General features: G+C 34.5%; 3 protein-coding genes, 1 non-coding gene and 2 pseudogenes across 5 annotated transcripts; 3 read left to right on the top strand and 3 right to left on the bottom strand.

Annotated features, from left to right (window-relative positions):
* Positions 1 to 15,716: 15,716 nt before the first annotated feature.
* On the top strand, positions 15,717 to 15,824 carry LOC148544046 (small nucleolar RNA R71). Its single transcript, XR_015902077.1, has one exon. It is a non-coding gene; the product is annotated as a small nucleolar RNA R71 (small nucleolar RNA).
* Positions 15,825 to 25,522: 9,698 nt separating this feature from the next.
* LOC107618450 (ADP-ribosylation factor 2) lies at positions 25,523 to 28,232 on the top strand. Its single transcript, XM_016320529.3, has 7 exons — positions 25,523 to 25,735; positions 26,067 to 26,225; positions 26,825 to 26,895; positions 27,247 to 27,366; positions 27,614 to 27,732; positions 27,824 to 27,905; positions 27,998 to 28,232. Exons 2-7 carry the CDS (start codon positions 26,078 to 26,080, stop codon positions 28,001 to 28,003), a joined length of 546 nt encoding a protein of 181 aa, XP_016176015.1. The 5' UTR covers positions 25,523 to 25,735; positions 26,067 to 26,077; the 3' UTR covers positions 28,004 to 28,232.
* A 13,653-nt stretch (positions 28,233 to 41,885) lies between these two features.
* Positions 41,886 to 42,503, top strand: LOC148544045 (uncharacterized; annotated as a pseudogene).
* Positions 42,504 to 47,513: 5,010 nt separating this feature from the next.
* On the bottom strand, positions 47,514 to 50,646 carry LOC107619602 (galactinol synthase 1). The gene is made up of 3 exons (XM_016321901.3): positions 50,076 to 50,646; positions 48,397 to 48,855; positions 47,514 to 47,936 (listed from the first exon to the last, which is right to left on the bottom strand). The coding sequence occupies exons 1-3, from the start codon at positions 50,412 to 50,414 to the stop codon at positions 47,742 to 47,744; spliced, it is 993 nt and encodes a 330-aa protein (XP_016177387.1). The 5' UTR covers positions 50,415 to 50,646; the 3' UTR covers positions 47,514 to 47,741.
* Positions 50,647 to 55,507: 4,861 nt separating this feature from the next.
* On the bottom strand, positions 55,508 to 56,697 carry LOC107615287 (BES1/BZR1 homolog protein 2 pseudogene; annotated as a pseudogene). Its single transcript, XR_015900009.1, has 2 exons — positions 56,576 to 56,697; positions 55,508 to 56,488 (listed from the first exon to the last, which is right to left on the bottom strand). The product of XR_015900009.1 is annotated as a BES1/BZR1 homolog protein 2 pseudogene (transcript).
* Positions 56,698 to 59,845: 3,148 nt separating this feature from the next.
* Positions 59,846 to 61,836, bottom strand: LOC107619241 (galactinol synthase 1). Its single transcript, XM_016321497.3, has 3 exons — positions 61,397 to 61,836; positions 60,737 to 61,195; positions 59,846 to 60,223 (listed from the first exon to the last, which is right to left on the bottom strand). The coding sequence occupies exons 1-3, from the start codon at positions 61,733 to 61,735 to the stop codon at positions 60,026 to 60,028; spliced, it is 996 nt and encodes a 331-aa protein (XP_016176983.1). The 5' UTR covers positions 61,736 to 61,836; the 3' UTR covers positions 59,846 to 60,025.
* Between the last annotated feature and the right edge of the window lie 10,253 nt (positions 61,837 to 72,089).

The raw sequence follows: 72,089 nt of genomic DNA, 5'->3' as shown, positions 1-72,089 counted from the left end.
TTTAACTTATAGTTTGATGTATGATTTCTACAGGTCTCATTTTCATATCATTAGTGATTGATAACAGTGAAGAAAATGCACCAGCAAGATTGAGTTTCAATAAATTACTCAAGTTTCTTTATTAGCACAATCTGAGCATGCTTCTAATTGTTTAGTTAGGGTTTGACCTCAATGAGATTTAAGGGATTTTATGTTTAGATGAGGTTGAGTTTAAGAGAGCAAGCAAGAAAATCTTAACCCTAAAATAACCGATTGAATTAATTATTATGCAGTTTTTCAGATCTTGAAAAGCCACAAGGTGAATTCGATGGAAAAGCATGTGCAGCCATTGAGCAAGTAGTCTTATTTCTCTCTATGATACCATGTTCCTCCAGGTGCTTAAGCATTTGAACCTATAATATAGATTCCTAATATCTTTATATCTATAACCATCACTCTTTGGTATATCCTTATGCATATTCAAGAATGTATTAACTAGTGTTTCTTTGATTAATCTCATATAATATAATTTTTTCCTTAGTTATTGATTATTGATGCTGATATATTATGATTTGGTTGGTGCAGCTTGATGTGACTTCATCCCAACTTCTTGTGAATGGCTTCTTTAGGGATGCATGTTTCAAAAAACAACTTTCAGACACTGTGCACTCACTATTGGATTTAAGAGTTATCCCCATTTTCAATGAAAATGATGCTGTTAGTACTAGGAAGGCACCATATGAGGTATCTTGATTTTCCTTATCACCTTTTATCTATTCTTTTCTTTACTTCTATTAATTTTAAAAGTTCTATTAGTACTTCATATGTTATATTTCCAATTTTTTTTGTAGACACTCACAGATCCAATTAGGAAAACATATACTACTTGTAGCGAATGCTCTATAGAATTTGAGGTGGATGGACAATACAAGTTAAACTAGAACTTGTAGTATATGATTTGAATATTTTCCCGTGCTTTACTATTTGTGAATGACTTATATATGGTTTGCTTTGACGTAGGCAATGATTCTTCCTGCTTCCAGATTAGTTGCTCTATAGAATTTGAATATTTCAGCTTATTCCTAGATGTTCGTACAGTGGCAAAAGTTCAAGTATGGATCTTTATTATATTCCATCATATTATTCCTTTTTCAGATATCTTGAACTAACAAGATTCTTATTTCAGGTGTTAGGTTCTAATTATCTTAGTGTGTTACTTGAGGCTATTGATATAAGGTAACAAAATTTCTTTTCCAAGATGGTGAGCCTAATAATGTTGTTGATGATAGAGATTTACATACTATTCTCAACTATTAATTATTCTTCTTGTGTTGAAGCTTTTAAGCTGAATATGAGTAATAAACTGCTAAGCACAAAATGCTTTGGGATATTTTTTAATGTAAAATTGTAAATTAGCTTGCCGTTTGATTCATCTCATCTTTTTAATACATGTTTGTTACTTCTAATTGGGTTGATCTTTCTTTTCAGGGCACCAAAATTAACAATATAATTGAATTATGTGTTTCTTAATTTTTCATATATATTCCTGACATTAGGATATAATATTATAATCTTTAATTACCTAATTTATTTATTTTGAAATGAATTCAATTTAATTACCTAATTTATTTATTTTGATCGGTGGCTACAGTTTGTTTCTATTATAATTATAATTTGTTCTTGTTGGTCTTGTTGTAAGTTTGAATTAAATTTGTTCTTTCTTAGGTTATGGCTACAGTTTGTTTCTATTATAATTATAATTTGATCCTTGTTTTTGGTACATTTTTATTATTATTTATCTTGAACATAACATTAGGTATTTGATTTTGATGTCTTTTGCAGACTAGTGGATCATTATATGGTGCTTTAATTGGTTCTGTTTTGGCCTTCAATGTTGCTGACTTCCTAGGTAATTATCCCTCTAACTGGTTATCATTTTATATATCCCCTTTTCTGGGAAAGTTTATGACAAACTTCAATTTTAGGTAGAGCCGTAGAAGAAGGGAGCTGATTTCAGCGGCATTGTTATATCTTGTCAGAGCACTCGTAACAGCACTAGCTCCAAATCTTCCTATATTGGTGATAGGGAGATTTGTTTATGGTATAGGAATTGGATTGGTATGTTCTTTTTTACCAAACTGATACATCTAAGTTTATATCTATTAATTTCTGCTTTATCAGGATAGAAAAACCATCTAGGCAATTTGAGGTGTAGGATTTACTATTGTCATATACAAAAGTAAATGATCTTTGGGCCTGCACCAGCACCTAATGCCTTAGAAGGGTGTATGACCAAATGGGTAGAGAATATAATTTACTGAATTCGTTGGAAGAATATACTCTCGAAAAAACTATATCTATAAGACACATTGCTTATAACTTAGCTTCAATACTTGCTTTAGGATAGAGTTCTTTATAGTACTTGGGATGGTGGTAAGTTGTAGAACTTTCAATACTCCTACTATTATGGCTTCCTGAGTAATAATAATCTATCAAAACCTTTCTATACTTAATTGGTAATATAGAAAATGGTCAAATATCATTTGTGCAGGCAGGTTATGGAATCGGTAGCCTTCTGGTAGACACGGTAGCTGGGTGGCGCTATATGTATGGAGTTAGTAGTCCTTTGGCAGTAATAATGGGAATTGGAATGTGTTGGCTCCCAGCTTCTCCTAGATGGCTAATTTTATGTGCTATACAGGGAAAAGGGGATGGAGAGAATTTGAAAAGCACCGCAATTCATTGTCTGAGCCGTCTTCGAGGTCAAGCTGTTGAGGACTCAGCTCATCGGTAAGTCGATGAAATTCTGGCTGAGCTTGCTTATGTAGGTGAAGAAAAAGAGGTTACTTTTGGAGAAATGTTCAGAGGAAAATGCTTGAAAGCCCTTACCATTGGTGCAAGATTGGTCTTGTTTCAACAGGTATAGCAACTGCTCAAATAAAATAGTAAAAGTCATCATTAGCAATTTTCTTATAAGCATTTACATGCCTTTTCCAGGAGGTGACATGCAATACCATAAAATGTTATTGCAATGTCATTTGCGCCAAGGGATTCTCATGAAGCACAAGTACAGTTTGCTCTTGAAAGAGGTGTACCTGCTGTCATTGGTGTTCTTAGAACCATAAAAACACCTTATCCTTCTGCGGCCTTCGACATGGCTCATTGTTCTTGTTGCTTAATTCCTTGGGGAGCAAATGGTGAGAATTTTGCATTCAGAAAGATTACTCTGAAATATTTGCTGTAACTTAGGCAGGACAATAATTTTTGGGTTCTTAACTTCTTATTCTGTTTGATCTGGTTTTTTTATACCCTATTTATGATAACAATCGTAATTTTGCATTATTCATTTGCAGATGGAATTTATATGATTGAAGTAGACCGAGCTCTAAGACCTGGTGGTTATTAGGTGCTTTTGGGACCTCCAATAAACTGGAAGGCAAGTTATAGAAACTGGCAGAGACCTAAGGAGGAACTCGAGGAAGACCAAAGAAAGATTGAAGAGGTTGCTAAGTTCCTTTGCTGGGAGAAGAAGTCAGAGGAGGCTGAAATTTCCATTTGGCAAAAAACTATGGACACCGAATCATGCCGTAGCAGACAAGAAGAATCTAGCGTGAACTTTTATGAAACAACCAATGTTAATGATGTCTGGTAAGAATCTTCCTATTTAAACAATTTGTATATTTTAGCAGTGTATTATTATTATTGCCATTGTTTCTTTCTATAAGCCATGTGCAAGGATGTAGACATTTGCATTATGCATTGAGCTAAAGATATTTGGGAGAATAATAGTGATATTTTCATGTATAATTCTAAAAAATGCTTTTCCAGTTTCCAAAGTATCTTGATAGTTACGAGGATGTTCTCTTAACCATAGTGACCTTGGATTGAAACTGGCAATAAGAAGCAGATGAAAACATCTTTGAAGTATCTGTGACTGCTTATTTTCCTTGTCATCTTTCCAATTTATCATTGTTTTATGTCATATGAACCCTTTCAATAGTCAGTCCATAATATTATTGTCAAAATCATTCTTTGATATGATTTCAAGTCTCTGTTTGGTTTTGATCCTTCATCTGTGCTAGGCTGTGCTAGGCTCTATTTGTTTTCTTTTGATCATTAACTATGTGCTAATCATTGATGTAACATAGATTTATAGTATTTATGTTGTTTAAATTTGTATTATGCTTTATTACTTTTCAAGAGAACTTTGTGTATATTTAATTGAATTTAATGAAATATTTTATTTTGTAGTAATTAATTTTAGTATATTTATATTATGTATAATAATAATAATTAATGATAAAAATGATTTGAAATTTTAGAAAAATGATAGGTGGTTATTTCTAAAAGAGTGAGTATAATTAAAAAAAATCTTAAGATTTTAGCGGCAATAGTAATGGCAACTAAAAGTGAATAATATTACAATTTTAGAATTATTTTTAGTGGCCATATATAATGCCGGTAAAATGGGTTTTGGCGGCAATAGTAATAGCCATTAAAAGTGAATAATATTGCAATATTAGAATTGCTTTTGGTGGCCATATAAATTGCCAAAAAAATGGCCACTAAAAATTATATACTTTTTGCGGCCATTAAAAAGGTCTTTACCGGCAAATGTTATAATTGCCACTAAAACCTTTTAGCGGCAAAGCATAAGACGGCTAATGTCTAATTGCCGGTAAATGTATTAGCGGCTATTTTTATTGCCGCTAAAAGTAAAATAAATGGCAGCTAAAAGTGATGTTTCTTGTAGTGTCGTTGACTATATTATGTTAAGAAAAATTAATAGGTCTTCATCCATTATTCATTTTCTATATGGTTAAGGGTATACGAATAAGTCTTTAAAATGCGTTTGGTTAGAAATTAGTAAGAATACTTATAGTTAGAAGTAAGTTTGACTGAACCATTAACAAACCAATAAACATCCTTTCAAAAAGGATTTCTTAGTTAAATTTGAGTTTAAAAATTGAGCTCATATATTAACGAAAAGGATTTGAATTTGAATATAATTTCAGTCTACTAGTTTGTGGAATCAATTATGTTGATTTAAGATTGATTACTGTTTTAAGATGACAAACATAATTTATTGAGTTATTAAAATATGTCTAAAATAGTTTGTGTGTTTAATATGTGTGATAAGAATTTTCATGACATCACAATGAATTTCGCTGAAAAACAAAAATGATTTGAATTGCGGATAAAATATTTATTTATAAAATTTATAAAGATGTTATGTTTTGTTAGCACGAATTTCAATTTATAAAAAAATTCGATCAAAAGTTATAGGGGGTCGAAAGTGTGGCATAGATGGTTAGATGTAGAAAAATCTTTTTTTATTATAAGTCGAAGGTTTAATAATGTGAAGGGTCAAGAAAACGGGATCCAAACCAAAAAAACACCACGTTATAAATATGGACACGTCAGAATGTGGGGATTTTTAAGGATAAAGTGAAATAAAACGTGGAGAATCACCATGAGGGTCCATTAACGCATTGTTTGGTTTAAAGGAAATTGAGTGCAAAGAAATTTAAAGGATGGAAAATGGATAGAAAATGAACTTTTTTTCTGTTTGTATTAGGATAGAAAATTGGAAGGAAAACAAAAAAGTGGTACGGAAGTCATCTAATACTTTTTTCATCGGACATGAGATGAAAATTGAGAGAAAAGTATAAACATTGGTAAAAATATAAATTTACTCTTCTTATAAACAATGATAAAAATACATTGGTATATTATAATATTATTATTTATATAATATAAGAAAGGATATTAATGTAATTTCACTTAGTTATAATTTTTTCTCTCCTTACTTTTCTTTTTATTTAAACAAAAAAAATTTTCTCTTATTTTCTTTCCATTCATTTTCTATTCATCCAAATAACATAAAAAAATCAACTTTTCCTTTCATTTTTTTTCTTTCATTTTCTTTCCTCTCATTTTCTTTCTTTTCATTTTCCATCTTCCATCCAAACAAAGTGTAAGGTCAAGACAAAGTTGTGGCTTGAGAAAAAAGAAGAAATAGGTCTTGGTCAAGATTATTCAAGAGGTAGTTCATCCTTGTGATCTATAAATATGAGAAATTTAGAAAGGTTGAGGTAACTTCAATCAAGAACACCGGATCGGATCATCTCATAAACTCATAAAATTTTCAATTACAGTGATGTAACAGAAGAACATAGAGTGCAAGTGCATGTGAGTGTTCGAAGTTAATTTTTAATTTGTTTTCTTTTGATTCATTTTCTTTCATTTATTTGCACTTTTGTTGCTATTTTGCTTTCATTAAAATTTTTATACTTTCATTTGTTGAGTTTTCTTTTTTTCTTAATTTATTCATTTATTTTATTCATCATAAATCTGCTACTGGTAATATCGACACAAATCACTTCGACACTATTACTAAGTAATTTTCGAGCCGAGCTTACTTTTTTTTCAGAATTGTATCTGCTCACCAAAATGAGATCTTGATACAAGCTCGATTCAACATCCTGTCGAAACATACCAAAAATAGAGTGAAACAGTTCCAAAATGAGACTAGATGAAAAAGTACATAAATATGTGGGATAGAGGCTTCGTGTACTTGGCCAAAAACATGTTTTTTTTAAATACAACTGAAATTTGTTAGTGTAAAATCTTCTACATTTGAACACATGCATTGTCCCTTTTTTTTTCTCTTGACAGCTGGAACTCCTTATTAGTGTAGCACTAACACACTCCTTTCTTCCTTCTTCAACTTACTCACCCTCGACCACCAACCAACCACTCTTTTTTTGCATCCACACACACCAAACCCACACCCAAACTCAAAAGCTGAAACTTTTCACAAATTCTATTACAAAAGTTATAATCTTTTTTGTTTCATAAGAAAGCATATAAGAGGCTTGCATAAGGTGACATCCATATAGAAAACCACAACCAACAAAAGAAAAAGGAAGAAACAAAAAAAAAAAATAAAAGCGGTTTGAAATCAAAGATGCAACATTCACTTCCTCTTTTGCTTATTCCATTTTTGTGGATTTTGTGTTTTGAGCTAGATATATTTGAAGCGGAAAGGTCTATTTATCTAAAGGCAAGAGAAGATTTGTTAGATTTTTTGTTAAGACAAAGGGACGAAAAGATCTATTGAACCTATTGATTATTTAGTTTTGTCTTTGAATTGGTTATTGCAATCACTTGATGATTATAGTAAAATTTTATTATTATTGTGGTAAAAACTAGATATACATCTAATTGCACTTAGAGGCTAAACAAAAATACATGCTGGTATTATATTCTCTCTTTCCTACTCTACTATGTTCGTGCTAGGCCAAATTCTTCAGACAAAATATAAAAGTCTACTATAATCTCATTAGCGAAATTGGAATTCAATTTTCAAGTCAAAAGTGACGACCTTGATTTGAACTTTCTTTTCTCAAGGTCTGCAATACCTACAATTGGCTCAAGAGCTTAGACTCCAAGAGTTAAACTTAATAGCTTGAAGAAAAGATTCATGGCCAATTCAATTTATGCAATCTAACAGAAGGACAATCAAACCAAATATCTCCATATTTTAATGAAAACAATTACTCATATTGTAAGGAAAGAATAGAAATCTTCATCTAGGCAATGGGCTACAATCTTTGAAAAATTGAAATGAACAACATAGATATTCCATTAAAGGAACACTACGAAAAAATGCTGAGTATCGCCGAATTTTTTGTCAGTATTAGCAGCGCATGTTACTGGCGGAATTACCCACAGATTTACCGGAAGATTTGATAATAAATTCGTCGAAAAGAAAAGTTACCGATGAATTCTATTTTCTGTCGATAATAATTAGAGGCAAAAGCAAAAAAGTTGGCACCACATTTACCGTCGGATTTACAGGCGAATAAATCCGATGGTAACCTTGATTAATGAAACGTTGCGTTTTGGTCACACACAAAGTTGTACCGTCAGATAAATCCACCAGTAAATCTGACGATAAGCGTGCCCTAAATTCGAACCCTAAACCTTCTTCTATTCATTTCGAATTATTCTCTCTCTCTCTCTCTCTCTCTCTCTCTCTACTCACCCTTTCGCCTCCCACTCTCTACAACGCTTTCATCTCTCCCTCAACATTTTCTCCGGTAGCCACCTCTCATCGTCCGGCTCTCCTTCTTCATCCCTCTGCGTCATTTTCGTCGAACTGCCACTGCTGGTGCTGCTTTTGCCGCTACTGGTGCCGGTTCTACTGCTGTTGTTGTCGTCGCCGCTCCCTCCAGGTAGCACCCCTTTCTCTCACTTGTTAAGTTTGGTTCTGGATTGGTATTATGAATTCTGATGACCATTGATATTGAATGGTATTGAAAGTAGAGAATAGATTCTAAATTAATTTGTTTGTTGTATTGTTTGAATTCTATATTTAGTAAGTACTAGTAATAAGAGCTAAGATGATAATTTAGGATCAATTAGAGAACTTATAAAATTTGATTTGATGATGAACAAATTAAAATGCCTAATTAGTTAGGTACTTAACTAATTAGTTAACAAAATAAATCATATAAGTCCTAGTAGAACTTAAATTTAGAGACAGCTACATATTTTCAACCTTAGCTTGAATAAGGTCTAGTAATTTATAAAAGTAGAATTTAAAGTTTTGATTTGAATGTATAAAAGTATGTGAAGTAATAGGTTTTAGAGGGATTTAGGCCTTTGGCTAATATTTTGGTTAGAATCAAAGCTTTCAACTTAGATAATATTTCATCAATCTAAGAGTGGAGTTAGAAAGAAAACATTATTGATATAAGACTAAAATGATTGGTAATTTGATATCTTTAAAGTTAAGTAACTAAAGATTGAAAATAGAAATATTTTAAACTAAAATCTTTATTGAATTCTCAATGCTTGATGATATGCATGCTTTAGTAGTTCTAAAGTTTGAGAATAGATTCTCCAATGGATTAGTTAGGTTTAGATTCAAGGGTTCTAACTTTGTAAAGTTTTGTGTTTTATTATTATTTGTTAAGTTATTTTTTATTTGTTATGGCAGTTTTATTTTGAGTTTTAATTTATGATTGATTCTCCTTAAAATTTATTTTGATTGTTGTGTAGTTTATCACCGTGAAAGTTAGCACTTTTTTAGGGGAGGTTATGTCTAAAATTTTTTTCAAATAATATAAATGTGTGAGAATTTGTATTAATTGGTATATGCTCTTTGCAGACTGGTGCACGAAATTGTGATCTCAGGCAACGGCGCCAGAAACTCTATATGCACGTCTTAATAAATTGTTTTTCATTCACAACTTCGATACAACTAACCAGCAAGTGCACTGGGTCGTCCAAGTAATAAACCTTACGTGAGTAAGGGTCGATCCCACGAAGATTGTTGGTATGAAGCAAGCTATGGTCACCTTGTAAATCTCAGTCAGGCGGATATCAAAAGGTTATGGAGTTTTCGAAATTAAATAATAAGTAAACATAAAATAAGGATAGAAACACTTATGTAATTCATTGGTGAGAAATTCAGATAAGCGTATAGAGATGCTTTCGTTTCTCTGAATCTCTGCTTTCCCGCTGTCTTCATCCAATCAGTCTTACTCCTTTCTACGGCTGGCTTTATGTAAGGACATCACCGTTGTCAATGGCTACTTTTTATCCTCTCTGGAAAATGGTCCGATGCGCTGTCACTGCATGGCTAATCGTCTGGAGGCATCACCCTTGTCAATGGCTGCATCCCATCCTCTTGTGAAAATGGTCCAAATGCTCTGTCACAGCACGGTTAATCATCTGAGGTTCTCGATCATACTGGAATAGGATTCACCCTCCTTTTGTGTCTGTCACTACGCCCAGCACTCGCGAGTTTGAAGTTCGTCACAGTCATTCAATCCCAGAGTCCTACTCAGAATACCACAGACAAGGTTTAGACTTTCCGGACTCTCATGAATGTCGCCATCAATCTAGCTTATACCACGAAGATTCTGATTAAGAGATCCAAGAGATACTCATTCAATCTAAGGTGGAACGGAAGTGGTTGTCAGGCACGCGTTCGTGGGGGAATGATGATGATTGTCACGTTCATCACATTCAGGTTGAAGTGCGGATGAATATCTTAGAAGCAGAATAAGTTGAATTGAATAGAAAAACAGTAGTACTTTGCATTAATCTTTGAGGAACAGTAGAGCTCCACACCTTAATCTATGGAGTGCAGAAACTCTACCGTATGAAAATACATAAGTGATAATGGTTCAAGCATGGCCGAATGGCCAGCCCCCATGAAATTCTAAGATAGCATAAAACTAATCAAAGATCTCTAATACAATAGTAAAAAGTCCTATTTATAATAAACTAGTTACTAGGGTTTACAGAAGTAAGTAATTGATGCATAAATCCACTTTCGGGACCCACTTGGTATGTGCTTGGGCTGAGCTTGAATGTTACACGTGTAGAGGTCAATCTTGGAGTTGAACGCCAGTTTGTAACGTATTTCTGGCGTTCAACTCTGGCTTGTGACGTGTTTCTGGCGTTTAACTCCAGACAGCAGCTTAGAACTGGCGTTCAACGCCCTTTTAAATCGTCTAAACTCGGCCAAAGTATGGACTATTATATATTGCTGGAAAGTCCTAGATGTCTACTTTCCAACGCAATTGGAAGCGCGCCATTTTGAGTTCTGTAGCTCCAGAAAATCCACTTTGAGTGCAGGGAGGTCAGAATCCAACAGCATCAGCAGTCCTTCTTCAACCTCTGAATCTGATTTTTGCTCAAGTCCCTCAATTTCAGCCAGAAAATACCTGAAATCACAGAAAAACACACAAACTCATAGTAAAGTCTAGAAATGTGAATTTAACATAAAAACTAATGAAAACATCCCTAAAAGTAACCAGATTCTATTAAAAACATACTAAAAATAGTGCCAAAAAGCGTATAAATTATCCGCTCATCACAACACCAAACTTAAATTGTTGCTTGTCCCCAAGCAACTGAAAATCAAATAGGATAAAAAGAAGAGAATATACTATAAATTCTAAACTATCAATGAAACATAGCTCCAACCAGATGAGCGGGACTTGTAGCTTTTTGCCTCTTGAATAGTTTTGGCATCTCACTTTATCCATTGAGGTTCAGAATGATTGGCATCTATAGGAACTCAGAGTTCAGATAGTGTTATTGATTCTCCTAGTTCAGTATGATGATTCTTGAACACAGCTATTTTATGAGTCTTGGCCGTGGCCCTAAGCACTTTGTTTTCCAGTATTACCACCGGATACATAAATGCCACAGACACATAATTGGGTGAACCTTTTCAGATTGTGACTCAGCTTTGCTAAAGTCCCTAATTAGAGGTGTCCAGGGTTCTTAAGCACACTCTTCTTTTGCTTTGGACCTTGACTTTAACCGCTCAGTCTCAAGTTTTCACTTGACACCTTCACGCCACAAGCACATGGTTAAGGACAGCTTGGTTTAGCCGCTTAGGCCAGGATTTTATTCCTTTAGGCCCTCCTATCCACTGATGCTCAAAGCCTTGGGATCTTTTTTATTTACCCTTGCCTTTTGGTTTTAAGAGTTATTGGCTTTTTGCTCTTGCCTCTTGGTTTTAAGAGCTTTTGGCTTTTTCTGCTTGCTTTTTATTTTTATTTTTTTTTCGCCTATATTTTTTTTCTTTTTTTTTTCTGCAAGCTTTGTTCTTTGCTGCTTTTTCTTGCTTCAAGAATCATTTTTATGATTTTTCAGATTATCAAATAACATGTCTCCTTATCATCATTCTTTCAAGAGCCAACATATTTAACATTCTTAAACAACAACTTCAAAAGACATATGCACTGTTCAAGCATTCATTCAGAAAATAAAAAGTATTGTCACCACATCAATATAATTAAACTAAGTTCAAGGATAAATTCGAAACTCATGTACTTCTTGTTCTTTTGAATTAAAACAGTTTTCATTTAAGATAGGTGATGGGTTCATAGGACATTCATAACTTTAAGACATAGTTACTAACTACTAATGATCATGTAATAAGACACAAACATGGATAAGCACTTAACATTAAGAAAACGAAAAACAGAAAATAAGAACAAGGAATGAGTCCACCTTAGTGATGGTGGCGTTTCCTTCTTGAGGAACCAATGATGTCCTTGAGCTCTTCTATGTCTCTTCCTTGTCTTTGTTGCTCCTCCCTCATTGCTTTTTGATCTTCTCTTATTTCATGAAGGATGATGGAGTGCTCTTGATGTTCCACCCTTAATTGTACCATGTTGGAATTTAATTCTCCTAGGGAGGTGTTGATTTGCTCCCAATAGTTTTGTGGAGGAAAATGCATTTGAGGCATCTCCGGGATCTCATGGTGATGAGCTTCATGCGTCTCTTGAGATCCATGAATGGGCTCTCTTGCTTGCTCCATCCTTTTCTTAGTGATGAGCTTCTCTTCCTCAATGGGAATGTCTCCTTCTATGAAAGCTCCAGCTGAGTAACATAGATGGCAAATAAGATGAGGAAAAGCTAGCCTTGCCCCAGGAGAGGGCTTTTCGGCTATTTTGTAGAGTTCAAGGGAGATGACTTCATGAACTTCTACTTCTTCTCCAATCATGATGCTATCGATCATGATGGCCCGATCCACAGTAACTTCAGATCGGTTGCTAGTGGGGATGATGGAGCGTTGGATGAATTCCAACCATCCTCTAGCCACAGGCTTGAGGTCCAGTCTTCTTAATTGAACCGGCTTGCCTTTGGAGTCAATCTTCCATTGAGCTCCTTCCACACATATGTCCATGAAGACTTGGTCCAACCTTTGATTAAAGTTGACCCTTCTAGTGTAGGGGCGTGCATCTCCTTGCATCATAGGCAAGTTAAACGCCAACCTCACATTTTCCGAACTAAAATCTAAGTATTTCCCCCAAACCATTGTAATATAATTCTTTGGGTTTGGGTTCTTGCTTTGATCATGGTTTCTAGTGATCCATGCATTGGCATAGAACTCTTGAACCATTAGGATGCCGACTTGTTGGATGGGGTTTGTTAGAACTTCCCAACCTCTTCTTTGGATTTCATGTTGGATCTCCGGATACTCATTCTTCTTGAGCTTGAAAGGGACCTCGGGGATCACCTTCTTCTTGGCCACAACATCATAGAAGTGGTCTTGATGAGCTTTGGAAATGAATCTTTTCATCTCCCATGACTCGGAGGTGGAAGCTTTTGTCTTCCCTTTCCCTTTTCTAGAGGATTCTCCGGTCTTGGGTGCCATCAATGGTAATGGAAAAACAAAAAGCTTATGCTTTTACCACACCAAACTTAGAATATTGCTCACCCTCGAGCAAGAGAAGAAAGAATAGATGAAGAAGAAGAAGAAAATATGGAGGAGAGGGGGGATAAGGTTCGGCCATAAGGGTGGGTTTTGGGTGGGAAATTGATTTTGAATTTTAAAGGTAGGTGGGGTTTATGAGGTAGGTTTATGGGGAAGAGTGGATGGATGTGAGTGGTGAAGTGGTTATAGGGAAGAGAGATTGAGGTGATTGGTGAAGAGTTTTGGGGAAGAGTGTTTATGGGATTGTGTGAAAGAGGGGTGAGAAGAAGTGAGTGGAGGTAGGTGGGGATCCTGTGGGGTCCACAGATCCTGAGGTGATCCTGTGGGGTCCACAGATCTTGAGGTGTTCAAGAATTTACAACCTTGCACCAAATTAGGCATGCAAAATGCCCTTGCACACAACTCTGGGCGTTCAGCGCCAGATTGGTGCTTGTTCTGGGCGTTGAACGCCAAAACCATGCTTGTTCTGGGCGTTCAGCGCCAGCTCTTCTCCAGGGTGCAATTCTGGCATTCAAACGCCCAGATGCTGCCCATTTTTGGCGTTCAGCGCCAGAACCATGCTCTGTTCTGGCGTTGAACGCCAGCCAGATGCTTCTTACTGGCGTTTAAACGCCAGTAAGGTCTTCCTCCAGGGTGTGATTTTTCTTCTGCTGTTTTTGATTCCGTTTTCAATTTTTATATTTATTTTGTGACTCCACATGATCATGAACCTAATAAAACATGAAAGAACAAGAAAAATAAAATTAGATAAATAAAAATTGGGTTGCCTCCCAACAAGCGCTTCTTTAATGTCAATAGCTTGACAGTGGGCTCTCATAGAGCCTCACAGATGTTCAGAGCTTTGTTGAGACTTCCCAACACCAAACTTAGAGTTTGGTTGTGGCCTCCCAACACCAAACTTAGAGTTTGACTGTGGGGGCTCTGGTTGACTCTGTTTTGAGAGAAGCTTACTGTGCCTCTTTTCTATGTTTACAGAAGGGTAACCTTGAGTTGTAAACACAAGGGAGTCCTCATTCAATTGAAGGACTAATTCACCTCTGTCAACATCAATCACAGCTCTTGCTGTGGCTAGGAAAGGTCTTCCAAGGATGATGGATTCATCCTCATCCTTCCCAGTATCAAGGATTATGAAATCAGCAAGGATGTAAAGGCCTTCAACCTTTACTAACACGTCCTCTACTTGTCCATAAGCCTGTTTTCTTGAATTGTCTGCCATCTCTAATGAGATTTTAGTAGCTTGCACCCCAAAGATTCCCAGTTTCTCTATTATAGAGAGGGGCATGAGGTTTATCCCTGAACCAAGGTCACACAGAGCCTTTTCAAAGATCATGGTGCCTATGGTACAAGGTACTAGGAACTTTCCAGGATCCTGTTTCTTCTGAGGCAATCTCAGTTGATCCAGATCACTTAGTTCATTGGTGAACAAGGGAGGTTCATCTTCCCAAGTCTCAATACCAAATAATTTGGCATTCAGCTTCATGATTGCACCAAAAAACTTGACAGCTTGCTCTTCAGTAACATCCTCATTCTCTTCAGAAGAGGAATACTCATCAGAGCTCATGAATGGCATAAGGAGGTTCAATGGAATCTCTATGTTCTCTAGATGAGTCTCAGATTCCTTTGGTTCCTCAGAGGGAAACTCCTTATTGATCACTGGACGTCCCAGGAGGTCTTCCTCCTTGGGATTCACGTCCTCCTCCTCTCTTGTGAGTTCGGCCATGATTGCTATATCAATGGCCTTGCACTCTCCTTTTGGATTTTCTTCTGTATTACTTGGGAGAGTACTAGGAGGGATTTCAGTGATCCTTTTACTCAGCTGGCCTACTTGTGCTTCCAAATTTCTAATGGAGGACCTTGTTTCATTCATGAAACTCACAGTGGCCTTAGATAGATCAGAGACTAAGTTTGCTAAATTAGAGGTATTTTGTTCAGAGTTCTCTGTCTGTTGCTGAGTGGATGATGGAAAAGGTGTATTATTGTTAAACCTGTTTCTTCCACCATTATTAAAGCCTTGTTGAGGCTTTTGTTGATCCTTCCATGAGAGATTTGGGTGATTTCTCCATGAGGGGTTATAGGTGTTTCCATAAGGTTCACCCATGTAATTCACCTCTGCTATTGCAGGGTTTTCAGGATCATAAGCTTCTTCTTCAGAAGATGCCTCTTGAGTACTGTTGGATGCAGCTTGCATTTCATTCAGACTCTGAGAAATCATATTGACTTGCTGAGTCAATATTTTATTCTGAGCTAGTATGGCATTCAGAGTATCAATTTCAAGAACTCCCTTCTTCATAGGCGTCCCATTATTCACAGGATTCCTCTCAGAAGTGTACATGAACTGGTTATTAGCAACCATGTCAATGAGTTCTTGAGCTTCTGCAGGCGTTTTCTTTAGGTAAATGGATCCACCTGCAAAAGTATCCAATGACATTTTAGCCAATTCAGATAGACCATCATAGAATATATCCAGGATGGTCCATTCTGAAAGCATGTCAGAAGGACACTTTTTGGTCAGTTCTTTGTATCTCTCCCAAGCTTCATAGAGGGATTCACCTTCTTTCTGTCTGAAGGTTTGAACATCCACTCTAAGCTTACTCAGCTTTTGAGGAGGAAAGAACTTGACTAAGAAAGCCTTGACCAGCTTATCCCAAGAGTTCAGGCTATCTTTGGGTTGAGAGTCCAACCATATTCTAGCTCTGTCTCTCACAGCAAAAGGGAAAAGCATGAGCCTGTAGACTTCAGGATCTACTCCATTAGTCTTAACAGTATCACATATCTGCAAGAATTCAGTTAAGAACTGAAAAGGATCTTCAGATGGAAGTCCATGAAACTTGCAGTTCTGCTGCATCAGAGAAACTAATTGAGGTTTAAGCTCAAAATTGTTTGCTCCAATGGCAGGAATTGAGATGCTTCTTCCATGTAAATTGGAATTAGGTGCAGTAAAGTCACCAAGAATCCTCCTTGCATTATTATTATTTTCGGCTGCCATCTCCTCTTCTTGTTCGAAAATTTCTGAAAGGTGCTTGCTGGATTGTTGTAATTTAGCTTCTCTTAGTTTCCTCTTCAGAGTCCTTTCAGGTTCTGGATCTGCTTCAACAAGAATATTCTTGTCCTTGCTCCTGCTCATATGAAAAAGAGGGACAGAAAAATAATAATAATAGGGGTCCTTTTTACCACAGTATAGAGGTCCCTGTGTGAGTAGAAGAAAAGAAGAAGAAAAAAATTCGAACACAGATGGAAGAGGGGGTTCGAATTTGGGTGAGATGAAGTGTTAGTAGATGAATAAATAAATAGAAGGAGATGAGAGAGAAGGAGAATTTTCGAAAATTATTTTTGAAAAAGGTTAGTGATTTTCGAAAATAGTTTTTGAAAAAGGTTAGTAATTTTTCAAAAATTAAAATCAAAAATTAAAATAATTAGTTAATTAAAAAGAAATTTTGAAAAAGAGGGAAGATATTTTCGAAAATTAGAGAGAGAGGGAGTTAGTTAGGTAGTTTTGAAAAAGATAAGAAGCAAACAAAAAGTTAGTTAGTTAGTTGAAACAAATTTGAAAATCAATTTTGAAAAGATAAGAAGATAAGAAGTTAGAAAAGATATTCTAAAACCAAATTTTTGAAAAAGATATGATTTTGAAAAAGATAAGATAGAATGATATTTTTGAAAATATATGATTGAAATTAGTTTTGAAAAAGATTTGATTTTTTAAAATCACAATTAATGACTTGATTTACAAGAAATCACAAAATATGATTCTAGAACTTAAAGTTTGAATATTTCTTAACAAGTAACAAACTTGAAATTTTTGAATCAAAACATTGATGATGTTATTTTCGAAAATTAGGAGATAAAGATAAGAAAAAGATTTTTGAAAAATATTTTTAAAATTTTCGAAAATAAATAAGAAAAATGAAAAAGATTTGATTTTTGAAAAAGATTTTGAAAAAGATAAGATTTTTAAATTGAAAATTTGATTTGACTCATAAAAACAACTAGATTTTAAAAAGTTTTGAAAAAGTCAACTCAAATTTTTGAAATTTATGAGTGAAAAAGGGAAAGATATTTTTTTTATTTTTAAATTTTTAATGATGAGAGGGAAAAACATGAAAAAGACTCAATGCATGAAAATTTTGGATCAAAACAATGAATGCATGCAAGAATGCTATAAATGTCAAGATGAACACCAAGAACACTTTGAATGTCAAGATGAACATCAAGAACTTATTTTTGAAAAATTTTTAATGCAAAGAAAACATGCAAGACACCAAACTTAAAAATTTTTCATGTATAGACACTATGAATGCAAGAATGCATATGAAAAACAAGAAAAGACACAAAACATGAAAACATCAAGATCAAACAAGAAGACTTACCAAGAACAACTTGAAGATCATGAAGAACACTATGAATGCATGAATTTTTCGAAAAATGCAAGATGAATATGCAATTGACACCAAACTTTCAACTTGACTCAAGACTCAAACAAGAAACATAAAATATTTTTTATTTTTATGATTTTTTTTATTTTTTTGGATTTTTGTATATATTTTTTTTTCGAAAAAACATATAGGAAAAAGAAAATAAGGATTTCAAAATTTTTTAATATGAATTCCAGGAATCTTGTATTCTTAGTCTAAAGCTCCAATTCGAGGGTTAGGCATGGCTTAATAGCCAGCCAAGCTTTAGTATGTAACTCAAACATGCCACGGCTGACATTCCAATTAACTTGCCTCTATGCTGATGGTTGGAAGCCCCTATCCAAAAGAATTAGACATGGCTTTTCAGCCAGTCAGGCTTCAACATGCTTCATGAAACTCTAGAATTCATTCTTAAAAATTCTGAAGAAAAATATATTTTTGAAAAGATTTTTTTTATTTTTTTTTCGAAAATAGATGAGAAACTTTTTGAAAGGTTTTTGAAAATTTTTTTTGAAAATAAAACAAAAAGAAAATTACCTAATCTGAGCAATAAGATGAACCGTCAGTTGTTCAAACTCGAACAATCCCCGGCAACGGCGCCAAAAACTTGGTCCACGAAATTGTGATCTCAGGCAACGGCGCCAGAAACTCTGTACGCACGTCTTAATAAATTGTTTTTCATTCACAACTTCGATACAACTAACCAGCAAGTGCACTGGGTTGTCCAAGTAATAAACCTTACGTGAGTAAGGGTCGATCCCACGGAGATTGTTGGTATGAAGCAAGCTATGGTCACCTTGTAAATCTCAGTCAGGCGGATATCAAAAGGTTATGGAGTTTTCGAAATTAAATAATAAGTAAACATAAAATAAGGATAGAAACACTTATGTAATTCATTGGTGAGAAATTCAGATAAGCGTATAGAGATGCTTTCGTTCCTCTGAATCTCTGCTTTCTCGCTGTCTTCATCCAATCAGTCTTACTCCTTTCTACGGCTGGCTTTATGTAAGGACATCACCGTTGTCAATGGCTACTTTTTATCCTCACTGCATGGCTAATCGTCTGGAGGCATCACCCTTGTCAATGGCTGCATCCCATCCTCTTGTAAAAATGGTCCAAATGCTCTGTCACAGCATGGCTAATCATCTGAGGTTCTCGATCATACTGGAATAGGATTCACCCTCCTTTTGCGTCTGTCACTACGCCCAGCACTCGCGAGTTTGAAGTTCGTCACAGTCATTCAATCCCAAAGTCCTACTCGGAATACCACAGACAAGGTTTAGACTTTCCGGACTCTCATGAATGCCGCCATCATTCTAACTTATACCACGAAGATTCTGATTAAGAGATCCAAGAGATACTCATTCAATCTAAGGTGGAACAGAAGTGGTTGTCAGGCACGCGTTCGTGGGGGAATGATGATGATTGTCACGTTCATCACATTCAGGTTGAAGTGCGAATGAATATCTTAGAAGCGGAATAAGTTGAATTGAATAGAAAAACAGTAGTACTTTGCATTAATCTTTGAGGAACAGCAGAGCTCCACACCTTAATCTATGGAGTGCAGAAACTCTACCGTATGAAAATACATAAGTGATAATGGTTCAAGCAAGGCCGAATGGCCAGCCTCCATGAAAGTCTAAGATAGCATAAAACTGATCAAAGATCTCTAATACAATAGTAAAAAGTCCTATTTATAATAAACTAGTTACTAGGGTTTACAGAAGTAAGTAATTGATGCATAAATTCACTTCCGGGGCCCACTTAGTGTGTGCTTGGGCTGAGCTTGAATGTTACACGTGTAGAGGTCAATCTTGGAGTTGAACGCCAGTTTGTAACGTATTTCTAGCGTTCAACTCTGGCTTGTGACGTGTTTCTGGCGTTTAACTCCAGACAACAGCGTAGAACTGGCGTTCAACGCCCTTTTACGTCATCTAAACTCGGCCAAAGTATGAACTATTATATATTGCTGGAAAGCCCTGGATGTCTACTTTCCAACGCAATTGGAAGCGCGCCATTTTGAGTTCTGTAGCTCCAGAAAATCCACTTTGAGTACAGGGAGGTCAGAATCCAACAGCATCAGTAGTCCTTCTTCAACCTCTGAATCTAATTTTTGCTCAAGTCCCTCAATTTCAACCAGAAAATACCTGAAATCACAGAAAAACACACAAACTCATAGTAAAGTCTAGAAATATGAATTTAACATAAAAACTAATGAAAACATCCCTAAAAGTAACCAGATTCTATTAAAAATATACTAAAAACAGTGCCAAAAAGCGTATAAATTATCCGCTCATCACAGACATGACGACAGGTAAAAATGTCACGGATCGGTCTCGTGGTCGTGGTAGAGAGAGGACTTCTACTATTACTTATGGGACATCTCAGTTATCCCCCTCTACTCTGACTATGGTAATGTGCATAGGGTCATTATTCTGACAACGACGCCTCCAGTGAGAGACACCGCAGTGTCAAAATCCTCTCACAGATCCTAGCCATATGCCTTCCACCACCTCCCATCATACGGATGACGTTTTGGTCTATTGGTTTGATGGCGTGAGTACTATTTTAAGTATTTTATATGCAAACTATTTTGAGGATATTATTTAACATATGTGATTGCTAATCTTAAGTTTTTCATTTTAGTTAATTAGTTTAATTTAGTCACGCTCAATTTTTTCGTTTTAGTGGATTTAGGTTGTTAAGATAGGTTTGATTTAGGCTAGTAGGTTTGAACTGCTGAAAGTGTTTGAGAATTTTTTTATTATTGATAGATGATGTTGCTTAAGTCATATAATTCCAAATTGGTTTGTTTGTGAATTGTTGATGGATAGAGTTTTTGATGCATTTTAGTTATAGATGAAACTCTGCCGAAATTTTTAAAAAATCTAAATATAATTAAAGTTTATAAATTACTTCAAATAATTTTTTTAGTAAATTACTGATCTTAAGTTTTTCATTGATATGTTTGTGCCAAATAACAATGCATGTACATAGGTGTATGCTAATATCATCAAACTGATATACGACCACCCATGGCTGAGCTATAAGAAAATTCTTACTGAGATCAGAGAGTGATAGTTTCAAAAGTGGATGGCAAAAACTTAACATATTCAAACGTTAGTTTATATCTTTTATTTTGTTTAATTATGTATTTAATTTGGATTAACTATTAAATATTCTTCGTGTAGGAGAAATTTATATGGGACAAGACTCACAATGCCATGATCAGGAAGATCTTCGACCATCGAATGGCTAGGCAGCTTCAGCAGATGATAAAGGACGTACATGAGTGGCGTGACCACCTCACTATTTGGCTCCGCTCGAACATTAAGAAGCAAATGCATGTCCATTGGGAGACTAATGAGGGGTTCAAGCGTCGCTGTCTCATAAAAAGAGCTAATAGAGACTCGGTAAGATCGTCGAAGAATACCAATGGATCAGCGACTTTCATAAAGACAAAGGCCAGGCTGGTATGTACCTTGTTTCATTTTGTTATTAAGTTTTTTGTCTTTAAAATATAATGTCATTATTACTTGTTTTAACATATTGTTTCAACATGTGTAGTTTAAGTTGTTGGATCATGATATGAAGATGGCGGAGACCTTCAAGTATACTCACACTTTGAAGGAGAACAATGAGAGATTTGCTGATCAGCAGGCTGCGGATCGTTATGTGAGTAAACATCATGTGATATAAAATTTTCAATTAACTACAGTCGTAATTATAACATGTACGTTACACAGGAGTCTTACACACAGAGATTGGACGCTGCAACCCAGCAATCTCAGCATACTAGAGACGACGGCAATAATTTTGCTGCATCAGAAGTCAATTCTGACATAGTTTAGCGCGAGACTGTATCTGAGCCGTACAAGAATCGCGTCTATAGGCTAGGATCATGCTTCGCTAACAACCTCCGCACCTCTACATTAAGACGTTCATCCGCCTCTACCACCAGCTGGCCCGTTGATCCTAAGGATAGAATCGATTTGAGGGAGCAGGTATTGGAGCTCACCCGGAGCCTTCACCAATAAGCTCAGCAGCTACAGCAGTTTGAGGAGAAGTATCAGGAGATCTTTGCATGCGTGTCAGAAACAGATTCCCTCAGGTTGGAGTAGAGACGAGAACTAGAGCGGTTTCAGCGAATCGAGCAACAGATGACGGTGTACTAAGATTAGATGTGCGCCAGTGTAGCAACACTACTAGTAGAACCGGTGCTGATGGTGGCAGTGGCGCTGCTGGAGAGGCATCGACGTCACCGCCTAGTCTGCCGCTTCAGCAGGACTAGTTGGGATGACGATACCGATGACTGTCATGATTTTTAGTAATTAGAGTTTTATTCTAGACTGTTTCATTGTATTTTATTTATTTTATTTTTTATTTTGTTTGTACAATTCGTATTTAATTTACCATATCTGATTCCTATTATTTAGAATTTGACTACTAATTGTGCAAAAAAAAAATTAGCTAGTAATTGTGCATCAATTTTTTTTAAAAAAAATTAAATTTACTGGAGAAAAAATCCGAGGGTAATTAGACGGGAAGAAAATAATTGAGCGTCAAAATTACCGGCTGAAAATTTCTGTCGGTAATTAAATAGTTTTTAAGTAAAAAATCCGTCACAGAATCTAACAGTAACTACTGATAGATTGAAAAATCCGATAGTAATTTTTTACTGACGAGGGTTATATCGTTGGATTGGTTCTGACGAAAATTTTTTCAACAAATCTGATGATACCCAGCGTTTTTCTTGTAACACAAAATGCTAATAGTCAAGTATTAACAAGGAAGATGAAGAATATATAGAGGAATTGAAGAAGAAAAAAAAGTAGAGATGAATGCAAAAGCTATTAATATGATGCATTTTGCAATAAATTTTAAAGAATACAAGAAAATATTAAGATAGAACAAGTGAAATATGAAAAAAGTTCCAACTCACTCATGAAGGAACCAAATAAACTAGGAAAACAAGGGCTTGAATTTTAATGAAAGAATATGATGAGTTGTTCTTCTTTATGAAAGATGAATCAATTAATGCAATATTTGTAAGGTTCTTTGTAATAATCAACAATTTAGACATCGTGAACAAATATTTTTCTAAAGAAGAGCTTGTAAAAAAAAATCTTAAAAAATCTCACCAAACAATGGAAGACAAAGAGGACTGTTATTTAATAGAGGAATAATCTCAACAATATAACCTATGATAAATTGAGAAAGAAGCTACTGACTTATGAAACAACTAACATACTTGAAAATCGATAACGGAAGAAAAGAATAGCATTAAAGTCCAAAATTAAAACCAAAGCAAAAGAAATAGAAGACAACTTCTCCGAAGATGATGAGATTGGATTCTTTTTAAAATGTGATTGAGAAGTCTAATACAAAAGAGAAGACAGAAATCTGGTTCTTCATCATTAGGGAAGATAAAAAAGAACTGAGAAAGTTAATATGCCATTATTGTAAGGAATAAGTGCACTTTAAATTTGAATATCCTCTACCAAAAAGACAGATGAAAGCAAAAATAAAAAAGAAGAAAGTACTAATGACATCATAAAAAATCTTAGAAATGATTAAGAAAGATGAACAAAGAGGGGTAAATTACTCTAATCTCACAACTAATGAATTATATGAAATCATTTATAGTTTAACTGAAAACTCTAGTAGACTTCTTTTTTAAATATAATCAATATAAGAAAGAAAATAATGATTTAAAAAGTGAATCGTGGTGCTGATAAAATAAACTCCTTTTTAAATGATTTAAAAACTGAAAAAATGAGTTTTTAGAAACTGAAATTAAATTTCTTAAAGCTAAATTATCAACTTCTAATTTTATTGATATTATAGCTAAAAATAAAATATTGAATGAAACCATTTAAGTCTTTAAAACATGAATTAACAAAATTTATTCACGGATAGAAAAATCTGATCAAATTAATGACTGATTAAAGATCAAACACTCAAAAAATAGGTTAGAATTATAGAATATATCGAAGAAAGCACATTTGTTTTTAAAACTTCTCAATCTAAGGCATCCTATTTATATGCTCTAAATAAGATAACTTAATGTAACTTTATTTCTTCAGCAAGAAAAAACACTTGATATAAGTATAATAGATAAGGACATACATCTAAACCGTGCTTTTATCTTCTTAAATTTGTATGGTGATAAGTTGTATAAAGTAGTCAATGATTATAATGTCTTACTAAAGAGAACTGATATATAAAAAATTTAAATTAATCTAGATACCTAAATTTTCTGAAAGCTCATACAGATTAGTCTAAAATTTAAGAAGAAAAAAAATATATGGTATGTTGTGAGCGGGTGTTCTAGACATATATAGAGAATTTTATCTTTTTCATCAAATTAACTAAATGGTAGATTCATAATATTTAGTTATATATGATGGTAAAGATAAGATCGTAGCAATTGAAAAAGTTGATGATTTTACAAAAATTTTGTGCAATTAACCTAAAACAAGAACTGCCAATCAAAAAGAGAATTCTGTCATTTAATCATTGTTGGAGAATTCTACAAAAGATAATTTATTTCTTGTCACAATAATAAATCTTAAATCTGAAAGTGATATTTATCTATTTGAAATTGATGCTGCTAAAAAAAAAAAATTTAAATATGATTCGTTTGGTTGTTGATGACAATATCGGATATGACAGCGAATTATACTCTATAATACTATAAATTTATCTTATTTAATTGTTGGTTTGCTTAGTTCTTACATGCTCCACTTTAACGTGTTGAGCTCTCTGTCTTCAAAAAAAAATTATAATAGAAGATCTATTCAAATAACAACATTAGAAATAAATAATTTGTTCATTTGATTTTTAAACTAAATATTATTCTAAGTTTCCAACCATGTGCTACTAGTTTTGTCTTGCAGCGAGAAATGAGATTTTAAATTGATAGATGATGGGCTTAGCCGCTTAGCTAATTGTCACCTTAACCAGAATTAGGCTCATTATTATTGATCATCTTTTACTGTTCTATCTTTGTTGTTCAATTGTGTGAGAAGTGAGAACCTCTTATATCATACATTTATGTGCATTCTTCTATTCATCGTCTCAAAATGAGTGGAATTTGTTTTATCTCTAATTCACGACTATACCTTGTGTATTATTATTATTATTGCACATCTATATGATCTCTCTAAAAAATCAAATCCTTTTCTTCTCTGATTGGAAGGTGCAACATTTACACTCAAATATTCTATATATTACTGTATTAGCACCTCTCAAATATTCTATATATTAGCACCATACACACAACAATTATTTCCCTTTCCCACCATCATAATCGCTACATCACTTTCCTTAATACCTAAGCACAAGAGAAATCCAAGCCTTGTTTACACCGGTCTTTCATCTCTAGTTACACAAATCTTCTCTTCCTCAACCTAAAAACCCTATTCCCACTGTTCCAACTCACCATGTTCCTTACTTCTTATTAACTCCTTGATATATATGTCTCGCATCAAAGTCACTACTTGTTGTTTTGTTCCATCCTATGATACTTACTTTTTTGGAGATGAAAATGATCGTCTCCCGGTTTATAAAAGAGATTAAAAAAGTGGGATAAATTTTATGACGTATGTGATTGATAATTTTGTGCACTATGTAAATTAAATAGCAAACCAAATACAAAGGAACAAATATATCCAGAAATACATAGAAAATATGGTATTTATTTTATTTATTTTTTTTAAAAATGCCATTTGTTACGCGAAAGTGCAAGCTGGTGAAAGTGCAGATCTTAGAGTAGTAACCAGGTTGCCAATTACCATGATGCAGGCCAAATTGCCGTTATAACGGCATAGTTCTGTTGCACTCTAGTTACTACTGCTACTAATAATGTAACCCCATGAACCAAAATTATAACGGTAGTGAGTGAAAGACGTGAATAACCCTATGTGGCTTTGTTCCTAAATTTGGATGGGTCCGCGTTTCCATAAAATCGGTGAAAGGGCTCTCAAATTGTGGAGTTAACGGTGACACAGAAGCAGCTCCCATTTCTCTCTTCTTTGCAAAGAGAAGAGATCTGCGTTCTCCTCTCCCTTCGCAAATTTTCTTCAAGGCAAGCCTCCTCTCTCTCTCTCTCTCTCTCTCTCTGCACATCATAGATCTGTTCTCCATTTCAATTTCCGATTTCGTAATTCCTCTATTCTGGATCCTTTTCTCGATTAGTGTGATCTTAATTTGAAATTCAAGATTCGATTCGTGTGCTTTCTCGATCCGCTTAGACAACGCGATTTGAATCAATTTTGGAATTGCATTCGTCAATTGCTTATGGTGTTATGATGATCCGTTTCATCTGCGTATTTCAATTTTTTTTAACATAAAAAAAAATCAAATTTGGATCGGATGTGTTCATGATGTGATGACGATTTCTGTTTTGTTGGGTTCAGAGTAGTTAAAAATGGGGCTGACTTTCACGAAGCTGTTCAGCCGGCTCTTCGCCAAGAAAGAGATGCGTATTCTCATGGTTGGACTTGACGCTGCTGGTAAGACCACCATTCTCTACAAGCTCAAGCTTGGAGAGATCGTCACCACCATTCCCACCATTGGTATGTTTCTCCCTTTCTTCTGTAAATCTGTTACTGATTTATATGGATCCATAGAATGCAGACAATTTAATTCAAATTGAACGAGCAACAATAACAACTGAACCTTGTCACGGTTTAGTGGAACGCCAAAAGTACCCTATCATATCTATGTTTGAATTATTTATATTTAATTGAATTTGAATCAGCCAAATGACGTTAATTTGTTCCCTTTCTTTTTCATTATTAACTAGATCAAATGATTTGAGAACAATTTCTTATTTTTGACTTTGCAACACCTTTTTCTTTCTCAATCCTTACATGTATATTCTTTTTTCCTTTAGTTTAGTTGTTTCACTTTCACCATCTAAGCAAGCAGCTAAATCTTTATTTTGATGTTGCTGTTTGGTTTTAGATCTACAATATGACAATATGATTCAATTTTATATTAATGGCAAAGAAAAAAGTATATTATATATGTAGTTCTTTATTATATCCAGTGAGATTGTCATATTGGCAATTTTTTTTCTGATTCTAAGATATATATTGGTTAATCAATATCATTGTAGATATGATGATTATCCCATTATTTGGGTGATTTATTATTTGTTTATTTGTTGCAGGGTTCAATGTGGAAACTGTGGAATACAAGAACATCAGCTTCACTGTCTGGGATGTTGGAGGCCAAGACAAGGTATTTTTCTTTTCCCACTTCTCTCATGTCCATTTTCTTGCATCCTTTTTAATGGCTTTTATAACATAGATTCTGCTTGAGCTACTATGCATGTGATGCTGTTTGCCTTCCTAGTTTGTTTTGGATCAGTAAATTCTAGACACTATTTTCACTCGTCTAGTTACTATTGTTAACTATTCAATCACACATTTTAAGCTTGACTTTGGATATAGTGTCTTAAGTTTGTGTCCTTTGGCACAATCTGCCTTACTTTTGACCTGTTGTTATGTTAGAATTTAGATGTGTTTGAATGATTTTAACGAAATACTTCTATCAATACTGTAGTAACAATTGATATGTTTATCCCTTCAGATCCGTCCATTGTGGAGACATTACTTCCAAAACACACAAGGGCTTATTTTTGTGGTTGACAGCAATGACAGGGACCGTGTTGTTGAAGCAAGAGATGAGCTACATAGGATGTTGAATGAGGTAATGAGACTGATCCTTAATTGACTGGACACGAGCATGGTTTTAAGTTGAGATCCACATCTGCAATTGTGACCCTATCAACTACATTTCTTTTCTCCTTTTTTTTTTTATCATGGCATGGTTGTAATTGAGAGTTTGCCACTGCAGAACTAGTTTTCTGCTTACATAGATTACTTGATTTGCCAGCTTATTTAGTTATTTCAGAATTCTGATACACTTCTGGATGCTTGTAATCTTTCCTTGGCAGGATGAGTTGAGGGATGCCGTGCTTCTAGTTTTTGCTAACAAACAAGATCTTCCAAATGCTATGAATGCTGCTGAGATAACTGATAAGCTTGGTCTTCATTCTCTCCGTCAGCGTCATTGGTAAGATCTAAAGTTATTGCTCTCAACATTCTGCTCCTTTCGGTTCTGGTTTTCACCACTAGTTATCACCATGCATGCTCTAAACATGCAGGTATATCCAGAGCACATGTGCTACCTCTGGTGAAGGGCTTTACGAAGGACTTGACTGGCTCTCCAACAATATTGCAAACAAGGTTAATACACATAATGTTTTTTTTTTTTTTTAAATACTGGATATGTGTATATCATTGAATTTTTAACTTATGCTTGTCCTCTGTGATTCCAGGCATAGAGTTCTACCAGTTATCATGAAGGACTCCAGTCAGTGGTTACGGTCTCGCATATCTGATTTTCTTGCCGTTCCTTTAGATTTTCATTGTTCGAGCATGTATTATTTTGTTTTGATAAAAGAACATCATTCGGTTACATAGCCCGAAGAATAATTTGACATTTTTTCCCTGTATAACCAAATATATAGAATTGTTACCCATTCATTTATGAAGCCAACTTAATCGTTGAAAGTGTCGTATTTGTTTTTTGAGGCATTCTTTCATCATGGATAAAAAAATTTGTGCTCTATGGAGAAGGGGGGGAGAGAAAACAATAGATAGATATGGTGAAAAATGAAAGCGATTAGGTCTTTTTAAAGTTTTAAAAGAAAATGACAATCGGATAAATTAAGAGATTTTTGAAGTATGATTCTTTCTTAAACCCGGAGGAAATTGTACCCTGATCTTTATATAGATGAAATTTCAACGTCACTTGGCACTTCCAAGCAAAATTTGATTTTACTAGTAGGCAAACTGTTTTATAGAGCTTAGAGTTTCATTGACGGAGCTGTCAAAATTTCTTTCCCAAGCAACTGTTATTTTTTATTTTTGTCACCATTTCTACTTCTTAAGGACAATAAATTTTAGGCTGATTTTTTTGGATATTGTATTGATATTTGAATCGAGGCGTGTTTTTCACCAGTGTGGTGTTAACTTTTTTTTGGAAATGTATGGATTCAAATTGGATGGTGTGGATGATATAATAAAAATTGGATCGTCTAACTTCTTTGGTGCGAAAATTTGATTTTTGTGGGGAAAATTTTGTTGGGCCCAATTAGAGCGTGGCTAATTTTATTAAACTCGAAGCCCAACTCGGAGGATTCAAGTTGTGGATTTCAGAATTTTTTAAATTGGAAATCCAAAAAGTTGGGTCCGAATAGAATAAAAAAAAATTGGAGCGTACCCTAGGAAGCACGGACACATTCGCTAAGTTGTCGTGTCCACATGTCAGACACATTTCGGACACGACACTCACCGACACTCATCCAATACGTGTGTCTGCTATGTCCAAACCGTGTCTTAATGAAAAATAAAAAATTATTCTCCGGACACATTTGAACACACCTAAATATCATCACGTGTTAGGGTGTCCAGTCTTATTCTTAAAATATATTCTTAAAATAAATTTAGATATAGTATATATTATTATTATTTATTATAACAAAATATTTTAGATACTTGATATAATTAAAATAAGACATTAAAAATAATCAAAAAAATTAATTTATATTTTAATATCAGTAAAATATTAAAATATCATTACAATTTATCTAAAAGATACTTTATATTTTATATGTATGCGTGTCCCCGTGTCTTATAAGATTTTAAATTTGCGTGTCGGCATGTCCCGTGTCGTGTCGTATCCCGTGTCCGTGTCAGTGTCCATGCATCACAGAGTGTATCCGATTTGTATATATATATATATACTATCTTCACCAATTGCTCATCACTCTTCTTCGTCTTCATCACTTTTTCTCATCTAGCTATTCTGCTACTGTAAATGAGTGAAAGTAAGTAATAGTGAGTAAAGAAGTTAAAACGGATGATAGTTATTTTGAGAGTATATTATTATGGTTAGATTTTTTACAAACATTTGAGAGAGTGAGATTATATGTAAAAATCTGTTTGATGTTGTTGTTCATTTCACACTATCTTTTGAAGATCTAAAGGATGTAATCGGTGAAAAAATAGATCTTCAAATATCGAAGAGAGTGTTAGCATTTTGTAAAGGCATCTTGTATCGGTATTTGGTGGGTTCCTTCAGTTTCAAATGAAGTATGTCACTGATGAAGTGAGTATGCAGGAGATGTTTTCAATTTATTTTCAAACTCGGTCATAGATGTCGTTGATCAAGATATATATTGAGTTTGAACAATCTCAAAACAACCGGAATATCAAATAGGAAGATTACAACAATGATAGTGAAGAGGAGTTTGAGAGCAACTATGAAGTTGTTGATCCAAATGAAGACAATAATCAACTTGATGAGAATATGGAAGCAGACGTGGTGGAGGTAGCAAATGTACTAGCAAATCAGCATCCATTTGAGGAGCCATCTTTTATGCGCGTGTTGGATCTGGACGCCATGTATGCACTGAAATTTCATAAATACCTAAACGTGGATATGTAATTTGGATATTTGTGTGGTAGATTAATATTGTAGATTTAATTAAGTTTGTAGATTAATAATGTGATCTGTAGAACATAAGATTGTTATTATAATAGATATATAGTTGTAATATTTTTCTTTATTTATTCATTATTTGCAATTATAATTAATTTTATAATTATAATAAATTTTATTTATTCATTCATTATTTATTCATTATTCGTAATTATAATTAATTTTAGAAGTATTTAAATAAACTAAAAACATGACTTATGTATTTATATGAAACTTATAAATCGTGTATTTATATATTAAAATTGTTGTGCTTGTTGATTTTATTTGGTGGTGGTGTTATATCAGAGGCTCGCTCCTGTGTGGCAGATGATAAATTTGTTGTTGGGATGAAGTTTAGTACTAGGAAGGTTGTGATTATGGTGATCAAGAATTATACCATCTGTAAAGCGTTGATTATCGGGTGTATGAGTTGGAACCGATGACATTCTATGTGAAATGTACGCAATATGGCACAAGTTGTAATTGACTAATTAGAATTAGCATGATCTGTAAGAAGTATTACTTGGTGATAAGAAGGTATAATGCTTTACAAGAGAGACATTGAATATTATCGGATATATTGTCGAATTTAGCGTCGAACTTTAGCGGTAGATTTAGCATCAGTTTTACTGACGATTTCGAGTGAAAATTTTGTCACTCGAAAATATTAGTGTTGGATTAGGAATTCTATAATTAAATCCGGTAGTAAGGTGTGGCGCGAAATTTTATTTTATTTGTGCCAAATTTACCGTCGGATTTTACGGTGAACTTTTTCAACGATAAAATTGGGATAAAATTCAAATGTGAAACCCTTCCCTTCACTTCTCTCTCTCTCTCTCTCTCTCTCTCTCTCTCTTTCTCTCTCTCTCTCTCCATTGAAACTTTCTCCGACGCCACCACCTGGAGTTGCTGCCGTCGCCGCCACTGGACGTCGTCGTTACTGCTGCTGGAGTTGTCGTCACCGCCGATGCTGTTGGTATCCGTTCCCATTGGAGGTTTTCACCTTGTTGCCATTACTGCCGCCTCCTGTCACCACCACGCTTCCACCATCCTGCAACCACCATCAGAGGTAATTTTTCTATATTCTTTATTTTTTCAGATTTTTTTATGAGTTTAGAATTTTGTTAGGTATTTTATTAAATTATTGATTAATTTTATTTAATGAAGTGTGTGATTAGGATTTGTTATGTTAATTTAGTATGGTTAGAAATTACTTAATGTTAGTGTAGGTTATGGTATGGTGAAATTAAGAGTTCTTGAGCTGTTGGAAGATTTTATTTGAGTATTAGAGTGCTTGAGCTGATCGAAGATTTTATTTGAGTTTAGTGAATGAGTTTCTTTTAATTGCATTCAATTCATATTGTTTTTTGTTATGCCTGTTGTTAAATTGGTAAAATTAAAATTATGTTTTAATTAATTACAAATTAGTTCTTGATGCAGTTTGACCTTGTGAATCTAATAAATTGTCCTTTTCATTAGGACGGTTTTATTTTCTCTTAGATCAATTAGAGTAAGCTTCTTTCTTAGTTTGTGCAGTAGTATTTCAGGTTATTTTTTATCTCTGAATATACTGAATTGTTTAAGTTTTATGCTAGACTTACCTTTTCTAGGATAGAGTTTTAGGATCGAAGTGGGAGAAGGTTACGTAGTGGCACCTTCTCGAAACTCTTGTTTGCTGAAAAATTGTGGAGTTATAACGGGTTACGCACTAGAACGGCTTGGATTTGATATTTTATTGAATGCATATTGTTCTAATTTATGCCTGTAACTGTTTTTTCTGTCGAATTTTTCTTTACATTATTTAAAATATGTTTGGTTTGTGAGAAAATGATAATTGAATTTTGTAAAACGCGAATAATTAATAAATAATTAATTCATAAATTAATATTTATTCTAAAAAATTAGAAAATTAAATTTTATAATTTAATGAGATAGAGCTAATTAAAAGAAAAATTTTGACACTAATTTTAAAAAATTTGGACCAAGATTAGGCCAAACGGGTCAAATCGGGCGAACCAAGCCCATATTGGGCCCAAGGCCCAACACAATCACCAAATAAATTAAGAGTTCCTTCCCCAAACAAGAGGAAAACAGGCTGAAAATACAAAGGAGAGGGGGAGGGGGGAGAACAAAAGCAAACATTAAACCCTTGGCTTAATTTCAAATCCACATAACTTTTGATCCAGAGCTCCGATTGACGAGCTGTCAGCGGCCACGCGTTTATCTCGGAATTCTATACAAATCCCAATAAGTAATTTGGTAAGGAGGTTACATTTTTAGTTTCGAATTTCCTCCTCCCAATTTCGAAAATTCAATGTGTGGGTGTTAAGATTTTTTATTCTTTGATGTTATAGGCTTGAACTAACTTGAGGAAATTATTGGGTTTTACTCCATTGATTCTTGAGAAAGGTGAGACAACTTAAACCCTTGTAAAATTTGTGATTAAGTGGAATCTATATTGATTTAGTGATGATTATTTGTATTAGATTGAGTTGTGGGTTATTTCATGCTTGTTGATGGAATTGGAGGTGTCGAAAAGCTGGAATTTAGGCTATGGTAGCCGAGTCCTCTGTTTGGTGTGCATCTTGGAAGTTTGGGTTTTGTGGAGCGGTGAACGCTTGAGGTGTTTCGGGTTTATCGGAAAATCGGCCAAGATATGGTTTCGGTTTCTCGTATCTAAAATATAATGTGTCGTAAAAACTTAGGCTAGTGACCGTAAGATAGGAATTAAATTGTTGATATTGTTGATTGGTTGAGATAGATTATTATGTATGTGGTTAATGGTTTTGGGGGTTGTGATTGGTGCTATTATGAATGATATGTCTAACTTGGTATATGAGATTGATAAATGATAATGATAATATTTTTGAGATGTGGATGATGTTGAGGATTTAGGATTGGTTGGTATTTATGAGGTTTGGCTAATTAAAGTTGTTGTTGATACTATATTGGTGGTGAAATTGATATTGTGTTTTTATATGAATAATTGATGATGTATGTTGTATATTGTTTGAATTTGAATTATTGAGTTGAGATTGATGAAAAAGGAGAATTGGTAGGTTGTGGGCTGAATAAGGAGGTTGAAAATATGAATTTGGAGTGCTTGAGGCTTTTATGGTAAGATTTGGTTTGGTTTTAAAAGGTTTGAAGTGTGTATGTTTTGAAGGTTGAGGTTTGCGAATTTTAATTAAAACTATTATTTTTGACCAACTTTGACAGAGCATAACTTGGTCTCCGGACATCCGATTTTTATCAAACTTGTTTAGAAAGAAAATTTGGTCTGAGAGGTTCGAACGGATAAAAAATATTTTAAAACGAAAAAGTCATGTGCGATTAAAGTTTGGTATGCAAAATAGGAATTCTAGACTTAGCAGCTTTTTGAAATTTTTGTTAAGCATGCGTACGCGAGGGACACACGCAACTCGAGCAGTCCATTTGGGTTGGAACACTCGCATACGCGAGCAAGGGGGTCGCGTATGCGACCACCCATTTTTAGCCGTGTGCGTATGCACAGCAGGGGTGTGCGTACGCACAGCCCATGTTTTTCTAAAATATGATTTTTGTGTTTCTAAACCATTTCTCTGACTTTCAAAACCTTTATAACTCTCATTTAAAGCCTGGTAGATAGATTTTGGATAGTGAAGTATGGTTGGGACTGTTGGGAAAGATATCTTGTTGGTGAAGAAAAAGGTAAATGGATGATGATGAATAAGGAAGGGTTATGATATTATATATATGCTGTGATTGATGGCTAAATGCATGATACATAATGATATGATGATTGATGATTGAACTGAGAAGGAATTGCTAAATGTATGTTTGAGATACCTGGGCAGTAGCAAGGATGGTGGTTCGTCCCGCTTGCTCCAAGTCAAGGCTTGAGATTTGATAATAATGATGATTGTTTTAGACTGAATGAATGTATGTTTGAGATACCTAGACAGTAGCAAGGATTTTAGTTCGTCCCGCTTACTCCAGGTCAGTGATTATGATGCCTGAGTAGTAGCAGCATTAGTGGATTATTCCACTTGCTCTAGCTTGAGCTTTTAAACACCCGTCTGGATAGTAGCGGTAGTAGTAGTTCTTCCACTCGCTCTAGGTTAAGCGGGTAGTAGTAACAGGGTTGTAGCTCAAACCCACTTGCTCCGTAATGGGTGTTTCTGTCCATGGTTAGCTACCAGGACGTGTTGGGTTGGCTATATAACCGACAGATGATATCATCAGCAATAGGATAGGCATGCATCATATGCATTTGTGTGTTTTGTTTGATTTTGCATTAATTGGGCTTGCTTATGCTATTATTATGCCTACTTGCTAATTTTGCTACCTGCTGTAATTGTGCTCTACTTGTGTTTGTCATTGTCTGCTTGCTTATTTATGTGGTTCCACTAGAGTTTAGTTAAGTTTAAGAACCTTAGATGACCTACCCTATTTGTGGTTTACAATTTATTATCTTTAAGTTTTATAATCTGAGTGTCGAAGTTCTAGGATCGTCTTCGGCTTTTCCGGGACATTATGTGTTAGAGATGTGGGTAGTGTTACCATACTGAGAACCCCCGGTTATCATCCCATACATTATTATTGTTTTTCAGATGCAGGTCGAGAGGCACCTTGGTAAGCATCTGGAGTTCATTCTGCAAGCAAAAATTAGGACTACTGTATTTTGGGTTATTCTATGTGTAGATTTATGTATATAGACTCTCCATATATATATATATATATATATATACTCTGGCCGACCTTTGCTTTGCAGATCGAGTTAAGAGCTTGTTTATTGTGTATTCTTGACCTTCTACTCTCTTTGTCTATATATATCTATATATGTGCTTAAGCTTTCTTCGTACGCAAGTAAACATTATTTCTGAGTGTTACGCTTTTAATTTTATGAATTTGCTTTTAGACTTTTCTTCAAAAGCTCCTCGTTATAAAATTTCTTTCAACTATTATTATATATAATGTTACTTTTAGAGATCGTAATACCTTTCTACCTCTGTTTTACGACTTAAGCATAAGACTCTGTATGGTAGAGTGTTACATTATGGTATCAGAGCATATTGTTCCTGTAGAGCCTGAGGGACGGACTGACTATGCTTCTGGGCATACTCTGAGTGTTTATACATGCTAAATTAGGTTATTTAATTGATATATATGGCATGATTCCCCATGAGCATGCATTTGGGACTTTGAAGCACTAGACTTGCAATATTGAGACTGATCAACTTGATATCACTTGTTTGGTGTGAACAGGAACCAAATGTCAACTCGCGGACGCAGTCGCGGGCGAGGCAAGGGTAGATTAGGCAATGCAAATCCTGAAATGGCAGGGAACAACCCTATGGACTTTATGACTTCTATAGGAAACATGGCTGCGGCTATGCAGGCGATAGCCGAAGTGCTAGAAAATCAGACAAACCATGGAAATGGTAATAACAGGGATGACGGGCCAATGACACTTGCTACTTTTCTAAAGGTGCATCCTCTGATCTTCGGGGGGACTACAAACCCTACAGAGGTTGACAACTGGCTCCAAGCAATGGAGTAGGCTCTGCAAGCTCAGAAGGTTCCCGAAGAATAGTGAGTAGAGTTTGCAACCTACTAGTTACAAGGTGAAGCTCAATACTGGTGGCAGGGAACACGACGTATTCTACAACCAGACGGCACTGCGATATTGTGGGAGGTGTTTCGGACTGAGTTCTATTGGAAGTACTTCCCTAATTCAGTTAGGAATGCTAAGGAGCTTGAACTGCTACAATTAAATTGGGGCAAATGTCGGTTGCTAAGTATACGAACAAATTTAAAGAACTGTGTCGATTTTCCCGAATCAGTCAAGGTGCTTCGGAGGATTTTGCTGAGTGGAAATGTATTAAGTACGAGGGAGGACTTCAAAGTGACATTCTGAGCTCCGTTGTGCCGATGGAGATTAGGGTATTTTTCGAATTTGTGAACAAGAGCTGGATTGCTGAAGAATGTGTGAGAAAGGCCGCTGTGGCAGAGAACGATAACCGGAAATTTCACCGAAGAGACGCCAATCAGAATTTGGCACCAAGGGACCAAGAATTCAAGCGGAGAGGATACGCCCAACAATTTTCTCATGGATGGAACCAGGTTGGAATAAATGACGATTACCAAGGAGACGGTAGAGGAAAACAAACAAGAGCTACTATGGAGGATCTGACTTGTCAGAGGTGTGGGCGCTACCATCTGGATAGGCCTTGCGGTTTCGAATTAGGAGTATGTTACAAGTGCGGGTTACCAGGGCACGTATCCAGGAATTATCCGCAGGGAATGACTCAAGATGGGGGACGATTGAATCAACAGGGTTGAGGTAATTACAAAATTGATAACCAAAATTTAAATTGTAGTATGTGATTTTGAAACACTGCCTTTATTTATAGCTTGCGTCAGGGATGAGGATGTAAGACTGAAAGTGTCAAGCTTAGTGTTAAGCTTAGGATTTGGTTGAAGGGAGTCATGAAATAAAAATATGTTCGACCGAGTGCTACCCTGTGGAGAACACCCATTTTGTCAGTAGAAAGAAAAGACCATAGTAGTAGACTGTATGCGAGAGGGAGAGTACCGGCAAATCTTTGCGACTCGATCTAGCTTTCCTTTTGTAACATGCAATAGAATTTTGTTTCAGATTCCTTCTTCCCTCGAACAACGAAGGGTTTATCCTCTAAAATTCTAACCCCCTTACCTGCATATATTTATATTTAAATCTGTCCATCCAAGGGTGAGCCTGAGCTTGTTTTGGTATAGACAAATGCTTCTTGAGTCTAGGAAATTTGCTGAAGGTTGGGTGCTCTCTTCATAACTTTGTATCTTTCAAGGTCAGCTGAAACTTACTTGATTCAATATGCCTTATCCTTGCTATCAAATATTTTTGGTCTGGCTTCCTTTCTTGAGATGCACCCTAGTTCTTTTTCTAGTGCATTTTGTTATTCTCTAAGAATTAGCCTAAACACCATGCAAGACATCTTTCTATTTCTAATGAGCCCCATTTATGTTGTTTAATCGCCTCTTGAATCTAATACCTTTTCGGAAATCAACTTGAGCTTAGTTTAGTATTTGATACAATTCCTAGATATGACCATTAATACGTTAGTTCCTTAGAGCAGAACCTCTGGACGCAGAAGATGAACTGTGTAAGTATGTGACACCAAGAAGAGTGTTGGGGTCTTAATTCTTGCCGACCGTATTGCCTGAAATTACATTGGCATGCTAGGATGCACCGTGCGTGTGGATGCCTGAATGCGAAGAAAGCTTTCAAATCTTAAGAGGAAGATTAAAGATGCTGGTAAGAAGCCCAAGATGAAAGGACAATTTTCTGGTGGATCTAGTTCAGGGGGATTTCAGTCTCATCATGGTTAGACCAATCAGCATGGTTATTCGAGTTATCGAGCTCGTCCTCAAACATCTTTCAGTGGAGTTGCTTCTTCTGGATCTGTTCCCATGAGTGTTTCGAGTCCAAGACCTTTTGTTGGGGGCACCCCTCAATCTAGCACACATGGTTCTAATCGGACATGACCAACTAAATCTTACTGCCAGCAGTGTGGAATCTTCCATTTCGATATATGTTTCAAGGCCATTAGAGCATGTTTTGGTTATGGTCAATCTGGTCATCTTAGGAGAGATTGTCCAAATCCTAGAGAAGGCTTTGCTCTAGGTATTGCACGTCCTAAAACACCAATGCCATCATCTTTAGCTATGTCTATTGAAAATTATTCTGATCCTAGTGGCAGAGGAGCAGGTGGCAGGGGTCAGACTTATAATAGAGGAGGGAGTCAGAGAGGAAGAGGCGAGGCACGTGTGGACACTTTAACACGTCAAGATGCTCAAGCTTCTAATGCTGTGGTGGCAGGTACTTTACAAGTTTGTTCTTTAGATGTGCGAGTGTTATTTGATATGGGTTCTCATTATTCATACGTATCTCCATATCTTGCATCTCGTTTCGATAAATAATCTGAACTGCTATTCCACCTATTTCATGTTATTCTCTAAAAATTAGCCTGAACACCATGCATGACATCTTTCTATTTCTAACGAGCCCCATTTATGTTGTTTAATCGCCTCTTGAATCTAATACCTTTTCGAAAATCAACTTGAGCTTAGTTTAGTATTTGATACAATTCCTAGATATGACCATTAATACGTTAGTTCCTTAGAGCAGAACCTCTGGACGCAGAAGATGAACTGTGTAAGTATGTGACACCAAGAAGAGTGTTGGGGTCTTAATTCTTGCCGATCGTATTGCCTGAAATTACATTGGCACGCTAGGATGCACCGTGTGTGTGGATGCTTGAATGCGAAGAAAGCTTTCGAATCTTAAGAGGAAGATTAAGGATGCTGGTAAGAAGCCCAAGATGAAAGGACAATTTTCTGGTGGATCTATTTCAGGGGGATTTCAATCTCATCATGGTTAGACCAATCAGCATGTTTATTCGAGTTATCGAGCTCGTCCTCAAACATCTTTTAGTGGAGTTGCTTCTTCTGGATCTATTCCCATGAGTGTTTTGAGTCCAAGACCTTTTGTTAGGGGCACTCCTCAATCTAACGCACATGGTTCTAATCAGATAAGGCCAACTAAATCTTACTGCCAGCAGTGTGGAATCTACCATTCTGGTATATGTTTCAAGGCCCTAGAGCATGTTTTGGTTGTGGTCAATCTGATCATCTTAGGAGAGATTGTCCAAATCCTAAAGAAGGCTTTGCTCTAGGTATTGCACGTCCTACAACACCAATGCCATCATCTTTAGCTATGTCTATTGGAAATTCTTTTGATCCTAGTGGCAGAGGAGCAGGTGGCAGGGGTCAGACTTATAATAGAGGAGGGAGTCAGAGAGGAAGAGGCGAGGCACGTGTGTACACTTTAACACGTCAAGATGCTCAAGCTTCTAATGTTGTGGTGGCAGGTACTTTACAAGTTTGTTCTTTAGATGCACGAGTGTTATTTGATATGGGTTCTCATTATTCATATGTATCTCCATATCTTGCATCTCGTTTCGATAAACAACCTGAACTGCTATTCCACCTATTTTTTGTTGGCACTCCACTTGGAGTCTCCACGGTGGTTCGAGTCGTGTTTCGGTCTTGTGTTGTTTGAATTAATACGGTTGATACCTTAGCTGATTTAATTATTCTAGAACCAATGGAAGATATTGATGTTATCCTAGGCATGGATTGGTTAGTAGCTTGTCATACTGATATAGGTTGTTACTCTAAAACTATGAAGTTTGATATACTGGGTATCTCACCTTTTGTTTTTAAGGGTGATGATTGTCCCCCTTTGGCTAGCATCATCTCATCTATGAGTGCTATGCAATTGATGGACAAGAAAATCCAAGGATTTATGGCAGTTTTTAGAGATGTTGATGCCGAAGTGCCTAGTCTTGATAAGGTTCCTATAGTTAGAGAATTTTCCTGACGTGTTCCCTGATGAGTTACCAGGGATGCCACCTGACCGCGAAGTTGAATTTTCCATAGAATTTATCCCAGGAGTCTAGCCTGTGTCCGTTCCTCCCTGTCGTATGGCTCCAACTGAGTTACGAGAATTAAAGGTTCAATTGGAGGACATACTGGAGAAAGGATTCATCCATCTTAGCACTTCTCCATGTGGAGCTCCTATTTTTTCGTAAAAAAGAAGGATGGAACGATGCGACTATGTGTGGACTATCATTAGCTCAATAAGATAACTGTTCGTAACAAGTATCCATTGCCAAGGATTAGTGATTTGTTTGATCAACTTCAAGGAGTTACTTGTTTCTCTAAGATTGACTTGCGTTCAGGGTACCATCAATTGAAGATAAAAGAGGGAGACATTCCAAAAACTGCCTTTCGTACTCGTTATGGACACTATGAGTTCTTAGTAATGTCCTTTGGTCTGACGAATGCGCCCGCAGCTTTCATGGACTTGATGAATCGAGTCTTCAAAATTTTCTTAGATCATTTTGTTATCATCTTCATCGATGATATCTTGGTGTATTCGAAAAGTGCTACGAAGTATGAGTATCATTTGAGAATTGTATTGCAAACCTTGAGGGATCACAAGCTTTATTCTAAGTTTTCTAAATGTGAGTTTTGGCTTGATCAAGTGATATTTTTGGGGCACGTTGTATCAAAAGATGGAATCATGGTGGATCCAAAGAAGGTTGAAGCCGTTTAGAAGTGGCCAAAGCCTACTACAGTGACAGAAATTTATAGCTTTCTAGGGTTGGCCGACTACTATCAGCGATTCATCAAGGACTTCTCGAGAATTTCTGCACCATTAACCAAGTTAACTTAGAAGAATGTAAAGTTTCAATGGTCAGAAGCTTGTGAGGAAATTTTCCAAATGGTTAAGGCTTGTCTAACCTCAGCACCTGTTCTTGTTTTACCTTCTGGGTCTGGGGGATTCTCATTCTTTTGTGATGCATCTCGGATAGGACTTGGTTGTGTATTGATGCAGCATGGTCACGTTATTGCCTATGCCTCGCGACAACTCAAGAAGCATGAGCAGAATTATCCAACTCATGACCTGGAAATGGCCGCGATCATTTTTTCTTTGAAGATTTGGAGGCACTACCTTTTATGGTGAGACCTGTGAGATCTATATGGATCACAAGAGTTTGAAGTATATATTTCAACAGAAGGATTTAAATTTGAGGCAACGGAGATGGATGGAGTTACTAAAAGATTACGATTATACCATTTTATATCATCCTGGAAAGGCAAATGTTGTAGCAGATGTCCTCAGTAGAAAATCTATGGGTAGCTTGGCCCATATCACTCTTGCAAGGAGACCAATTGTTGAAGAAGTCCATCAATTAAAGGCCGGTAGAATTCAATTTGACCTTGGAGAATCAGGAGTTTTCTTAGCACATATTTGAGCCCAATCTTCTCTGATAGAACAGATCAAGGCTCCACAAAGTGATGACCCCGAAACTAAGAAAACTTATGGAAGATGTTCGCAATGGGAAGAACTCGGACTTTTCTCTTGATCAAGATGTTTTGCGTTGTGGTCAACACTTATGTATGCCAGATAACCACGACTTGAAGAAAGCTATTTTGGAAGAGGCTCACAATTCTAAGTACACAGTTCATCTAGGCTCTAATAAGATGTATCATGATTTGAAATAATTGTTTTGGTGGGAAGGCATGAAGAAAGACATAGGAGTTTTTGTTTCTCATTGCTTAACTTGCCAACAGGTTAAAGATGAACATTAAAGACCTGCTGGGTTATTACAACAAATTGAGATACCTGAATGGAAGTGAAAAATAATTACGATGAACTTTGTAATTGGTTTATCTCGTAGTTTTAAAGGTTTTGATTCAATTTGGGTAATTGTGGATAGAATGACAAAGTCAGTCCACTTTCTTCCGGTGAAAACAACTTTTAGTGCAGCTCGATATGCTCATCTTTATGTTGATGAGATAGTTAAACTACATGGAATCCCAGTATCCATTATTTCAGATCGCGGACCTCAATTCACCTCCCATTTTTGGAAATTTTTTTCAGAGAACGTTAGGAACTTATCTGGATCTTAGCACAACTTTTCGCTCAAACCGATGGATAATCAGAGAGGACGATCCAGATATTGAAAGACATGTTAAGGTGTTGTGTTCTAGATTTTGGTGGAAATTGGGACAACTATCTACCTTTGATTAAGTTCTCTTATAGTAATAGTTATCAAGACAGCATTTAAATGGCACTATTTGAGGCTCTTTATGGGAGAAGATGTAGGTCATCTATTGAGTGGTTTGAGGTTGGTGAGGTTAAGCTTTTGGGGCCAAATTTGGTACAAGATGCAGTTGAGAAGGTTCACTTAATAAGAGAACGTTTATTAGCAGCTCAGAGTAGGCAGAAGGCTTATGTTGATAATAAGAGGCGCAACTTAAAGTTTTCAGTGGGTGATCAAGTGTTTCTTAAGGTATCGGCTATGAAGGGAGTGATGAGATTTGGAAAGAGAGGGAAGCTTAGTCCTCGTTATATTGGTTCATTTGAGATATTGGACAGAATAGGTGCAGTTGCTTACCGCTTGGCATTGCCGCCTGAGTTGTGAATGATCCATCCAGTGTTTCATGTATCAATGTTACGCAAATACCTTCCTAGCCCATTTCATGTGCTCGCACCACAAGCCATAGAGCTAAGGGAGGATTTATTGTTTGAAAAGGAACCAGTGACTATAATTGATCGCCAAGTAAAGAAACTATGTTCTAAAGAGATAGCATCTGTGAAAATTGTTTGGAAAAACCATTCAGAAGAAGAAGCGACTTGGGAGGTTGAGAATGCCATGCGCGACAAGTATCCGTATTTGTTTTGAGACTAAAGGTAATTATCATATAAGTTTGAAATTCGGGGACCGAATTTCTTAAGGGGGAGAGAATGTAGTAATCAAGAGTGAGGAAAATAAAAAAAGAAAGGAAGGGCACGTGAGAGGCACATGCCACCACTTAAATTTCTTTGCCCCTCTTCCCCTCTCCCTCGACTCCCCCCCCCTTCTGTCTTTCTTTTCTTTTCTTTTCATTTCTTCCCAAAATAAAAAATTTAAAAACTCTCACTTCCCTTCTCTTCCCAACTACATTTCCTCATCTCTTCCTCATCTCTTCTCTTTGCAACCAACCACTCAATATCATCAAACTCACCTTCATCATCTTGCTTCCTTTTCTTTTTCCACTTTATCTCTATTTATTCAAAAATCTCATTTTCTCAAAGCTCCCAAATCATGGAATTTCAACTTAATGAGTAAAGGAAGCATTCAACTTTTGAGTTCCTGTTATTATTGAGGCTTCAAGGTAACTCTTTGACTCAATAATTAGGTATATCTCCAATTTTTGTCATCCCTATATTTATGGGTATGCATAAATCCGAATTAGGGTTAGAAAATTTGGAGCTTTTGTCAAAGTGAGTAAGATTATGTTAATTGACAATATTAGTAGCTCACAAATATCATTATTGTCATATTTCTATAGTTGTAGAGTTACTGGATATCATTTGGTAGCTCGTTAACGCACTCAGAGTTGCTTCCAGTTCCTTAGAATCAAGTTGTGAGTGAATATTATGTCTATAATTATTTTTAAGTATATTATTATCAATATTTAAATTGAATCGTTATTTCTAACATTTGAAAATATTTTATTGTTGTGATTTTTGAATTATTGGAATGAATATTGATTTTTTGAAAAATTAATAATTTTATAAAAAAAATACACAGGACGATATTTATATATTTTATAAAACATATATATTTTCTTACTTGACTTTATTAAACTTTAATTAAATTTTAGTATGCATTCTTATATATATTTGATTTATTATAAAATTTAGTAATATGTTATAAGTATTAGAGATTTGTTATAAGTGATTTGGTTTGGATTGGTCGGGAGACTCTGACTAAAAAATCGTAGTTAACGACAGTTATGACGTTAATTTAGATGCATTTAACTCAGACCTCAATTAGCAGGGGCGTTGCTAGCCCAACGTGTAGGCCACACATTGGATCTGTTATACCGTACGGGCACATTAGAGGAAAGGGCTACCCTTAGAGGTGGAGCCACCCTAAGTGTGTAATATTTTATTTGATTTGACTTTTGGAATGAGAACTCCCATTTCAGTTCATTCTGTTTAATTATTTATCTATTTATTTGCATAATTAATTAATATGAATTTCTCATATTTAGAAAGAAATATAATTTTATGGTAAAATTTGTATAGTCTCGTGTGGGTTATAGATGTAATGTTTGCTCACTGAGTTGCAAAACTCACCCTATTATATTCTCATGTTTTTCAGATACAGGAGTCATTTCAGGTTCCATTCCACTTGTCCCTCAGTAGATCTTAGTCATTTCGGTGAACCCTTCTTCTTTCCAAGGACTAAGTAATTAATTATGTAATGGAACCTTTCCTCAGAATCTAGATTATGTCAATGCTCCATATGCCATAGCAGAATTTTTGTGTGAGTTATGTTATTTTGAATCTCGAACTGTTTAGATAGTAATTATAATTTGATTATATAAGACTTATGGATTTAACTATATACTCTAGTTATCAACTTAAGTATTTTGGACATGTTAGGTTGTGGATATGATTAGATTATGTTATTGTTGTCTTTGGAAATGGATGTTTATTATTGATACAAGAAGATAATATTTATATTGGTAAGGTCCTAGAAACAAAAAAGATTTTGTCCATTTTTCTAAAAATTTGATCGTTTGACTTGCCCAAAGATTTGTTCCTTGAACGCCAGTCATGGCTTAGTTCAGGTCACGACAATTTGATTCCAACACTATGACTTCTTTTGTCCCATCATAGTTTGTGTGACCAAAATAAATAAATAAATAAATATTGAATACTCCAGTAGTTTATACTACCTAACATAAATATATAGCAGATTTTAAGTCTTGGTTATTCTAACGTGCAAATAGGTTGAATGTGCAGGAAGAGCTAATTCATCCCAAAGTAGATGAGAGATCGCTGCATGTAACAAATTTCAGCACCCAGCCATAGATGAGGTTAATGGTAGATTTGTTGATTTTCATGCGGCTATACTCAGATTTAAAACATGAATATAACCCATATAGTAAAATATAAGAACCCGTATAGTTATATATGTGAGTTTATCATAAAATACTTAGAATTAAAAGGTATCCCATTTATCTGAAAAAAAAATTCAATACACATCATCCCATACCAGAAAATTATTGTAGAATATAAATCGTCAATCACTCGATAACCCTTATTAACGAAGGTAATTCTCAAAAATCAATATTTAGAGAACCCAAAACACATCATAAATAAAATAAAAACTTGAAAATTACACTATTGAAACTTTTCACCTACCAACAAGTTGTAGATGGAAATCATGTGTCCTACTATTATATTCTCACTCATGTATGTTTTATCAACATGAATTAGACATGTGTCCATTTAAATTTTTGTTATTATTAATTTGATGATTTTATAAATTTCTTTTTAATAAGTATGTAATTCTTATTGACAGAACGGATAGAAACATAATAATGAGATCAATAATCTCAATTATTTTTATGTTATTTACAAAAAATAAATTAGCAATAACACATTTACGAGATTTATTTAAAAATGAAAGGTTTTGTTTTTTCTTTTTTTAAACAGAAAGCTCAATATAACTAGAGAAAACAACCAGAATACAGAAAAAAACATAACAAAATTAAAATATTCAATCCATAATTATTTTTGGTATTGTCATTAACAGATATACGGTCAACATCATTCTACTTTTAATAACTCTTAAGCGATCTCTTGATATCTTTCGTGACACTTGTTCTTTTTTTTAAAAATTATTTCATTTTTTTCCAACAAAACCTTTCAAATAAATATAAAAAGACCAATCAACTACTTCTTGCACTCGTCCTTCTTCACAAGTATTTTCTACCAAAAATAATCAACCAAAGACACTACACCTACTAAATAAACTCACAATCAAAGAATAAGTAATGGTTATTGCCAACTTTTGTTTACATAATATACAAGTATTATCATTATCATCAATAACACGTAGTCTACACATTTTTTCAGTTATTAATTTGATTGACAGTAAAATTCATGAAGATGTGGTTGGTGCTGCAATGTGACTGGCGGCGCGACAGAGATATGGCAAAGAGGATGGTCATTAGTTGTTGGTGGATTGAAAATGGTTTACTCTTGCATATCATTAAAATATATTGAGAGGCTGAACTTTTAAAAAATAACCAGGATCAATTTTCCTTCTCTTTATAACAATTTTTAAATTTTAAATAAAATAAATTAATTTAAAATGTGACATATATTGATTAGAAAGATTAAATTTTCTTGATTACTCTCAGAATGACTAATAATATAACTCCTTTTTTATCCTCAAATCCACATGAAAGTAGAATGGCAAATCAAAGAAAACTATTTAACAAGACCATAACTCTGGTGGCCAAGCTTATAGTATAGGAACTATGGGTGACTTATAGTTGACCATCAAATGAAAAGTGACACTTGTCACAGTCCAAACTTTGATCTTGTATATAATTAGACAGGAAACTATGCTTATGGGTATTTCAATGTAAGTAATCAATAGTTTTTCACAATAGAGATAAATTTGGAAATATCAGAAAAACCAAAGGCTACACCAGTGGAACAATTTTTTCATTTGGGGGTGGGGGTTTTGAAGTCCGGTAAACAAACATAAGTGAGCAACAAAAAAATGAATCGGATATACTGTTGTAGGTTTTAAACTTAAAGCCGAAGTTCCATGCTGTTGCATGGAATGCTGGTATTTCTCTAAAATTGTGAAACCTCTTGTTATGGGTTAATTGACCAATTAGTCCAACTCTATACTGGGCATTGGGTTTGGACACATGTAGAAGGAGAACTCTAGTAATGATTCTCTTACTTTTTTTTTTTAATTATTCTAAAAAAACCGTTAGAAAAATTTAATTATTAAAAGAAACATTTAATATCAAAATTATTAAAAATATCAAATTTTTTTATAATATTTATAATATTTAAAAAAAAAATTAAATCTTTTTATAAAAAGACATATATTTTTAATTATTTTTTATAATCTTTATATTAATAATTTTTTTTAATTTTAGTAATTTTTATTAATTATTTATTTATTTATTTTTTATTTTTGTAATTTTTCATATTTTTTTCTCATTAACAATAGAAACTCAATATAAAAAATAAAAAATATAAATAATTAATAAATAATTAATAAAAATTATTAAAATTTAAAAAAAATAAAAATTATAAAAAATAATTAAAAATATATTTATTTTTATATAAAAAAATTTATTTTTCTTTTTAAATATTATAAATATTATAAAAAATTTAATTTGTTTAATAATTTAGATATTAAAATTTTTTTTAATAATTAAATCTTTTTAACAGATCTTTAAAGTAAGTTTTCTTGTTTTTTTATTTTTTTATTTCATTTTATTTGCGTGTCTTTTTCTTATATTTATTTGTTAATAATTATTGTTTATCTTTAATTAAATGATTATTTTTTTTATTTAATTTATTTAAATACAATTAATAATAATTAGATATTTAATTTATTAAATGTGTTAATAGTTATTCTAATATTAAAATTTAAAAAATAATTTAAAATAAAATATTTTTTTATTTTATTGAATTAATTTTAGAATCTATTATTCATATTATTTATAAAAATTATTCTCTTACAAAATGTATCTATTATATCCTATCACGGTCATGATGCTGGTCAACACCATCTACCTTCCATGTGTCACTCTTTGATTCGTCAATCGGGAACAAATATTAACATTAGGAGTTTAGGACGCATAACTGGGGACCGAAGACATACCACAAAGTAATAACTTGATTCATCCTTTTTTTTCGTACATCATTGCCCAGAAATATTACAACGGCAACAAAAATCACACTTACAGAAACAAAATAGACAAGTTTATAATCAAAACCGAAGAACAAAACATCACAAAAATGCTGAAATGTAGAGCTCGCTTAAGCTCTGCTATTTCCAATGCTAAAAGAACTTCCCTTTTGTTTTGTTGTACCTGAAGGCGCTCAATTAAGCTGCAGAGGGTGCAGCTATATAGTGAAGTTGAGCAGCCTTCGGTAAAGCCACAACAAGGGGGTCCACATCTGGCTTCTTGTAGTCAAGCGAAGAGTCATTGTATATATCCCACCACTTCTGCACCAGCTTCTTTATGTCCTCTCTCTGCATATTCTCTTCCTTTCCTGTGTACCTCCATGGCTTTGATCCCTTAAATAAACATAAACTAATCATGAGTTCACACAATTCTACCAAATTAATTATAACCAAAAAAACCGAGATAAATGAAAAGAGTTTTGTCTATGCCATTGTCTTCAATGTCCTCCTAAATGTGAAGAAAAAAAAGGGTAATTAATATTTTATTTAGTTCATGTTCAATATCTAATTTTTTTTCTATTTTTATCCTAAGATAATTAAAATATGTAAAAGTAAATGTTTAATTTAGTTATTAAAACTATAAATTTGATACCATCCCTAATTTTTCATAACCTTGTTTAATTTATTTTTTAAAATTCTATTTCGTAATTTAATTTAATTGTATAACAAAATGTAATTTAAAAAAAAATTGTTATGAATCAATATTTTTAGTAAGAAGAAGTAATTAGTATTATTAGTAAACAATGACAATCAACGAGAAATCCAAAAAGCGATCAGAATCTGATGCACATACCGCAGCACAATAATGGACAACCTTAACTTTTTGAAGGTCCACATTCTGAGGGTGACGCCAGAGCATAGCAAGGACAAGGTTGTAGTCCAAAGGAATTGGCTTATAAATGTTCCTGAAATACATATTAAGAAAATCCTGCTCGGCAAACGGGGTAGGCGTGGTGACTTGAAGTGTTGCGAGCAAGTGATGGTAGGTTTGAATGCTAGGCTCAAACACAAACATGCCAGCGTTGAAGTAAAGGGAAGGTGATTGGCCCAACTCCTCAATTGGCCACTTCACTTTCTGAGGGCACTGTTGACAGTAACCGATCTTGTATTGTGGTGTGTGGCTCCATGTCTTCTCGCAGAAGCAGTCCATCACAGCGTACAAGTTTCCATCAGGAACATCAAACAGCTCGTCAATGTTTTCGTAAACTTGAATGTCTCCGTCCAAGTAAATCATCTTCTTGTATTCCATAAACTGTAACATCATCATCAACACACCCTCAATACTTGGTCAAATGTTAAATTCACTTTAAATGAAAATTTTCTTTAGGATTTTTTATTCACAACTCTTTTAGGATATCAAATTGTCAGGTTGTTTCTCTATTTAGATCCTTTACCAATCCTCTCGCTTAAAACTCTAATTTACCCTAATTCACCTCTCACTAAAATTATATTAATTCTATGCATTAAAGGTATTTATGTCATTGCAAGAAATATATCTATATGTCATTCATCAAAGTATACTAGGAAGACCAAACTTAAAATTATATTATTTAATTTAATATTTAGAATTATATATATAATATCTGTCATTATAGACTTATTATATCTAAAATTATTTATTTATTTCAACAATAATTATAGAGTACAGTACAAAATAAAGAAACTATAGATTTTTTAGGTGAATTTTTATTTTCTAAATAATTTTAAAAAAATATTATATATCTATTAAAATTAACTACTAAAATTAGATAATATATATTTATATACATATATATGTATTGTTTAACTTATTTTTAATATATATTTTATATTTTGACATATTAATTTTGATAGTTGATTTTTAATATACATCTAACCAATATATTTAATTATTTTATAAATTAAATACACACCTATAGATGCAGTGTTTTTTTTTTTTTTTTGGTGTCATAGACTCAACGTTTTTAATCAACAGAAATACATAAGCTAAAAAAAGTTAAAATAAAAAATACGAGCTATTAATAATTTAAGATGTGTATAGCAGTAAAAAAAAATAAACTTATAAAAGAATAAAATGCATCACCAAAACAAGAAGTGTGTACTTACTACTTAGCCTTAACTTTTCTTTAAGTGAGCATATTAATTAGTTTATTAAAAAATATACCATTCCTGGCAAATGCCGGAGTAGAAGTATTTTTCATAATTACAAGTAAAACTGATATTCCGTATTTATTTTGACTAATGTTGGATAATTAATATTTTATATTTATTTACATTTGAATTAATATTATTTTTTAATTAAAAATATTGACTCTCTTTATTTAACGTATAAAATCTAGAAAATAAACTATAACAGTATAACCTTCGATTGCCTTTATATAAAGTCCATAATAAAAATAATTAAATAATTTAACAAATTTAACTAAAGTTTTATTAACTGTTTTTTAACTATGTACTTCACGTCAATATGTGAGTCTCCATTTAACAACATACCTCCCAAATACGTAGTTTGGAGTAGTTGATGACGTAGTAGGCCATGGCAAACTGTGTGTGGTTCTCAGGTGGATAAAGAGGTTCGATCTCACGAAGAATGCACCCTTGAGACTCCAATATCCTACGGTGCTCTTCTGGTACATCAGGTAGAACAGCGACCACCAATGGGTACGCACTCTTCACCTTCCTCAACCCTTTTGCCAAACCCACCACACCTTTCACGTAATCACCGTTCCCTGCCAGGAACGTCACGTACGCACAACTCGGAACACTCGCCTGTTTTGTGATCCCTGCCGCACCGGATTTCACACTGCCCTGAACTAGTTCTGGGGTAGCCATGTGTAACTAATTGAAGAGAACAATGAAACAGAAAGAGAGCACTGCACAACAATGTTTTGTTTTCAGGTTGATTGTCAACTCTTTCCTAGCATGTTCGGAAGAGGGAGGGTGTATATATAGAACAACGAAATGGGTTCTACGGTTATACCGTTGTTTATTCTGATGTTACAATAATCCTTTGCTAAATTAACAATTAGCATTTTTTCACCTGAATCACATGTAGCTGTTTATTACAATTTATTGAATCTAAGGTTTCAGTTTATTTGTTAAACAATTTGAAGAAATAAAATATTTCAACCACAAGGGTAGGGCGTGGTCCCTTAACAAAATTAAATGGTAGGAGGTTGGATCACCATTACCATCGAGTACGGTCATATCATGGTTCAAAACTTTACCTTAAAGTTTTATGCTAATGGTCATGATTTAAAATTGTAACCTAAAGTTTAATGAAATAAATATGACTATAGTTATATCCATGTTTATCATCTTAGCCAAAAAAAAAAAATTATGACTTTAGCTTTGAAAACCGTGATCAATGACTACACTCGTATTATTTATTGTTAAAATGGGGACTTATTAGTTAGGTATTTGCTACGGTACGATGATAAATTCATACGTACCGATACGTTTAAAATATGGACAAATAATAACAAACCACGTGGAATTTATTTTTCACATCAACATTTAATTTTTGTTTTTTTAAATATATATTATATCATCACTTTTACTAATACACCCCTTTAATTAAATCAAAAAATATTTTTTATTTAATTTTATAAAAAATCTTAAACATCTTTCTTTTATTTGATTAGACAAAAATATCATTTTAAATTAACGAAATTTTAGAATTCAATTAATCCTAATTTTATAGTTTCAAATAATTTAAACAGCAAAACAAAAAATCAAAATTTCTTCATCTTCTCCAATTTCTCTAATCATTGGTTGCCTCTCTAAGCAAAACATATCAAAGAAACAAAAAATTCGATCGTTCTTTATCTTTTTCAATTACCCCTCTAAAACAAAGCAGTGAAAATCCCAAATTTGAACTCTTTTCCTCATTTAAAAATTTTCGACTTTTGTTTGTAGTCTCAGCTCTTGAATCAAAACAGTCAATGAAAATTCTAATTTCTCTTGCCGGAAAAGTGGCAGACTATACTGTGGGTGCCATTGGAAGGCAATTCGGTTATATAATATTCTACAAAGCCCATTTTAAGGAGTTGAGTGACCGTGTTACTGATCTTGAAGGTAAAAGAGATGAAACCAAGCATCATGTTCAGAACGAAAGAAGGGATTTGAAAAAAATTGAAGGTCGTGTGCTGAAATGGTTGGACGACGCGGATGAAGCCATTGGGACGGCATCGGCGAAGAACCTAGGGTTTTGGTTTGGAATTTTCACTGCTTTGCTTCAGAGGGATAATTGGAGAAGATGAAGAACAATTGATTTTTTGTTTCTTTGATATGTTTTGCTTAGAGAAATTGGAGAAGACGAAGAAATTTTGATTTTTTGTTTTTTAATATGTTTTTGTTTTGTTGTTTAAATTATTTGAAACTATAAAATTAGGATTAATTGAATTCTAAAATTTCATTAATTTAAAAGGATATTTTTGTCTAATCAAATAAAAGAAGGATATTTAAGACTTTTTATAAAATTAAATAAAAAATATTTTTTTATTTTTATTTAATTAAAGGGGTGTATTAGTAAAAGTGGTGATATAATATATATTTAAAAAACAAAAATTAAATGTTGATGTAGAAAATAAATTCTATGTAGATTGTTATTATTTGTCCATATTTTAAACATATCGATACGTATGAATTTACCAGGTAGGTAGTTATTATCAAAATAGTGATTATAGCTCAAATGTTACGATTTTAAAATGTGATAATATGCCAAAAATATTATACAGAATATAGTGCATTTCAGTGTCAATCATGTAACTCTTATTAACCAAAGATTTCATAATAAGATACTTTGACAATATTTTATTCACCGTTGATATGACTGTCGGTACAAATAGTCTCTCTTATAGTGAGAGAAGAAGATCGGATCTATACCGTTCATTTTTTGTTTTATTTAGTATTAATTAATTATCGCAATAATTAATAAATACTAAATAAGTAAATTAAGAAGACAAAAAAATTGTCATAACTTACTTTATTTAGTTTTTATTTATTATTGTAATAATTAATAAAAATTAAATATGATAAATTTTTGTTATTTTTGACTATTTTTTAGTATCAAATATTTCTAATAAAAAAAATATATCTCTTCTTTCTGAAAGTAATTGTTGATATAATTATTGATAAAAAATTTTAATGTACGATTTCTTTAAATTAAAAGCTACACATAGTTGTTCTTAAAAAGTATAAAAAACAAACACATCATTGTTCTTAAAATATCATTATTGTTGGACAATCTTTTAGTTGTATGAATAAGATTGCTCAAAACAAGTTTTTGTCACGTGTTTTTAAAGGGATCTGTAACCACCAAGTAGAGTGTACTTGGTCTACTGAAGTCTCTTGATTCAAATTCGACTCTAAATAATGATTGAATTTATTTTTGTGACTCTTATCTGACCTTAAATTCGGTAAAATTTTATTATTTTTGGATTACACTAAAATCAGGTCTAAACCGATAAAATTTAAGTCTTGATAAATTTTATTTAAAAAATTATGATACACTTATTTATAAAAAAAAACATACTTATTACCAAAAAATTGATATATAAATTTAAATATAAATTTGTTCATAAATTCTAATTTCATGTTTCTTTTATCTAATTTCTAATTCAGCAAGTGTGATTAAAATAAAATAATAAGTTTATAATTAATATAAAATAATATTAAAATTAATTTAACATATATATACTTTTTTTAGTTCTCTTAAAATGTACATGAATAAAGTGGTGTCAAATTCGCCTTGATCTAATCTTAAATAATAACAGAGTCTATTTTTAAGACTCTTACTTAACTCTAAACCTAATAAAATCACACCAAATTAATCTTCAAAATATTTGAATCCAAATCGAATCTTCGAATTGAGTCATACCGTATACACCCCTACCAACAAGCAAGAGGGACATCTAATTTGTGGTTCACCATCTCTCCTAATGGGATCCCTTCCTATTATTTAGATGTGACACTAACAAATATCTTTTAGAAAATAATTTTAAGTATATCAATTATACCAATATTTTAATAATTTTAACTGTTAATGTCAATTATAAAAAATATATATAATATATTTAAAATTAATAATTAAAATTATTAAAATACCAATATTTTGGATACATTTAAAGATTTTCCTATCTTTTAAGGGTTATGTGGTTACCCTACATGGTAGTTACCTAGATATTGGATCTAGTGGTTCATATATGCGGACTTGAAGTCTAAAATGGGGCCTTATGTCAAGTTCCATAATTTCTCATCTACTAAAGATCTAAATTCATCTCAGAAATTTTATAGTAAATATTTATTTTATTAAAATTTTTAAAAATTATTTTTGTCAAATAGACTAACTTTTTTTGTTTTTAATCAAATTTTTATAATAATTTTTTCATAAAATATTTAATTCTAAAAATATTATTATAAAAAAATTAGTCTTTTTAAAATAATAAAAGGACATGTTCATATTCTAACCAAAAAATATAGCCAAGTCTAAAATAAAGGACCACTTAAGAGATCTGATCTCATTTACACTTACTCAATTTTATAGAGGTCGGACATGATGACAGCAGTACAGTCATATTTATCTAAATAAATAACTAACTCGTAAGATATCTTTCATTTATCTAAAAAGGAGATTTTAACGTTTCTAGCAAAAGAGAATGGCTAACTTAACCATCAAAGTCTCTTGTAGGTACCACCTCCATCTCTTTACGAAGAATTCGGATGGCGACACCAGTAAAAATTGGACGTTGTCCTAAAAAGAGTCTGAACCTACTTTATTTTTAGCTCAAAAATAACTTAGTTTCAGGTAACTCTCAGAAGAAGACCAATTTATTTGACAAAAATAATTTAAAAAATTTTATAGATAATCAAAATTTATTAAAGACTAAAACATCTTATTTAAAAATTTTTTAAGGATCAATTTGGTGTATATTACTCTTGAGCTTTCCAAAATTCATTCTTGACTAATGCTGATCATGCAATACAGAAATAGATTTTGTTTTTGGATAGTGTTTGTTTTAGTATGATGATAAATTTATACGTACTAGTATAATAAAATTGTGGACAAATAATAATATAACATGTGTCCTATATTTTTTGCATCAACATTTAATTTTTTTTTTAAGAAAATATATCTTATCATTATCTTTACTAAAATATTCTTATAATTTAAAATGGACAAAAATATTTTTTATTTAATTTAAAAAATTGAAGTATCCTTATTTTTATGTTTAACAAAAATTACCTTTTTATATTTATCAAATTTTAAAATTCTACGGACTTTAATTTTAAATTTTTAAATTTTAAATAATTTTAAAAACAAAACAAAAACCACATCTTAAAAAAAAATTTTTTGTTTGTCTTCTCCCCTTTTCTCACCTGAGAAACCGCAACCACGATGACGGCCTCCAACACACTAATTTTGGCGTTCGTGGAAAATTACCAAGCACCGAGTCGTGTATCCAATCTCATGGCAGAAAAAGGAGAGAAGACGAAGAATAGTTTTTTTTTTCTTTTTCATATGTGATTTTTGTTTTATTATTTAAATTATTCTAAATTTAAAAATACAAAATTAAATTAATTGAATTTTAAATTTTTCTAAATTTAAAAGGGTCATTTATTTTTTGTCAAATATAAAAATCAGAATATTTAGATTTTTTGTAAAATTGAATAAAATTATTTTTATTTTTTAATAAATTATAAAAATATTTTAGCAAAGATAATAATATGATATATTTTTTAAATAAATAAATGTTAATATAGATCATATATTTTATGTGTCGTATTTTGTTTTGTTCACATTTTTATTATATTGGTAAGCATAATTTTATTGTTGTAACAAAGCAAACACAAAAAAGAAAAAAGAAAGAGAAAAAGAAACACCATATATATGTTGTATATAAAATACATGTGCACACTAATACGATGCAGCATTTTGTTATTCATTAATCTTGTATCTAGTTCGACGAGTAAATCTCCAAAATGGTCCTTCAGATTGAGCCCGTACACCAATATTACCCCTGACTTTTAAAATGCTTTAATTGTACCCTTCAAAATGAGCTCCGTGCAAAATCTTGGTCCTTCCACCCATTTCCGGCGTGACTCAGCAGCCGAAGCACTGAGCTGGTGGTTTGTGGTCCACGTAGGCAGCCTTAAACGACGCCGTTTTGCCTGGAGGTAGCCCTAAACATTATTTTCAACATCAGGCCTTTCCACAGCCTAGAGTAAGTTACAACTCATCCACTCCCACCTCATGTATCCTCTCACCTCCCATGGCTTCACTCTACCATTCTCAAAGTCAAAATTCGATGGTCTTCCTCTCTCTGCAGCCTGGCCCCATTGCATGCCTTTATTCATATCCATGGAACCCTGGGCCCTGGGGAGTGATCTGCTGGCAGCATTGCTGGTTTCCCAAGGTTAAATGTAGGCGATGAAAGAGCAGCCGAGGCAGTCGTTGTCTGAAAACTAATCCAGCGACCGGAGTCCACAATGGAAGCATCATATTCATCGCACTCAGGAATGGTAGAAGTAGCCAATTGGTGGCGGCAGGAGGGGCTGGATGGGGCGGATACCGTGAAGAGAGGATGGCAGAACGAATTAAGAGAGGAGACATTGGAGAGGGATTCGAAATTCGCCTTTAGAACCCCTGGAGGTTGGGGAAGTAAGAGGAGGAAGGTTTGTGGGGATGGAGGTGATGTTATGAATGAATGGTCGGAGGAATGAAGAGGGGTTTTGAAGGTTGGGAAAATGCGAGAGGGGCTGGAGAATGATGAGGAAGTTGGGCTAGCATGGTAGGAAAGAACAGGGCTTGGGAACGCTGATGACTGTGGGCTTGGCTGTAGTGAAGAACAACCACTCATGTTCGCTGGAGTTCCTCCAATCTCACCTTGCAGCCTCTTGCATCCCTGTCATCAAAACACAGATCTCAATCAAGATTTCTAGGGTGAAACTAACGGAACATAATCAATCATCTAGAACTATCACAATGACACCTGATCTCAGATTAACACTACAAAAGCTAGTTAGATCGCAAGCCTCCATGATCAAATCAACTTTTTAGCAAGATTAGAAAACGGATCAACAAAGCAAGTAAGAAAGAGCAAGTAGATCTGAGAGAAAGAGAAGTAGAAGAAGAAACCTTGCGGTAGGTAGTATCGTCCTCTTCTTAACAAGCAATGGAAGTACCCTCCAAGCTGCCTACGTGGACCACAAACCGCCAGCTCAGCGCTCCGTCTGCTGAGTCACGCCGGAAATGGGTGGAAGGACCAGGATTTCGCACGGAGCTCAATCTTAAGGGTGCAATTAGAGCATTTTAAAAGTCAGGGATAACATTGGTGCACGAAATCAATCTGAGGGATCATTTTGGAGATTTACTCCTAGTTCGACAAAAAACCATGCTTATGAGTATTTTAATGTAAGTAATCAATAGTTTTTCACAATAGAGACAAATTTGGTAATATCAGAAAAGGCTATACAAGGATGATTTTTGTAGTAAGGATGGACAAACGACTACACCAGTGGAACAATCTTCTCATTGGGGCGGAGGTTTTGAAGTCTAGCAAAAATAAACATAAGTGAGCAAGACATGAAAATGGGATTTGGATTCTCTAAAGTTTGAATTTCACTTTAGAGAGTAAAGTGTGATCTCTTATAATTTATTTTATAGATGAAATTAAAAATAAATATAAAAAAATTTATTTAAAAATAAAAAATTATACTTTACCCTCTAAAATACAAATTTAAAATTTAGAGGTTAAATTAAAAAAAATGAAGGCAATTGATCCGGCGGGTCAATGTAACAATCCGCGCTTTTTCACACGTGGATTGACAGCACGCTGAATCATAATAGGAACAACTGCAGAAAAGCCTTCTAAAAGAGCTTCAACCAAGGCTCAAACCTTGAACCTTCAAGGTATTATGGCCTTAAAGCCTTATTGATTATCAATGCACTAGGTGTTTCTTTATTAATTATTATACTGTATGCAAATAATTATATATAACACAAGCATTATCACTAGCTACCTGCTGCCGTGCATACTTTTATACTATTCATTGCACATAATTATTATAATTTTATCATCTCTATAATTATACAAAAGTAAATAAATTAAAATTTATATATAATTTAACAATACTGTAAAAGAAATTTAACTAAAAATTACTAAGAAAATAATTTTTTTTTTATATTTACAATGCATTGAATATATTAAAAATTTAAAAATTTTTTATTATTATACTTTTAACCTCTAAGTTTAGAATACAAATTAACTAAATTCATAATTTAATTAATTTTAAATGATGTAAAATATTATTTTTATTATTCAATAATAACGTATTTTTTATTTTATTAAAACTTCTATGTATTTATTTTATTATTATCAATTTAAATAGTTCTGTCAATAATTCAACGGTTAAATTATTAGTCCAGTAACTTAATAGTTTAACCGAATTAATTGTCAATTCAGTTTTAATAACTATGTAATTTGTTTTTATATTTTTTAAAATTTATATATATAAATTAATAAATTTTATTTATTAAAAATAATTTAATATTTATACTAACTAAGTAATAACTAAAAATATTAAAAATTAATATACCTGAAATTTTTGTTCTCTGAAATTTTGAAACCTCTAATTACGGGTGAATTGACCAATTAGTCCGACTCTATATATAGTGGGCATTGGGTTTGGACATACGTAGAAGGTAGAACTCTAGTAATGATTTTTATTTTTTCATTTCATTTATTTATTTGTCTTTTCCTTATATTTATTAGTTAACCAAAACATGACAATGATGGTGCTTAACAAATCTATTACACCCTAATAACACGGTCATAATGCTGGTCAACACGCCTTCTACCTTCCACATGTCACTCTCTGATTCATCAATCACAAAGTAATTACTTGATTCATCTTTTTTTTCATGGGAGATATTCTTCTATAAGAGAAAGTATGATGAGTCAATGGAATATCTGTACAATGTGTACAATGGAGGTTTATTGACTATTAGAGATATAATCATTAGTATTATCTATTCTCATCAGCTGAAATTTTTGGGATGAGTGGTATTATGACATGGTATTAGAACTCTAGATTCGAAATGTCAAGAATTCGATTCTTGGTAAACCCGAAAATCAATTTAAGTTTTTGGGAAGATGTTTATTATCCCTAGTACTCGGATGTGGGATGTTCATTTTGTAACTCATATATCCCATTGTACACATTGTACAAATAAGTCATTATCTCCCTAGTAGGATTCGGTTTAATAAAGTTACCTTAAAACACTTTTTTTTAAGATGTTTAAGTGTTAAATTATGATTGGATGTATTTAATAAACCGGTTTAATAATTAAATGATTAAAAACAAAAAAAAAAAACCCCAATCTTTATAATAACATTAATAAACCTATTTTTTAGACCATAATTATTAGATCTGATTCAATTTGAATCATTTATATAAACGGATCGGGTTTAATTGTGCATTGAAACGATCTAATTTATAATAACATCAATAAACCTAATTTTTACTATAATCTAATCATATGCTCACATTAATTAGTATATTCAATTTCTTATGCACTGCATGAACGATCGTTTGAATAGTTAAATTTAATTAGCTGAGAAATTAAAATAGTTTTACAACGGTCTTCTCTTGTATGTATATTGATTGTCGAGGGACTCTCAATTGAAATGATTCCTCTGAAGTAGAATTCTGCCACTCTTTTGATGTGTTTTGCCTTATATAAGAGCAAAAAATTTTTCAGCCTAAACAACTAATTAAAGTCTAACAAAATCCTAGATATTGTCCCTTCTCCAGCAGAAATCATTCCTCTTCTTTTCCCTAAGAGAATATCCTGTATAATAAACCCCACAATACGAAATTATACACAGTCATATTTAACCATGCTATATACACTTCATAATCATAATTATGTGGTTTCAACAATAAGTACATGCCTTATTGTCACTCGAATAAAGCGATTAACACAAGATGGTTCACTCGAATAAAATTATGTTTTTTTTTTTCTTTCTTTTAAACATGATTCGATTCAGATTGCGTAAATTCGATCGAATCAAACTGAATTTAATAATTATAATGTAGACAATTGAGTTTATTATTTGTTGTTATAATAAACTGATTTTGATCTGGTTTATTAAAAAATAAATTATTAACCGATTTAATAAAAATATCCAATAATAACATAACACATGTAAACATTAAAAAAAAAAGATATTTTTAGTGTCTTTATTAAAGTAGTCTTCTTTTTTCATACAACATTGCCCAAAAATATTACAATGGCAACAAAAATCACACTTACGGAAGCAAAATAGACAAAACTGAAGAACAAAAAAATTACAAATGATGTAGAGCTCGCTTAAGCTCTGCTATTTCCAATGCTAAAAGAACTTCCCTTTTGTTTTGTTGTAGCTGAAGGCGCTCAATTAAGCCGCAGAGGGTGCAGCTATATAGTGAAGTTGATGAGCAGCCTCCGATAAAGCCCCAACAAAGGGGTCCACATCTGGCTTCTTGTAGTCAAGCGAAGAGTCATTATATATATCCCACCACTTCTGTACCAGCTTCTTTATGTCCTCTCTCTGCATATTCTCTTCCTTTCCTGTGTACCTCCATGGCTTTGAACCCTGAAACAAAATAAACTAATCATGAGTTCACACAATTCTACCAAATTAATTATAAAAAAAAAACCGAGATAAAAGAAAAGAGTTTTGTCAATGCCATTGTCTTCAATGTCCTAAATGTGAAGAAAAAAAAGGGTAAATTAATATTTATTTAGTTCATGTTCAATATCTATTTTTTTTTTCTATTTTTATTCTAAAATAATTAAAATATATAAAACTATAAATCTGATACCATCCCTAATTTTTCATAACCTTATTTAATGTATTTTTTAAAATTCTATTTCGTAATTCAATGTAATTGTATAACAAAATGTAATTTAAAAAAATTGCTAAGAACCAATATTTTTAATAAAAAGATTTAATTAGTATTAGTAATGTAACGCAAAAATAAACAAATAAAATTCAAAGCTGAATTAAACATGTCGACAGAAAAATAAAATGAATTGTATACAATAACAATCAACCACAAATCCAAGAAGCGAGCGATGAGAATTACACAGAATCTGATGCACATACCGCAGCACAATAGTGGACAACCTTAACTTTTTGAAGGTCCACATTCTGAGGGTGACGCCAGAGCATAGCAAGGACAAGGTTGTAGTCCAAAGGAATTGGCTTATAAATGTTCCTGAAATACATATTAAGAAAATCCTGCTCGGCAAACGGGGTAGGCGTGGTGACTTGAAGTGTTGCGAGCAAGTGATGGTAGGTTTGAATGCTAGGCTCAAACACAAACATGCCAGCGTTGAAGTAAAGGGAAGGTGGTTGGCCCAACTCCTTAATTGGCCACTTCACTTTCTCAGGGCACTGTTGACAGTAACCGATCTTGTATTGTGGTGTGTGGCTCCATGTCTTCTCGCAAAAGCAGTCCATCACAGCGTACAAGTTTCCATCAGGAACATCAAACAGCTCGTCAATGTTTTCGTAAACTTGAATGTCTCCGTCCAAGTAAATCATCTTCTTGTATTCAATAAACTGTAACATCATCATCAACAAACCCTCAGTACTTAGGAAAATGTTAAATTCACTTAAATGAAAATTTTCTTAGGATTTTTTATTCACAGCTCTTTTTGGATATCAAATTATCAGGTAGTTCTCTATGTATTTTTTAATTAAAAGTGTTGACTCTCTTTATTTAACGTATAGGATCTAGAAAATGAACGTATAAAAACTTACCTCCCAAATACGTAGTTTGGAGTAGTTGATGACGTAGTAGGCCATGGCAAACTGTGTGTGGTTCTCAGGTGGATAAAGAGGTTCGATCTCACGAAGAATGCACCCTTGAGACTCCAATATCCTACGGTGCTCTTCTGGTACATCAGGTAGAACAGCGACCACCAATGGGTACGCACTCTTCACCTTCCTCAACCCTTTTGCCAAACCCACCACACCTTTCACGTAATCACCGTTCCCTGCCAGGAACGTCACGTACGCACAACTCGGAACACTCGCCTGTTTCGTGATCCCTGCCGCACCGGATTTCACACTGCCCTGAACTAGTTCTGGGGGAGCCATGTGTAACTAATTGGAGAGAACAATGAAACAGAAAGAGAGCACTGCACAACAATATTTTGTTTTCAGGTTGATTGTCAACTCTTTCCGAGCATGTTCGGAGGAGGGAGGGTGTATATATAGAACAACGAAATGGGTTATACGGTTATACCGTTGTTTGTTGTGATGTGAACACGTGTGTTGTTGGATGATCCAACGGTTGAGTAATTATGGCTTTTGAGAATGTTCCGGAGAAGAGTCCCTGTTGAGAAATTGGAATAGATTCATGGAAGACACTAGAAGGTACTGCATTGTTTATTTATTACCATGCAAGTTGGCAATTCGCGAAAATTTTATTGTAGTAGCTAGGGGAAGAAAACAATACAACAATCCCTTGCTAAATTAACAATTAGCTTTTTTTTTTTTTTTTCTTTTCACTTGAATGATGAATCACATGTATATAGCTGTTTATTACATTTTATTGAATCGAAGTTTATATTCTATTTGTTAGGTAATGTTAGGTAAAAAAAAAAAAAAAATAGTCAGAACTTGCTTTATTTAATATTAATTAAATGTCGCAATAATTAATAAATGCTAAATAAGGTAAGTTATGGTTGTTTTTGACTGATTTTCTTTGGTTACCAAACATTTCTGTTTAAAGAAATGAAATATTTTAACTACAAGGGTACGGCGTGGTCCCTTAACAAATTGAAGTGGTCGGAGGTTTGATCACCATTACCATCGAGTAGGGTCATTGGACTCATGGTTCAATACTGTAGCTTAAAGTTTTATGCTAATGGTCATAGTTTAAAATTGTGACCTAAAGTTTAACGAAATAAATATGATTATAGTTATGGCCATGTTTTTCATCTTGGCAGAAAACAATTATGATTTTCGCTTTGAAAACTGTGACCATTATACTATAACTATACTCGTATTGTTTATAGTTAAAAACGTGATTTATTACAAAATAGTGATTATAGTTCGAATGTCACAGTCCTAAATCGTGACAACATGCTAAAAATATTATACAGAATATTGTGTATTTCAGTGTCGATCATATAAATAAGTAATTGATAAACCACTATTTTATGGTTTATTTTGTGTTTAATTGAGTGGTTTCATCAAGTCTTCACCCACTTATTCATATGATTTGCATGATTTTATAATCCCTTCCTAGTATTATTTTATGATTGAAAACATGCTTCCTATAGATCTTTAATTAGTATATTTTAATTCTCTTTTATACCATTCGATGCCGTGATCCGTGCGTTAAGTGTTTTAGGCTTTATAGGGCAGGAATGGCTTAGAAATTGGAGAGGAAGCTTGCAAAAATGGAAGGAACACAAGAAACTAAGGAGATGACCAGCGAGCACCGACGTGCACGCATGGCTCACGCAAGCGCGCGGAATAGAGAAATTTACAGCGACACGTGCGCGTGCCTGACGCGTACGCGTGGATTGGAGTTCTGCAAGATGACGCGCACGCATGGACGACGCGTACGCGTGACAAGGAAATTTGCCAAATGACGTGCACACGTGACTGACGCGTACGCGTGACAAGCGCGATCTGCAGAATTAACAGAAAACGCTGGGGGCGATTTCGGGCCGCGTTTTGACCTAGTTTTCGGCCCAGAAACACAGAATAAAGCCAGTGAATAAGCAGAGACTCAACACACAGAGACATACACATTTACATATTCTCATTATGATAGTTTTTAGGCTTTTAGATCTGAATCTAGAGAGAAACTACTCTTCCTCTAGGTTTTGTTTACATTCATAGTTTCATAGTTTATTGCTTTTGCTTTTGGATATTGAAGAGTCATCACCTCCGTTGAAGATACTATTCTAGTTTGCTTTCTTACTTACTCTTTTATTTATTCCATATTCTTAATTCTTGTTTAGAGTGGTAATTGGATTATTTTCATGGATTGTTAATGAAAAGGATTACTTTTATCTTTAATTAATTTTCAAAGCTTATTTTATTTAATTTATTATGTCTTCTTCTTATATTTCTACAAGCGTTATATTCATGTCAATGGAGTAGATTCTCTACTTGACATGGGGGTTGATTAAAAGGAGACACTTGAGTTGGAAGGCTTAAGTGATGGTTAAATTGGAAGTTGTTGGCTAGTTCTGTATTTACTAACGCTAGACCTTTTCAAGGGAGAGGACTAGTATTTGCGAATAAGAGTTAGCTCAATCACTTGACTTTCCTTTATTTAGTAAGGGTTAACTAAGTGAAAACAACAATCTTTTTGATACTACACTTAAGAGACCCCAAAAAGGATAGAACTTCCGATTAATCATTCCCCCAGTCAAGGCTTTTTATTTAGAATATTATAAATTCCTTTTTAATTTTCATTGCACTAAATTACAATTATTTAATTTCTGTTAATCAATTCTCAAAACCCTCGGAAAAATCTTGATTAATAACTTAGCACCCTTTCTAGCAACTCGTTGGGAGACGACCTGGGACTCATACTCCCAGTATTTTTATTCTAATTTTTGTGACACCTTTCTAAATTGATGAGGCGGATTTTAGCTGGTTAAGAGCTATACTCACAACACTGTACTTATATTACAATCTCTTAATTGGCCTAACTTCTGCCACTCGTCAGTTTTTGGCGCCGTTGCCGAGGAGTTGCAATTGTGTGCTGAATTATTAATTAGTGTACATATTTTTATTTGCATATTTTATTTTTTTTATTTTATTACCATGAGCTGTATGTTTCTTTCATTGAATGACGTGTTCACTGCCTGATCCGAGTTTAGCTGCATTTGATCCTGAAATTGAAAGAACTCTTTCACGTATTAGGCGAGCTTGGCGCAGGTTAGCCTCTGAGGGTGGTGAAGTGATTGTTATCGATTCACCAGTCTCATCTGAAGGCGAATCTGAACCGCCATCTGAGGAAGAAACAAGCTCCTTTACTACTGATTCAGTTGATTCACGTGCAGATAACATGGCAGCACCTAGGAAGATTACTCTCCAGGAAGCAGGAGCTCCAAATTTTACACTGCAGCCATATCAAGTGCATCATCCAACTCTGGCTGCAGATTTTGAGCTGAAGACTGCATTGATCAACTTGATGCCCAAGTTTCATGGCTTACCTGCTCAGGAGCCTATCAAGCACCTAAGGGATTTCCAGACAGCCTGTTCTACTGTAAGGCGTCATGGTGCAAATGAAACTTCTATTCTGTTAACTGCCTTACCGTTTTCTCTTGAGGGAAAGGCAAGGGAGTGGTACTACTCCCAACCTGAAGCAACTGTTACCAACTGGGATACACTCAGGAGAGAATTCTTGGAAAAATACTTTCCAGCTAAAGTTACAAATAGATTGAGGAAAGAGATCTCCTGCATTGTTCAAGGGGAATCAGAGACTCTTTATGAGTATTGGGAGCGTTTTAAGAACTTTTGGACGTATGCCCCCATCACATGATTGAAAGGCTAGTGTTAATCAGCTACTTCACTTAAGGCATGAAGCCTCGGGATAAAACCACACTAGATGGTGCTAGTAATGGTTCTCTGAAAAAGTACAAGACCGCAGATGAAGCATGACAATTGATCAGCGACTTAGCTGAGTCTACCAGGAATCACAGGCACAGGAGCAGCCACTCAAAAGCTGTTGCAGAAGTTTCCTCTAGCACTGAGACTTCTGCTCTTACACAGAGTATATGTGAAATGACCAACCTACTGAAGCAAATGCAGTTGAACCAACAACAACAAGCTTAGCCTTCCCCACCACAACAAAGCCAACAGTTAGTTCCCCAATGAGTATGCGGAATATGTGCTGATTATAGTCACTATACTGATGAGTGTCCGCAGCTCCAACAAGAAGACAACACTGTGGCAGCTACTCATAACTTCTATGACCGCCCGAATCAAGGATACAATCAACAAGGCAGAAACTACAACCAAGGTGGGAACTACAACCAAGGATGGCAGGACAACTCCAACCAAGGTTGGAAAGATAATTCCAACCATGGCTGGAGGGACAACTATAACAGAGGAGGCAGAGACAACAATGAAAACCAGAGGTGGAATAACAACAATAGATAGCAGAATCAGAACCAACCCTACAGAGCACCTCACCTAAGGCAATCACAAGGACCCTAGCACAACCAACAATAGGTTCCTCAGATCACTTATCCCACTTCCTCATCAAATGACGAGATGCTTCGTTCTCTTGCACAAGGACAACAAAACATGCAGACTACACTGAACTCTACTTTAAATGGTCTGAATGCCACTTTACAAGCTCTCGCCGTCCGGATAGATTCATTACCTGCTTCCACCAACCAACCTTTAAGCTCCAGTGAAATTCCTTCTCAACCATTACCTAACCCCAAGAGTGGCATCAATGCCATCACTTTGAGGTCCGGAACCACACTGCAAGAGAAGAACCAAGAGGAGCCAAGCCCACAGGTACACGCCCAAGATGAAGACATAGTAGAAGTGGAAGATGCCGAAAAAGAAGAGGAAGTACAAGACATTGTTGAAGAAGAAGTAACTCAGTAAAGGAATGGAGCACCAAAGGATGCAGAAGCTGCAAGTGGAGCCATCCCTATCCCATTTTTGCACCTTGCAAGAAAATCCAGAAAGCAGACAGAACTTGATCCCAAAATGGTAGAAATTTTCAAAAAGGTTGAGGTAACTGTTCCCCTTTTTTATGTCATTCAGCAAGTACCTAAATATGCAAAGTTTCTGAAAGATTTATGCATACATAAAGATAAAATTAATGAATTAGAAACTATTCCTTTAGGTAGTTCTATATCTGCTTTAATGGGAGGTATACCTGAAAAATATAGTGATCCAGGTCCATGTATGGTTAACTGTACCATTGGAGGTGTAATATTTTCTGATTGCATGTGTGACTTAGGAGCATGTGTTAGTATAATGCCATTGTCTATATATGATACTTTAAGGCTCCCTCCCTTAAAAAGGTCGGCAGCTCGTTTTGTGTTAGCAGATAAAAGCATTATTACAGTAGTTGGAATTACTGAAGATGTATTAGTGAGCATTAAGGGGCTCACATTTTCCATTGACTTCTATATCCTGGAAATGCCCCCTAATGACTCAGGAAGACCATCATCAATCCTGCTTGGAAGACCATTCCTGAAGACTTCGAAGTTCAAGCTGGATGCATTCTCAGGAACTTACTCATTTGAAATAGATGGCAGAACAGTGAGTTTCAGTTTAAATGAAGCTATGAAGCACCCTCCGGAAGATCATTCTATCTTCCAGTGCGACATCATTGATGAAACTGTAGCTAAAATTCACCAAGAAGAAGTAAAAGAGAAGCACATGGAGCAAGGTCCAAGTGTGGGGACACCCTTTGAACATAATGAAGACACTTTGCCATTATCATTAGCTCAGGATAATCCAGAGCCTAGCCAAGAGCAGAAATTGGAATTGAAGCCCCTTCCTCCACACCTCAAGTATGATTACCTTGAGGATAATTAGAAGTTCCCAGTTATCATTGCAAGGGAACTCACTTCACAACAGAAGAAGCAACTGCTTAGTGTGCTAAGAAAACATAAGAAAGCAATTGGATGGAGCTTGGCAGATATAGTAGGCATCAGCCCTCAAATTTGTGAGCACAGAATATATTTGGAAGAGGAATCAAAACCTATCCGTCAACCCCAAAGAAGATTGAATCCCACCATCTTAGAAGTTGTCAAGAAAGAAGTGACCAGGCTACTTGAAGCAGATATCATTTACCCCATCTCAGACAGTGAATGGGTCAGTCCAGTACAAGTGGTGCCCATGAAGTCTGGAGTCACAACAGTAAAGAATGAGCATGGAGAGCTCCTGACAACTAGAGTGCAGAATTCATGGAGGGTTTGCATTAACTATAGGCGTCTCAACCAAGCTACTCGCAAGGATCACTACCTGATAAACCATTATTTTATGGTTTATATTGTGTTTAATTGTGTGAATTTATCAAACCTTTACCCACTTATTCATATGATTAGCATGTATTTACAATTCCTTCCCAAAAATTACTCCATGATTGAAAACTTGCTTTCTAGAGACTTTTAATTATGTATTTTAATTCTCCTTTATTCCATTCGATGCCGTGATCTGTGTGTCAAGTGTTTCAGGTTTTATAGGGCAAGAATGACTTGGAGATTGGAAAGGAAGCTTGCAAAAATGGAAGGAACACATGAAATTGAGGAGATGACCAGCGAGAAGTGACGCGGACGCATGGCTCATGCGACCGCGCGAAATAGAGGAAATTGCAGCGACGCGCTTGCGTGCCTGACGTGAACGCGTGAATTGGAAGCTGCACAAGTGACGCGAATGCGTGAACGACGCGCACGCTTGGCAAGGCAAAACGCTGGATGACGCGATCGCGTGACGTGCGTGATCTACAAAATCTACAGAATTTGCTGGGGGCGATTTTGGGCCCTGTTTTGACCCAGTTTTTGGCCTAGAAAAGCAGATTAGAGCCAGGGAATATGCAGAGACAAAAAAAACAACATTCATTCCGCATAATTTTAGTTTTAGATCTGATTTTACTCCTCCTCTAGGTTTTCTCTCTACACATTCATAGTTCTTAGGAACTTGATTTTATTGCTTTTTGGATTGGGATATTGAGAAGAGTTATTAACTCCATCAAGATTTCGTCATTCTAGTTTGTTTCTTTACTTGTCACTTACTCTTCCATGTCCTTAATTTATTCAGAGTTACTATTGGATTATTTTTAGAATTTATTAATACAAGAATTATTTTTATTTTTAATTGGTTTCTTTGACTATTATTATTTATCATATCTTTCTTTATTTCTCTTCCTTATTTTGTGAATTTTACATTCATAATGAGCGAGTAGTTCCATAACTTGATTGGGAGATGATTGAAAGGAGAACATTGAGTTGGAATACTCAAGAGAAAAATTGTAATTGGGTTTATTGTTGGATCTCCCTCTAGTCACTGACACTAGTCCTTCCCAAGGGAGAGGATTAGGACTTGTGAATAGAAATTGCCTTCCAACTTGCTTGACTTTCCTCTACCTAGTAAAGGATAACTAAGCAGAACAACCTTCAATTATCATTTTGATCTTGGGAGAACTCCATCAAGGATAGGGCTTCCAACTAATCTACTCCCAGTCAAGGTTTCTATTTAAAATTACTTAAATTCTCTGATTTAATTTCCTGTTTACCAACTCAAACCATTTTAGAAAACATCTGATTGATAAAATAGCACACTTTTCGGTAACTCGTTGGGAGACGACCTGGGATTCATACTCCCAGTATTTTAATTCTAATTTTGTGACAACCCCTTCTAAATTGATAAGCGGATTTTCGGTTGGTTAATGTACTTGCAACGTATCTCTTATAATAATTTCTTAACTCGCCAATTTTCGCCACGTCAATTTTTGGCGCCGTTGCCGGGGAGTTGCAATAGAGTGCTAAGTTATTGATTGGAATTTATTTATTTACATTTTATTTTATTTTGCTACTATGAGCTGCATGTTTCTTTCGTTAAATGACGCGTTCACTTCCTGATCCAAGCTTGCCAGTATTTGATCCTGAGATTGAAAGAACTATTTCACGTATAAGGCAAGCTCAGCGTCGGTTAGTCCTCCCCGAGGGGGAATCTGAAACGTCACGTAGGGAAGAAACAAGCCCCCGTTCTACTGATTCGGTTGATTTACGCGCAGGTGACATGGTAGCACCTAGGAGAGTTACTATCTATGAGACTGGAGCCCCTGATTTTACAATGCAACCGTTTCAAGCGCATCGCCCAGCAGTGGCTACAGATTTTAAAATAAAGACTGCACTGCTGAACTTGATGCCTAAGTTTCATGGCTTACCTGCTCAAGAGCCTATCAAGCACCTTAGGGATTTCCAAGCAGCCTGTTCTAGTGTCAGGCGAGATGGTGCAGATGAAACTTCTATTCTATTGAAAGCCTTCCCATTCTCTCTTGAGGAAAAGGTGAGAGAGTGGTACTACACTCAACCCGCAGCAACTGTTTCTGACTGGGACATGCTTAGAAGGGAATTTTTGGAGAAATTCTTTCCAGCTGAGGTTACTGATAAACTGAGGAAAGACATTTCCATGATTGTTCAGGACGAGTCCGAGACTCTCTACGAATACTGGGAGCGCTTTAACAACCTTCTGGAAGCATGCCCCCACCATATGATTGACAAGATAGTGTTGCTCGGCTACGTCACACAGGGCATGAGGCTCCAAGATAAGACCATATTGGAAAGTGCTAGCAATGGGTCTATGAAAAAGTACAAGACCACTGATGAGGCATGGCAATTGATCAGCGACTTGGCTGAATCTACTAGGAATCACAGGCAGAAACAAGGCCGGTCAAAAGCTGTTGTAGAGGTATCTTCTAGCAAGGAGACTACTGCTCTGACTCAGAGTATATGTGAAATGACCAACTTACTGAAGCAGATGCAGTTGAATCAACAACAAGCGCAGCAAAGCCAACAGTTAGTCCCACAGAGAGTGTGCGGGATCTGTGCTGATTATAGCCATTATACTGATGAATGTCCGCAGCTCCAGCAGGAAGACAACACTGTGGCAGCCACTCATAACTTCTATGACCGCCCCAACCAAGGATACAATCAAGGTGGCAGCTACAACCATGGATGGCAAGACAATTCCAACCAAGGTTGGAGAGATAATTCTAACCAGAGTTGGAGGGACAACAATAACAGAGGAGGTAGAGACAATCAGGGAAATTAGAGGTGGAATAATAACAGCAACATGTAGCAGAACCAGAACCAGCCTTACAGAGCATCTCACCTGAGGCAATCTCAAAGACCACAGCACAACCAACAGCAGACCTCTCAGATCACTTATCCTTCTTCATCTTCTAATGATGAGTTACTACAATCTATTGATCGGAGATAGCAGGCCATGGAAAACAACCTTACTTTTACTCTAAATGGTCTGAACTTTACCTTGTAAGCTCTTATCTCACAGATTGGATCACTAAATAACTCCAACAACAAGCCTTTGAGCTCTAGTGGAATCCCCTCTCAACCATTGCCCAATCCAAAGGGTGGCATCAATGCCATCACCCTAAGGTCCGGAACCACACTGCAAGAGAGGAATCAGGAGGAGCCAATCCTATCAGAACACGCCTCAGCTGAAGAGGTGGTGGAAGTGGAGGATGCTGAAGAAGAAGAGGACATACAAGACATGATTGAAGAAGAAGAAGCCCAACCACAGAAGGAAGCACCAAAGGATGCAGACACTGCAGAAAACGTCCTTCCTATTCCATTTCCACAAATTGCAAGGAAGCCCAGGAAGCAGATGGAACTTGATCCCAAAATGGTAGAAATATTCAAAAAGGTTGAGGTAACTGTTCCCCTTTTTGATGTTATTCAACAAGTACCTAAATATGCAAAGTTTCTAAAAGATTTATACATACATAAAGACAAAATTAATGAATTAGAAACTATTCCTTTAGGTAGTTCTATATCTGCTTTAATGGGAGGTATACTTGAAAAGTGTAGTGATCCAGGTCCATGTATGGTTAATTGTACTATTGGTGGTGTGATATTTTCTGACTGCATGTGTGATTTAGGAGCGTGCGTCAGTATAATGCCTTTGTCTATATATGATACTTTGAGGCTCCCTCCCTTAAAAAGGTCAGCAGCTCACTTTGTGTTAGCAGATAAAAGCATTATTACAGTGGTTGGAGTTGCTGAAGATGTATTAATGAGCATTAAGGGACTCACATTTTCCATTGACTTCTATATCCTGGAAATGCCCCCTAATGACTCAGGAAGGCCATCATCAATCCTGCTTGGAAGACCATTCCTGAAGACTTCAAAGTTCAAGCTGGATGCATTCTCAGGAACTTATTCCTTTGAGATAGATGGCAGAGCAGTGAAGTTCAGCTTAAATGAAGCAATAAGACATCCTTCGGAAGATCATTCTATCTTCCAGTGCGATATTATTGATGAAACCATATCTGAAGTTCACCAGGAGGAATTAGAAGAGAGGTACATAGGATAAGGTCCAAGTATGGGGACATTTTCAGAGGACAATGAGGGTATTTTGCCATTATCACCAGTCCCAGATAATCCAGAGCCTGGCCATGAGCAGAAATTGGAATTAAAGCCCCTCTCTCCACACCTCAAGTATGCTTATCTTGAGGACAAGCAGAAGTTTTCAGTTATCATTGCAAGGGAACTCACTTCCCAACAAGAAGAACAGCTACTCAGTGTGCTGAGGAGACACAAGAAAGCAATTGGATGGAGCTTGGCAGACATAGAAGGCATCAACCCTCAAGTTTGTGAGCACAGAATATTTTTAGAAGAGGGAGCAAGACCTGTTCGTCAACCCCAAAGAAGACTGAATCCCACTATCTTAGAGGTTGTCAAAAAGGAAGTGACCAGACTACTTGAGG

The sequence above is a fragment of the Arachis ipaensis genome, chromosome B9 (genome assembly GCF_059453495.1).
Source record: "Arachis ipaensis isolate K30076 ecotype BB chromosome B9, ASM5945349v1, whole genome shotgun sequence".
Lineage (NCBI taxonomy): Eukaryota > Viridiplantae > Streptophyta > Magnoliopsida > Fabales > Fabaceae > Arachis > Arachis ipaensis.
This window is presented reverse-complemented; position numbering and strand designations above follow the sequence as displayed.

Bases quoted from the DNA above. Each gene is read 5' to 3' on its own strand.
- LOC107618450 (XM_016320529.3), top strand. From the start codon at position 26,078: ATGGGGCTGACTTTCACGAAGCTGTTCAGCCGGCTCTTCGCCAAGAAA. The intron at 26,896-27,246 runs GTATTTTTCTTT...TTATCCCTTCAG, and splicing joins ATGTTGGAGGCCAAGACAAG to ATCCGTCCATTGTGGAGACA. The intron at 27,367-27,613 runs GTAATGAGACTG...TTTCCTTGGCAG, and splicing joins TACATAGGATGTTGAATGAG to GATGAGTTGAGGGATGCCGT.
- LOC107619602 (XM_016321901.3), bottom strand. From the start codon at position 50,414: ATGGCTACCCCAGAACTAGTTCAGGGCAGTGTGAAATCCGGTGCGGCA. The intron at 48,856-50,075 runs GTATGTTGTTAA...ATGATGTTACAG, and splicing joins CCAAACTACGTATTTGGGAG to TTTATGGAATACAAGAAGAT. The intron at 47,937-48,396 runs GTATGTGCATCA...TGTTTATTTAAG, and splicing joins TTGTCCATTATTGTGCTGCG to GGATCAAAGCCATGGAGGTA.
- LOC107619241 (XM_016321497.3), bottom strand. From the start codon at position 61,735: ATGGCTCCCCCAGAACTAGTTCAGGGCAGTGTGAAATCCGGTGCGGCA. The intron at 61,196-61,396 runs GTAAGTTTTTAT...ATGATGTTACAG, and splicing joins CCAAACTACGTATTTGGGAG to TTTATTGAATACAAGAAGAT. The intron at 60,224-60,736 runs GTATGTGCATCA...ATTTTGTTTCAG, and splicing joins TTGTCCACTATTGTGCTGCG to GGTTCAAAGCCATGGAGGTA.